The sequence below is a fragment of the Schistocerca americana genome, chromosome 8 (assembly GCF_021461395.2).
Source record: "Schistocerca americana isolate TAMUIC-IGC-003095 chromosome 8, iqSchAmer2.1, whole genome shotgun sequence".
Classification (NCBI taxonomy): domain Eukaryota; kingdom Metazoa; phylum Arthropoda; class Insecta; order Orthoptera; family Acrididae; genus Schistocerca; species Schistocerca americana.
In genome coordinates, this window is record NC_060126.1 from 157,045,214 (window position 1) to 157,117,302 (window position 72,089).

General features: G+C 42.3%; 1 protein-coding gene across 1 annotated transcript; it reads left to right on the top strand.

Annotated features, from left to right (window-relative positions):
- The first annotated feature begins 14,866 nt into the window (after positions 1 to 14,866).
- LOC124545042 lies at positions 14,867 to 34,771 on the top strand. The gene is made up of 2 exons (XM_047123827.1): positions 14,867 to 15,749; positions 34,639 to 34,771. The coding sequence occupies exons 1-2, from the start codon at positions 14,919 to 14,921 to the stop codon at positions 34,666 to 34,668; spliced, it is 861 nt and encodes a 286-aa protein (XP_046979783.1). The 5' UTR covers positions 14,867 to 14,918; the 3' UTR covers positions 34,669 to 34,771.
- Positions 34,772 to 72,089: the final 37,318 nt, after the last annotated feature.

Genomic DNA, 72,089 nt, shown 5'->3' on the forward strand with positions numbered 1-72,089 from the left:
GTCTTCATTTCTTTGACCGCCTGCGGCAGATACTGTACTGCTGTTGTATACAGGGAGGACTTTACGCTAGAAAATCATAGCAAAATGCTGGAAGATATGCGGAAGAGTGGCGATTGACTCTCAACATAAACAAATGCAACGTATTGAGAATTCATAGACAAAGTCCCATTATTGTATGATTACGCCATTGCAGAACAGTCACGGGAAGCAGTTACTTTCATAAAATATCTATGGCTATGCTTATGAAACGATCTGAACTACAACCATCACAAAAAATTAATCGCATGTAAGGCAGATGCCAGACTGATTGTGTGAAATCTTATGGGACTTAACTGCTAAGGTCATCAGTCCCTAAGCTTACACACTACTTAACCTAAATTATCCTAAGGACAAACACACACACCCATGCCAGACTGAGACTTACTGGAAGAATTCTTGGGAATTATACTCGTAGTTAATCAACAAAGGAAATAGCCTACAAAACACTTGTTCGACCAATACTTTAATATTGCTCATCAACCTGGGATCTATACCAGATGGGACTGATAGAAGAAATAGTGGAAATAGAGCAGCATCTTTCATTACAGGTTCAATTAGTGAGCGTGAGAGCGTCACTGAGATGTTCGGTCATTTCCAGCGGCAGACTCTACCATTAAAATTCATAGAGCCTACTTTCCCAGAAGAGTCATCCAGTATAGTGCTTTCGACTATTCATATCTCACGAAAACACCATGAAGATAGAGAAATTCGAGCCCATACAGAGGCTTACCAACAATCATTCTTCCTTTGCGCCATTAGTGCCAGAAACAAGAAAAAAGGCGATTAACAGTGGTATACAAAGTGTTCTCCGCCACATACAGGAAGGTGGGTTGGGGAATATAGATGTATATGTAGATGTCAATGTGGAGTATACTATGACAAGCTTATGTGGCAGGTTTCCGCCGATTTCATATTCGTTGTTCTGTCTCTGGGACAGCTATACAAAGATTACAATTTTCGACACGCTGCCAGCAGTAATTTTACTATCAGTTTATTGGCAGTCGGTTTTGGCCAAACTATTCATCATCATCAGGCCCTAAAAGTAATATAAAACAGCAACATTAATAACAGCATGACTTCAAAATCAAAATTGTACCTAGAATTAGATTATATAAGACACATTCATTCCGTTATTTAAAAAAACCACCTATATACAATCTTAATGAGCGTACTGTAAAATATTTGTTATTGGATATATATATAGGGATGTAACCATAATGTTTTACTCTATGTCAGTGCTGCTATGCAAATGGTCGCATATAGCAAAGCTTAATCGCTGTACAACCACTGTAACGTGGAAGTAGAAATGAGTATCTATATGCAATTAAAGAATCAATCATGTACGTACTTGCAAGGCTAAAATAATGGAACCCAGTGTACACCACAGATATCATTAAAAATACGTGGTTAATGACATCGTGCAAATAAAATATCCACTAACACTCGGTGTGATCGTGCGTACAACGTAATTACCAACATAATCTAGTGGTATGAGGTACATATACACCTGTACAACCGGTCTGTATCGTAACCAGAAATAAAAATGAAAATGCATGTCCACATATAGTATAGAAGTTAAAATAAATCACCTAAAGAACTAAGGAAATACAGAGGACAAAACCAATCATAACCCTACAGAAACTTGTATGAAGACAGGAAGAAGAGGACCAAGTGATGAAAATAGAACCATTGATCAAAGCTGTCACTCTATTGCGTCATGAGATATAAGCGGATGATGTAGGCATGGCCTCACTGTTAAAGTGCCAACACTGTTGAAACACAGTTAAGTGTAAACTCTACAGAGTGAAAATCCTCATTTATTGCTCTAATGAAAACACGTATGATTACACGAAATACACCAATGAGAAACACGTAGTAGTACACGACATGTACAAGCAACAAAATGGGATGAGGTAAAACAATAAAAAAGGGGATCATTGTGGCGCCTAAAGTGTTAAAAAAGCAACTGGCATCGTCACACTCATACTAAGAAAGGAGGGTATATCAATATAACTTTGACATATTATGCACTTAAAACGTTAACGGTGCCTAATGGCCAAACAGTGGAATCCCGTCACAAACTTGCGGACATACATAACAACAGTGGACTAACAATCCCAAGCAATGCCCAGTAAAGTGGTCTATATGTCGGAGCTCATTAGTAACAGTTCCAGAAATCTGAATAAAGCCTGTAGATCGGAAGCTGTAACCTTATTACAATAGCCAGCTGAAGTATCTTCCTGGTTTCATCTGGCATTAGTTGGTCGCGAGCTGTTTCATTCCGTGTTACGTCCTGATCCCCTGTAGCAGTAGCAATTACCCTTATTCGAGTTGACAACAAATCCCTATCACCACTCACATTACAAGACACCCGATGACGCCCCCATTTCAAGTCTACTTGCTTCACAAAATCAATGTCGGTGATTAACTGATCTAGTTCACCAAAGATTAGCGGCTTCTGTGAAAACACAACACGCGAGCGGTGCTCCCTATTAAGCAGTTGTAAAATTGTGGCCACAGTCCAACTCCGAAAAATGCACTTCAAAAGCGAGAGTGGTAGAGCGACCTCTCGTACGGGGCGGGGCAAATAAACGAACGAACGAAGTGTTCTGCCTTACGGCAGGCCTTGTCATGGGGGGAGCCTCGTCAGAGAATTCCACCGCAAGAGCGTCTGGGGAAGTGATTCCAGTGGTGGTTTCTCGTTGCCTTCCACTGGCGATGATGAAATGATAATGAGGACAACACAACACCCAATCCCTGAGCGGAGAAATTCTCCGACCCAGCCGGGAATCGATCCCGGGCTCTCAGCGTGACAGACCACCACGCTGACCACTCAGCTATCTGGGCGGACGGGCAAATAAATGCGGCACGGAGAACTGAGTCCCACGATACAAAGAAACACTGCAGATGAAAGGAAATACAGCACTAACCTGATCTTGAAAGTCACCACCAGTCATCTGTTGGCACTTTTGGGACCTGGTCAGCAAATTGGTGAAGGCAGATCGAAGCTGGATTGCTGGAATTGCTGCAGTCTCATCCGAAATGTGCTGCTGCAGTGTTGTTGCTGTGAGTGTTGTTGCGATACACCTTAGCCTTGAGGGCTCCCAATGCAAAGTAATCGCTCACTGACAGATCAGGTGACCTGGGTGGTCAGCTCGGGTCGCGACCAGACTGATCTCCGCTAACAATTCTGTCGGAAGTGAAGATTGTGTAAATGTGCTTCAGGGTACGGCCGGCTGTATCGGCCCTTGCTCCATCCTGTTGGAAGTAACGGCAGGTCTTCTCCTCCTCCGTTAATGCTGTCACAAATTCACGTCTAATAGTACCCATTCGTCCGGACCACAGTTATTTTCCCCAGCCTGTATACAGGGTGGTCCATTGATCGTGACCGGGCCAAATATCTCACGAAATAAGCGTCAAACGAAAAAACTTCAAAGAACGAAAGTTGTCTATCTTGAAGGGGGAAACTAGATGGCGCTATGGTTGGCCCGCTATATGGCGCTGCCATAGGTCAAACGGATATCAACTGCGTTTTTTAAAAATAGGAACCCCCATTTTTATTACATATTCGTGTAGTACGTAAAGAAATATGAATGTTTTAGTTGGACCACTTTTTTCGCTTTGTGATAGATGGCGCTGTAATAGTCACAAACATATGGATCACCATTTTAGACAAATAGTTGGTAACAGGTACGTTTTTTAAATTAAAATACAGAACGTAGGTACGTTTGAAGGTTTTACACTTCTGGCCATTAAAATTGCTACACCACGAAGATGACGTGCTACAGATGCGAAATTTAACCGACAGGAAGAAGATGCTGTGATATGCAAATGATTAACTTTTTAGAGCATTCACACAACGTCGGCGCCGGTGGCGACACCTACAACGTGCTGACATGAGGAAAGTTTCCAACCGGTTTCTCATACACAAACAGCAGTTGACCGGCGTTGCCTGGTGAAACGTTGTCATGTGTAAGGAGGAGAAATGCGTACCTTCACGTTTCCGACTTTGATAAAGGTCGGATAGTAGGATATCGCTATTTCGGTTTATCGTATCGCGACATTGCTGCTCGCGCTGGTCGAGATCCAATGACTGTTAGCAGATTATGGAATCGGTGGGTTCAGGAGGGTAATACGGAACGCCGTGCTGGATCCCAACGGCCTCGTATCACTAGTAGTCGAGATGACAGGCATCTCAGCCACATGGCTGTAACGGATCGTGCAGCCACGTCTCTATCTCTGAGTCAACAGATGGGGACGTTTGCAAGACAACAACCATCTGCACGAACAGTTCGATGACGTTTGCAGCAGCAAACATTAGAAACTCCAGTACCACCTCGTACAATAGCGACTGTCAACCAGCCGTTGCCATGGGAAAATGTATCATTCAGATCAATACTGAAGTTCAGTCTACATCCACAGAAGACCGCAGGTCCATCTAGTAGTGAATGTGCAGCGACAGATTTTATAGTATTCTTCTTCTTGTCAGCAGCAGATGTTGTCATTTCGACGTCTTCAATTGTTTTATATATTGTCTGTCTTGCACGGCGACGGTATCTTCTGTATGGCATCTTGGCAGCGTTCAATGCAGTTGCCTGTGCAGCAGCAGCAGCGCGAATGATCCGCTCCGCGGGCAGCGCTCGCTTTTATAGCCGCGCACTGGCGCGGCGCTGATAAGGGACTTAGAATATTTCACAGTGCCAGCAGAGCGTTATCCTGTACGCGAGCACTAGTTGCTTTAGGTGCTCGCGTCCGCTGTTCGTCGGTCTTCAGCTGTTGGCGCGCTGCCAAGATGGCCTTGAGCCGCCTTATCGGTGGGGTCAAAGGTCACGAGCTCAGAGAGCTGACGTAACATGCTGCACTAAGTCCATGTACATCACCCGACGATGTCGGTTTGTCAATTTGGGGAGTTTGAATTTTTGAGGTTTTTCGGACTTAGCATAGTTCGGATTAGATTAAGCGACGAGAGTTAAAGTCCGTCAACGTGGCGGACCGTATGGGACTTAGTGCATTTTTAAGCAATGTTGAATAATGTCGTTAATAGTTGATCAATCTGAGTAATATTTGAGATTTAGATTGTGGGGTGCTCAAGGGTTGTAATGATATAGTCATTTATTAATATTCAAGTTTTTCAATTCTGGCCGTTATGCCGTACGCGTATACTAGTCGCTTTAGGTATTACGCGTACGGCCAGAATGTTAGTCAGGTCCGAAAAACCTCAAAAATTCAAACTCCCCAAATTGACAAACCGACATCGTCGGGTGATGTGGGGGGTTGGGGGGGGGGCACTTTATACTACCCCCACACCATATCCTGTTTGATAACCCAACATGCCAGAACCTGACTAACATTCCGGCCGTACGCGTAATACCTAAAGCGACTAGTATACGCGTACGGCATAACGGCCAGAATTGAAAAACTTGAATATTAATAAATGACTATATCATTACAACCCTTGAGAGACCATGCCTGCGGTTACCCTTGACGCTGCATCACAAACAGGAGCGCCTGCGATGGTGTACTCAACAACGAACCTGGGTGCACGAATGGCAAAACGTCATTTTTTCGGATGAATCCAGGTTATGTTTACAGCATCTTGATGGTCGGATCCGTGTTTGGCGACATCACGGTGAACGCACATTGGAAACGTGTGTCCGTCATCGCCATACTGGCGTATCACCTGGCGTGATGGTATGGGGTGCCACTGGTTACACGTCTCGGTGACCTCTTGTTCGCATTGACGGCACATTGAACAGTGGACGTAACATTTAAGATGTGTTACGACCCGTGGCTCTATCCCTCATTCGATCCCTGCGAAACCCTACATTTCAGCAGGATAATGCACGACTGCATGTTGCGGCTCCTGTACGGGCCTTTCTGGATACTGAAAATGTTCGACTGCTGCTCTGGCCAGCACATTCTCCAGATCTCTCACCAACTGAAAACGTCTGGTCAATGGTGGCCGAGCAACTGGCTCGTCACAATACGCCAGTCACTACTCTTGATGAACTGTGGTATCGTGTTTAAGCTGCATGGGTAGCTGTGCCTGTACACTCCACCCAAGCTCTGTTTGACTCAATGCCTAGGCGTATCAAGGCTGTTATTACGGCCAGAAGTGGTTGTTCTGGGTACTGATTTCTCAGGATCTATGCACTCAAACTGCGTGAAAACGTAATCACATGTCAGTGCTAATATAATATATTTGTCCAGTGAATACCTGTTCATCATCTGAATTTCTTCTTTTTGTAGCAATTTTAATGGCCAGTAGTGTATTCAGTTGTTCCACTGTAATGCATGTACCTTTGTGAACTTACACTACCTGTAAATACCACATTAATGCAACAAATGCTCAAAATGATGTTCGTCAACCTCAGCGCCTTTGGCAATACGTGTAACGACATTCCTCTCAACAGCGAGTAGTTCGCCTTCCGTAATCTTCGCACATCCATTGACAATGCGCTGAGCATTGTTGTCAGGCGTTGTCGGTGGATCACGATAGCAAATATCTTTCAACGTTCCAACTTTCCCCACAGAAAGAAATCCGTGGACGTCAGATCCGGTGAATGTGCTTCGACGACCAATCAACCTGTCATGAAATATGCTGTTCAGTACCGCTTCAGCCGCGCGCGAGCTATGTGCCGGACATCCATCATGTTGGAAGTACATCGCCATTCTGTCATGCAGTGAAACATCTTGTAGTAACATCGGTAGAACATTATGTAGGAAATCAGCATACATTGCACCATTTAGATTGCCGTTGATAAAATGGGGGCCAGTTATCCTTCCTCCCATAATGCCGCACTATACACAAACCCGCCAAGGTCGCTGATGTTCCACTTGTCGCAGCCATCGTGGATTTTCCGTTGCGCAATAGTGCATATTATACCAGTTTACGTTACCGCTGTTGGTGAATGACGCTTCGTCGATAAAAAGAACGCGTGCAAAGAATCTGTCATCGTCCCGTAATTTCTCCTGTGCCCAGTGGCAGAACTGTACACGACATTCAAAGTCGTCGCCATGCAATTCCTATTGCATAGAAATATGGTACGGGTGCAATCGATGTTGATGCAGCATTCTCAACACCGATGTTTTTGATATTCCCGATTCTCGCGCAATTTGTTTGCTACAGATGTGCGGATTAGCCGCGACAGCACTTAAAACACCTAATTAGGCATCATCATTTGTTGCAGGTCGTGGTTGACGTTCCACACGTGACTGAACACTTCCTGTTTCTTAAATAACGTAACTATCCGGCGAACGCTCCGGACACTTGGATGATGTCGTCCAGGATACCGAGCAGCATACATAGCACAGGCACGTTGGTCATTTTGATCACAATAGCCATACATCAACACGATATCGACCTTTTCCGCAATTGGTAAACGGTCCATTTTAACACGGGTAATGTATCACGAAGCAAATACCGTCCGCACCACAGAACGAGAAAAAAGAGAAACGCAACTCCCGTGTTAAAAGTGGGAAACACAGACCGACAGCAGCGCCTCAAGTGGTATGGAGATGAACTAAAATATGAAAACATTGCGGGTTGCATCCCCCCCCCCTAGTTTACTTACGTTGTAGGTTTTTATTTTTATTTTTATTCTATTGTCTTATTTTCATGGTCGTGCAATGTAATTATTTTGGCTGGCATCATAATAAAATAATTGAAACACAGCTATAGCACACTGTACTACAGCAGAGAGAAACCTATTCAGTAACATTTTCAGCCCATTTTTGACGTTTGCGTCTGACAGACAAGAAAACGTGACAGGAGCAGCAACTGTCAGGCGCAAACGTCAAAAATAGACTTTTAAATTGACATGCTTATATTGTTATCTATCAACATGTAGAAGCTCCAGCATGTTTATGGCTCATACGAACTAGATGCAACGCCTGAAACTGAGAATAATACGAAACAAGCTTGTGGTGTAAATAACTGAAGCAAAAGAAAAATAACTTTGTAGCAGCTAAACTGGACTACAAATATTCCTGAATAATGTCATAATTTTTATGTCGTACAAGCTGCTGGATCAATGGAGAAAAAAAGCCTATTATTAAGAGAATAAGCAGCAGTTAAGGAAGTTAAATTAAGAAATATTTATCACAGTATTAATTAATGAAGACTTCTAAAATTTGTTACAACTATGTTTCAGCACTATAAGTTCTGAGTAACTGCCCAGCAAACTTGCACTACTGACCATTAATTTCATTAATTTCTTAAAAAGGTTCCTATATCTTACTACTGTAAATTCTTCAACACAAAAAAGAAAGCATCAATACCAAGTACCAAAAGCAGGAAATGTGGATAAAAACAGTGAAATGAAAACAGTGAAATGAAAACAGTGAAATGAAAACAAAACTTACATTTTATTTCTCAATCACACAAGAAAAATTTTCTTTTAACTGTTATAAAGCTTTAAACCGTTTACTGAATTTGTCTTTAACAATATCAAGTCTTTTATTACTGACGGTGTGTTTCCAATCTTTCACATACTTGTAAATCAATAGAGGTACACATTGTCTTAAAATATACTGTTCAGAAAAATGGGCCTTGCAAAATTTTAGTTCCTCTGGAAACTTAAACAGTGAGTAGAACGTATTCTCCAATTGTTCCTGGTGTCCACATTTATCTAAAAATGCATAAAACTGACTATGAACATTTGCTACAAAGGACATTAAGTTGTCACTTGCATACAACAATTTTGGGTCTAAAGCATCATATTCTTTGAAACTTGTAAATAAATGATACTCTGGGGGTGTTGGTGAGAACAGAGTTGTTTTATAGTCACTACAGTTGGTTTCAGGTGTTACACCCATATTTCGTAGAATGTAACCAGCTACATATGCTAGTGCTTGTCTGTCATTCTTACATCAGCCCCACCACTACCAGCAGCAGCGTCATAATCAGCAAGGGCAGAATATAAAGCACTTTGATCCATAATGGAATGGTCTGTTGTGGATTCAAGAAAGTTGTCATCACTAGCTCCCAAAAATTGCCTTAAATTGCTTAATGACATACATCTATCATCCTCACAATTACCTAGTGACTTTGTAGGTAAGGCCATGTTATTGACTATAACTGTTTTCAATGCTGCTTTGAACTGAAAGCAAGTTGGGTTGGTGTTTGCAACACCATGATGCCCCACACAAGAAAATACATTCTCCACTGGGTTTTGATTAAAAGCCCTCATGCTTAAAAAATTAAAGCCATTTTTTAAAAATCTGTTCCTAATGAACATTAGTGATCTTATTCTAGTTTGCCACCCACTTATGAAACTGAACATATTTGTCTTATCTCTCCCTGTGCCTAGCTCCAACACTTTCCAGTTTTCCATTTCCTTTAAAAGACTGTACCACATTTCAATATGTGGAGACTCTGCAGAGAGGGCACACTTATAAGACTTGCCATCTTGTGGATAACAATAGGAACGGTTCCAGTGAATCAAACAAACAATCATCTTTTCAACAAATTCTGCAGTGCACATTGCCTCAGCAGGTAAGATATTAAATGCCACATAAGTTTCAATAACTGCAACAACTGTATGACTAAGCTGGGCTGAGACTCCCTTGACTTTCATTTTAGTAAAAGATTCCTTTAATTCAAAATGATTCCTATGTAGTTTTGGCAATGTCTTAAACATCTTCTGCTGATCCAGAAGAAAAGCGCTGTGAATATATTCAAAACTGGCCTCTTTTTTAAACCCAAACTGTATTTTATTTCCTAGCAGAGCATTTCTAGTATTTTTAATAGATGTGGGAATCATAAATGTCTGCAATAGGTTCATCTCTGACTACAAAATGAAATGGACTGGACTCAGCAGATTTCTCTCAGCAGAGTTCCTTCATTGCTCTCTGGTTGGTTGCACCCTGGTCACAAACTGTACAAACTACCTTTAGCCCTATTTCTTGCAATTGCCTTATGACATAGGTAATAAGACTTTTTAAAGTGATTCTTGAAACTGAGTTGTGAGTGAAATAATAAGCAACAACCTGCTTCCAGCTTTTATTTATGCCTCTAACCATGAAAACTAATACATGATTTGCATGAGCATTTGATCTCCCTAAATGCCCTAAATCTTGAAATCCTGAAATTTCTTGTTTGCTTGCATTATAATACAACCCTCTCTCTAAAGCATCAAACAACGAAGCACAATATTTGTCACTGTTGTTCATTACTTCAACTTCTGCTTTCATTACATTCATGATCGAAGTATTCAATCCTAGTTCGAAAGGTATAGAAGACAACAGACATTTCAGATACCTCACAGAAGGAAGATAAAAATGAACTGACAAATATTTGTATAGGCGGGGACTTCGTTTGTATAAGGATAAAGCAAATACTTTGTCCTCGGGTGTTCATTGCCTTGCATTTGTTGATCGATGAGCATTTCGTAATTGGCTGTTTATGAAATCTTTGGCAACAGAGTTTAAATTAGATTCTATGACAGAGAAAGTATTACTGTCATATAAATCTTTAAGTGCTTTCAGTTCTGATTTTTCATGATGTAGCTTTGCTTTCAGTTTTGATAGCCTTATTAGAGTATTCCTATGAATCTTGCACATTTTTTATTTTGTTGGAGTTAAGTCTGCTTTTGAAACCCCTGTATCTAAAACCCTACTTTCCTCATTACAAAATGTTTCAGATCAGAATGTGTATTCACTATCAGCAGATTCATTTTGAGGGGAGATAAAAAATTTAAAAGGTGCATCACTCAATGAATTACTCTGCACAGCACAACTAGTGCCAGGTAATTCTCTAACACCAGTTTCATCTCTGGTATTGGCACCCGTATAATAAAGATTTTCCATGGTACCACTGGTGCTTGGTAAGTCTAATTCACTATTAACACCAGTTTCACCTGATCCACTTCTGGTACAAACACCTTCATGAGAACTACTTGCCACAGCACAACTAAGGCCTTGTAGTTCATTAACACCATTTTCACTTCTGGTATTGGCAGGTGTAAAATGAACAGCTGCCATAACACCACTAGTGCTTGGTTGGCCCAATTCACTATTAACAACAGTGTCACAAGGAACACCTGTCACATGTTTTGGAAACACACCCCTGTTTAGCCTGTGCCTACTTTTATTCATAAAATCTTCTTCGAACAAATGATCTTCACAAACAAAATAAGAAGCACAGTTCACATCTGGTGACAGTTTACAAACACTCTTCCACTTTAGAAGCAACTCTTGAGGTTGTTTTGGAAACCTGGAGAAATGCTAGTTGCAAATTTCCTCCGTTGAACCCAAGTAATAGCCAGATGAACAGCCGGTGAACTTGTAGGAGTATTTCAACGTCAATCTGTTGTGTTGAATATTCTGAAAAAAAAACATAAACGTCTTCATTAAATAAAACTACTACAGACATATCAAAGTTATTTAAATAAACAAACGGAAACCACACTGCTTAATTCACGATAGAAGAGAATACATTTCATTTATAAGCAACGAGATTATTTAATGAAAAATTAAATGACTTACCTTACAATTAATTGTGGACATTTTTCAGCAGGAAATTTCTTCAATTCCACGGTGAGCTTTATGAATTTAAAGTAAAAAATCTGTTTATAATGAAAATGAGTAGTATATAAATATGAAACAAATACAAAGACGACTGTAACCGAGGACCACAGACTTCAGTGCAGAGCAAGACGATATAATATTTCAAAACAACGACCATTGGAGTTAAGACAGCTCTCATTGGTCAATTCCAGCTTCGTTTGACACCTAGCGCCTCTAGTGGTATGGAATGAAACTACGTGGCTTGTTGCCTCTTCGTCCATACAGCTTTCACCCCCGTGGTCCGCACTGCCGGAATGTTACGTGATACCACGTACTTATACGTTTGGGACTATTACAGCGCCATCTATCACAAAGCGAAAAAAGTGGCCCAACTAAAACATTCATATTTCTTTACGTACTACACGCATATGTAATAAAAAACGGGGGCTCATATTTAAAAAAACGGAGTTGATATCCGTTCTACCTATGGCAGCGCAATCTAGCGGGCCAACCATAGTGCCATCTGGTTTTCCCCTTCAAGCTAGACGAGTTTCGTTCTCTGTAGTTTTTTCGTTTGATGATTATTTCGTGAGATATTTGGCCGGGTCACTATCAATGGACAATCCTGTATATTCCCCCATGGTTCACCTGAACGTAGAACCCGAAAGAAGTACTCATTAACCAACTCATTTTCAATTATGGCAATTATACCCTGTCTCTTAAGGCCCAGGTTTGCAAATCACACAAACAATCTTGTTGCGGCAGTACATTTCCGCCGATACAGTGGGTACAGCAATTGGAAAAGAACCTCTCAACCTATCCTTAACACTTTCCCCTATTTTCCAAGTTCCTACAACAATTTCAGAACTGTTGCACAGCGTCTATAGCAAGATACACCACTCTGCGCAACAAGCTTAGAGTGTGTTTGGCAACTTAGCGAAACTACACTAACTAATCACGTTAGAATTTCCAATGTTGCGAGAGGCGCTAGCATTATCTACTGACACAAGCATTTCGTCCTCACTTACCTCGATACTTCTAGCCCATCCTAAAGTGCCTAACTGCCCAGCGTATCCATATGGACACAACTAAAATACTAACAGCGTAAACATAAAGCGAATCGATGGATAAAAACTTGTCTAAAATGAAACTCTCAATAAACATATTTAGATTTACTGCAAACAGCTTCTTCATAAAACAATACTTACTTCAGATCAATATAGTCCACTGCTGTTATCAAAGCACTACCTACTTACTATCACAAACGCAGTGGGAATAGTAACAATGAAATGCTAAGACAGTGGATGTAGAATTATACACCTATCTGACAAGAATGCATGAGTGCCAACTCAAAAGTTAATTGTAAGCTGACAGTGAAGGAAGATCAAAGCTATTCAACAATTGTGTCCATATGGACACGCAGGGAACTTAGGGGTTAAAAACAAGTATGTCCTATATGCATAGTGGAAACAGAACTTTTATTGCAGAAGTAGGATTCTGAAATAGTAACCTAATTCCATCTACGCTAATGACAATGTTCAACTAGCTTCTTCTTTTTCATCTCGGCCCACACTACTTTGTTGGCTGATGAATTAGCTAATCTGCTGATTACAATTAATACTGCTGAAACCGCAACAAGATGTGAAATAGTGAGCCGAGATCCACAAATATTTAAGATACAATCGCGACATGAATCATTTTATCCTTACGGAAAATGTGAAATGAAATTTGATTAGTCTGCCTGACATCTTGTCTACAATTTCCTTCACTCCATTACTCGGGTACGAACTGTCAAGGAATCTTTCCCTTATCGTTGGGAATCCAGCATAGCCTTTCGTACTCAATCTACCGTCCATTCGCCACGCTAAATGCCCTGCCCTTATCCACTGCACTTACCTTAACAGACATAATTACGTGTTACACAGTTCCTGATACATTTGTTCATATTGTTGTCTCTCTTAATAATGCCCAACATGCATCTCTCATTTGCTTTTAGGGTAGCCCTTAGTTTTTGTGTTGTTTTCACATGTCGCACTGTCGCAAGTCAAACCGCGTAACAGGCACTCTGATAGTGAACCATCCGTTTGAAGAGCTTTGGAATCTTGGTATAGAGCATCCGATCTATTTCACTGAAAGTAATCGGGCCATTTGTACTCTTATGCACCTTCCTTTTGCTGAGTACTCAGTCGCGTTCTTCAAATGTTTACATAAAAGAAAAAAACTCATAAAGCGATTGTGGACTTCATTGATAATTAGAACTATTCTCTTTTCGATGCGCTAATTGGTTGTTACCACTTGAACAAAAGCATCCCAAGCTAAATTTTCCTTACCTGTCAGGATGGTGTTGAAATGCCCGTCTTTGTACAGTCTGCGTAGGTGGGAACGCACTAAAATCCCCTATTTTATTTTCACCTCACTAAGGCGTGGAAATTTATCACACGAAGAGAGAAATGTTTCCCAAATTGTATCCATGGCCTTAACGAAGTTTTGCATTAGGCTCAATTTTATATGAAGGGCGGGGATAATTACATTCTTGGATTCGACAAGTAATTCGTGCATGACATTGTGAGATCCTGGTTCAAGTGATTGATATTCAGGCCAATCTTTTATTTCTATAATGTAGTGCTTTCGCGATGCTATTCCGGAGGCACTCGAAGCAACAGAATCTGGTGAAACCGTGTTGTAACTCAAGTTATATGTCTATGACGTTCAGATCCCTGGAAATCTGCCACTTAAGTTTGTCATAGTGCAGTCGAAATAACAATATCATATTAGCGTATGTTTCTTTCTAGCTGACAGCATAGCACGACGTCAGGTTGTGAGGTAATAATGGAACACTCTACAAAATGTGTGGTAACAGATTTATCCTTAGCGTAGCCTGAAGTTGTGGACACCATTTATTCAACATTTAATACACGTAACTGTGAAGACGGGTGAAACGTGCTTTGTGATTGGTTTAGTTATTGTAGTTCCCAGTACACTGTGCGACATCAGCCAAAGCTGGCCTTTGGACGTTTAGTGGGGATTCTTGGATAGTGATATCATTGACTTCACCCTGAAACTGTGTTAGGCTATATTTTCAGCGAGCAGCTACGCGCGCTCATATGTCAGCCACAAACAGTAATGCCAAAAAGGTCACGGGCGACAGTTGACACTGGGAACTGGAGACGACATCCAGACGGGTCACAGCAGCTGCAGCAGCTGTGGTGACGTCAGCCACGAGTCTTGCTCACAAGACACTGCGGCAGCGGACAAACTCAGAAACAAAAACTAGCATAATGACGTTTGGCCGTAAATTAGGGATTCTATATTTATGTCACAGTACCGGGCCCCCCTTCTGAGGAGCGGGCAGTGCCAGAACGCAGTGCGCCATGAAGAGCTCGGCCAGGGCTTGCAGCCTTCTGCTGCTGACTATGGCCGCCGTCTCCAGCGGCCGCAACGCTGGAGATTACTTCGAGGAGGAGCAGTTCCAGTATTCTCCTTCTAGACCCGAAGATGCCCTCGTCTTTTTCATAGCCAATACCCCTCCCTTCATTTGTGAGCCCGGCAAGGATCACGAATGCGCCTCGGTAGGCCCCTTAGAGGCTGGGTTTTGTCTCAGTCTGCCACGAGGGTACTCTCCCTACAAATGCTCGTTCGAAGGAAACGCAACGACAGACAGTAATTTCAACCTAATCGAAAAGAGCGCACCGCTTCTTTTCAATTTCAATGTGAGACATCACGTAAGGTTTATTGCGTACAGAATGTCCTGCACTACTGATTCACCACTACCAGACGAATATTTCCGTCTGAGAATACAGCGCCCTCATGAGGACCATCCAATGAAATGTCTTCTCCAGCACGACACTGGAATGCTGTACCTCAAGTTTCCAGGATACCCGACCATCTATTGTCAAATTGTAACTGAAGAAAACAGTTACCAATTTGATAGGCGTTATCATTTTAACCTGCCGGGTATCGCTGATGACCCACTCAAATGCGCGTTCCGCGTGTATTCGGAGTTGCCTCTAGCGGTCACGCAAACAGAGGAACGGATGTACCGGTCTCTGATTAGCGGACTTCCCACTCGCGAGGATGGCACTCGCCTGCGTGTCGTATGCTCCCGCCATGACACGTCCAATAGGTCGCCACACTTTCAGCTACTGTTGGAGAGTGACGTCACTTACGACTGCAGTTTCCGCGACGCTGCTTCTAGCTACCCGGTAAGTCTTATGTATTTATTTTCGTTCTCTCTGAGTTCTCACGTCAAACAGCAGCTTCATTCGAGATACACAGTGGAAGCAGTCCTCCATTTTGAAGAAACTGTTCCCGCATTTGCCTCTAAACTCTCATCCAGTTTGTGAATCGAATCCGGATTTCATGCTTTCCGTAACCAGTCGCTATAGCCGTTTGGCTCCTGAAGCACTCCTTCTTGATCGACATCAATACTCATTGTCCATTCCAGGGTTTTTGTTGTGGTCTTCAGTCCAGAGACTGTTTTGATGCAGCTCTCCACGCTGCTCTGTCCTGTGCAAGCTTCTTCATCTCCCAGTACCTACTGTACCCTACATCCTTCTGAATCTGCTTAGTGTATTCATCTCTTGGTCTCCTTCTACGATTTTTACCCCCCACGCTGCCCTCCAATGCTAAACTGGTGACCCCGTGATGCCTCAGAACATGTCCTACCAATCGATCCCTTCTTCTAGTCAAGTTGTGCCAAAAATTTCTCTTCTCCCAAATTCTATTCAGTGCCTCCTCATCAGTTACGTGATCTATCCAACTAACCTTCACCATTCTTCTGTAGCACCACGTTTCGAAAGCTTCTATACTCTTCTTGCCTAAACTATTTATCGTCCATGTTGCACTTCCATACATCAGTTATTTTGCTCCCCAAATGGCAAAACTCATCTACTACTTTAAGTGTCTCATTTCCTAATCTAATTCTCTCAGCATCACCCAATTTAATTCGACCACGTTCTACCATCCTCGTTTTGCTTTTGTTGATGTTCATCTTGTTCCTCATTACAAGACACTGTCCATACCGTTCAACTGCTCTCTGTCTCTGACAGAATTACAATGTCATCTACAAACATAAAGTTTTTTATTTCTTCTCCCTAGATTTTAATTCCTACTTTGAATTTTTATTATGTTTGTTTTACTGCTTGCTCAATATAACATCGGGGCTGTGCTGCAACCTTTTCTCATTCCCTTCCCAACCACTGCTTCTCTTTCATGCCTCTCGACTCTTATAACAGACATTTGGTTTCTTCAAATGGCTCTGAGCACTATGGGACTTAACATCTGTGGTCATCAGTCCCCTAGAACTTAGAACTACTTAAACCTAACTAACCTAAGGACATCACACACATCCCTGCCCGAGGCAGGATTTGAACCTGCGAGCGTAGCAGTCGCGCGGTTCCGGACTGCGCGCCTAGAACCGCTAGACCACCGCGGCCGGCATTTGGTTTCTGTACAAATTGTAAATAGCCTTTGAATTTGAGAGAGAATTCCAGTCAACATTGTCAAAAGCTTTCTCTAAGTCGAGAAATCCTAGAAACGTAGGTTTGCCTTCCCTTAAGCTATCTTCTAAAGTAAGTCTTAGGGTCAGCATTGCCTCACGTGTTCCAGCATTTCTACGGAATCCAAACTGATCTTCCCCTAAGTCGGCTTCTGCCAACTTTTCCATTCGTATGTATAGAATTAATGTTAATATTTTTCAGCCGTGACTTATTAAACTGATAGTCCGGTAATTTTCATACCTGTCAACACCTGATTTCTTTGCGTTTGGCATTGTTATATTGTTCTTGAAGTCTGAGGGTATTTCACCAGTCTCATACATCTTGCTCACCAGACGGTAGAGGTTTGCCAGGGCTGGCTCTCCCTAGGCTATCAATACTTCCAATGGAACGTTGTCTACTTCCGGAGCCTTGTTTCGACTTACATCTTTCAGTGCTCTGTCAAACTCTTCACGCAGTATCATATCTCCCATTTCATCAGCTACGTCCTCTTCCATTTCCATAAATTGTCCTCAAGTACATCGCCCTTGTATAGACCTTCTATATACTCCTTCCAACTTTCTGCTTTCCCTTCTTTGCTTAGAACTGGGTATCCATCTGAGCTCTTGATATTCATACAAGTGGTTCTCTTTTCTCCAAAGGTATCTTTAATTTTCCTGTAGGAAGAATCTATTTTACCCCTGGTGATATTTGCCTCTACATACTTACATTTGTCCTCTAGCCATCCCTGCTTAGCCATTTTGCACTTCCTATCGATCTCATTTTTTGAGACGTTTGTATTCCTGTTTGCCTGCTTCATTTACGGCATTTTTATATTTTCGCCTTTCATTAATTAAATTCAATATCTCTTCTGTTACCCATGGATTTCTACTAGGTCTGGTTTTTTTTTTACCTAATTAATCCTCTGCTACCTTCATTATTTCATCTCTCAAAGCAACCCATTCTTCTTCTACTATATTTCTTTCCCTCATTCTTGTCAATCGTATCCTAATGCTCTCTTTGAAACTCTGTACAACCTCTGGTTTAGTCAGTTTATCCAGGTCCCATCTCCTTAATTTCCCACCTTTTCGCAATTTCTTCAGTTTTAATCAACAGTTCATAACCAATCGATTGTGGTCAGAGTCCACACCTGCCCCTGGAAAGGGCTCCGCCGATGAATAACAGATTGATGAAATGTATGATGAGTAAAAGAAATTATTCAGATAGTGAAGGGAGACAAAAATAGTCATTGGGGACTGGAATTCGATATTAGGGAAGGTAGGGAAGTAGTAGGTGAATATGGATTGGGGGTAAGGGATGAAAGAGGAAGCCACCTGGTAGAATTTTGCACAGAGCACAACTTGATCATAGCTAACACCTGGTTCAAGAATTATGAAAGAAGGTCGTATACTTGGAAGAGGCCTGGAGACACTGGAAGGTTTCAGATAGATTACATAGTGGTAATACAGAGTTTTAGGAAACAGATTTTAAATTCTAAGACATTTCCAGGGGCAAAAAAAATGGTTCAAATGGCTCTGAGCACTATGGGACTCAACTGCTGAGGTCACTAGTCCCCTAGAACTTAGAACTAGTTAAACCTAACTACCGTGGTAGGCGTGGGCTTCGTGTCTATCTTAACTGCAATAATGGGTTCACTATGCTGTTCGTAGTAGCTTACCCGCGCTTCTATTCTTTTAATTCATTGTTCAACCTACTCCTGCATTACCCCTACTTGATTTTGTATTTATAACTCTGAATTCACCCGACCAGAAGTTTCGTTCCTCCTGCCACCGATTTTCACTAATTCCCACTATATCTAACTTTAACCTATCCATTTTCGTTTTTAAATTTTCTAATCTACTTTCCCGATTAAGGGATCTGACATTCCACGCTCCGATCTGTAGAATTCGTTTTCTTTCTCCTGATAATGACGTCCTCCTGAGGAGTCCCCCTAGTGCCCCCCCCCCCCCCCCCCCCCCCTTTTCAGAGATCCGAATGGGGGACTATTTTATTTCCGGAATATTTTACCCAAGAGGACGAAATCATCATTTAACCATAATTTAAGCTAATGCCCTAGGGAAAAATTACGGCTGTAGTTTCCCCTCGCTTTCAGCCATTCGCAGTAACAGCACAGCAAGGCCGTTTTGGTTAGTGTTACAATGCCAGATCAGTCAATCATCCAGACTGTTGCCCCTCCGACAACTGAAAAGGTTGCTGCCCCTCCTCTGGAACCACACGTTTTCTGTCTTCTCAACAGATACCCCTCCGTTGTGGTTGCATCTACGGTCGGCTATGTGTGTCGCTCAGGCACCACCAACCACAAGGTCTATAATTCATGGGGGTACTTTCAACTAATATACATGATTATTCGCTCATATCCAGTTGATACTTTTACTCATGTTGGTACCTTGTAATGATTTATTACATTGTTGGTACTTACCACAAACTTTTATCCACAAAACAGCAGTGTAGTAGAGGCAACAAAAGATGAGCTACACAAGCAAATAGAACACAGATTCGGACAAAGTCAACATAATTATTTGGCTGGAATAACATGCTTGCTTTACCCAAGATTCAAAACTATAGATTTCCAAGATCCCAAAGTTGTGCTATGACAATATCTACTATAAGGCGTTTATCATCAAGTAATCTTGCTGCTACAGTTGGCACCAGCAGATGCGAAGTGGACAGTGAATTTTTTCTTCAAATGGTACATAGATTTAGGAGTTATTATTAGACTCTAGTACACATTAGTCAAAAGGAGAATGGTGAAACAGTAACCTAAATGTGTAGTACAATTTTTTAGAGCGTTGGGAGGAGTGACAGTTTTATTACACTTAGTCGTGGAAGCTAGCGAACTGGTGTCTGATAATTGAAGCCACATCCCTTCCAGCATTTCTTTTCAAAGACAGGTAATGCGTTATCAAAGTCTCGTAATAGATTATCAGCAAAATGACTGAATAAAATGTTGTGTTTGAATGACTGCACCGAGGAAGAATGTGAACTTTAGTTGAGATATATTTTACTTACTTTTGGAGCTGTTTTTTGTTGTACATTTCAGTCCAAAGACTGGTTTGATGGAGCTGTCTATGATAGTCTATCATGTGCGAGCCTCCTCATCACTGAAATCTACTGCAACCTACATCCTTTTTACCCTAATTACTATATTCATACCTAGGTCTCCAAATCCCCCCCCCCCCCTCTCTCTCCCCCCCACCGTTCCCCCCACACTTCTCACAATTCTTTGATGCCTCAGGATGTGTCATTTCAACCGATCCATTCTTTTACTCAAGTTCTGCCATAAATTTCTTTTCTTCTCGTTTCGATTCAATGACTCCTCATTAGTTCAAAAATGGCTCTGAGCACTATGGGACTTAACTGCTGAGGTCATTAGTCCTCTAGAACTAAGAACTACTTAAACCTAACTAACCTAAGGACGCCACACACATCCATGCCCGAGGCAGGATTCGAACCTGCGACCGTAGCGGTTGCGCGTCTCCGGACTGAAGCACCTAGAACCGCTCGGTCACCCCGGCTGGCCCTCATTAGTTATTCGAACTATTAATCTCTTTTTGTCTGAACTGCTTACTGTCCACATTCCACGTATGTACAAAGCTACAAACTATATAAATATCCTAGAAGAACTTAATAATCCATAGATGTCAGTGATTTCCTCTTTTTGGAAATTCTTGACTTGGTATAGCAAACCTGCGCTTTATATCTATTCTTCTTCTCTACTTCGGACATAGTTATTACGTTGCCTACATACGAAGGTCGTTCAACAGATAATGCAACACTTTTTTCTGGAAAGCAGGTTGATTTTGTGCAGGATTCCAATATACCTTATTATTCCCCACTCTTTTGGCTGCAAAACCCTATTTTTCAACACTATCCCTTCAATGCGACAACCTTATACCACCTTACAGGGAGGGCCTGTAGGCGCGCATGGTACCACTCTATTGAGCTACTTCGGAGCCAACGTCTTTGCTGTATCAATAACCTCCACCCATCATCCACCTACCGCTAGATGCAGAGCGCAACATTGGGCCAAACAGATGGAAGGTACGTAGGCGGCGGGGAACCCAATGGGCACACCTTTGAGTACCGCAACTGATGAAATGACTGTGTCTGCACTACCAACAAATACAGCCACTTGTGCAGAGAAGTGTTTAATTGTGATGCGTCGATCACCTCGAATGAAAGTCCACAAATTACAAGATTGTTGGTATGCAAGAGATCAGACAATTTGCGCGTCGTTGTTGGGACGATAGACTACTCGCCCAATGATTCACCGTGCTTTTGTTCACTGTGTCCGTAGACACTCTGCAAAAGCCTATGAGTAGCTGAAATGCACTGATTTTCTTCTGAAAGAAACTCATGACAGCTCTCAGCTTGGAACGCATCTTCGTTATAGATGCCAATCTGAAGGCCACTTATAGCGCCACCTCCGACCGGAACCTCATGAAACTATAGGGGATGAAGACGGAATATTCCACGATGTCCCACCACAAACTTCGCAGTTTTTCAACCGAGACTGGCCGAGAAAAAAATTGTTGCATTACTTTTTGCATGCCCCTCGTCACTAAACTCACATACCACTTGTAATGCCATATCTCCTAATCTAATTCCCTCAGCATCACCTGCCTTTCTTCGACTATACTGCATTATCTTTGTTTTACTTTTGTTAATGTTCATCCTACAATCTTCTTTCAAGACACTATCCATTCCGTTAAACTGCTCTTCCAAGTCCTATGCCGTCTTGACTAAACTATTTTCCATTGCTCAACCTCGAAGTTTTCATTCCTACTCCCTAAACTTTAATTCCCTTATCAATCTTTTTCATACACTGAAGAGCCAAAGAAACTGGTACATATGCATAATATCGTGTAGCGCCCCCACGAGCACGCGGAAGCGCAGCAACGGGAAGTGGCAAGGACTCGACTAATGTCTGAAATAGTGCTGGAGGGAATTTACACAATGAATCCTGCAGAGCTGTTCATAAATCCGTTAGAGTACGAGGGGTTAGAGATCTCTTCTGAAGAGCACGTTCCAAGGCATCTCAGATATACTCAATAATGTTCACGTCTAGGGAGTTTAGTGGCGAGAGAAAGAATTTAAACTCAGAAGAGAGTTCCTGGAGCCACCCTTTAGCAATTATGAACGTGTGGGGTCGCTCATTGTCCTGCTGGAATTGCCCGAGTCCGTCGGAATGCACAATGGACGTGAATGGAAGCAGGTGACCAGACAGGATGGTTACGTACGAGTCACCTGTCAACAGTCATATCAGGGATCGCATTTCACTCCAACTGCACACGCCCCGCACAGTGACAGAGGTACCACCAACTTGGACAGTCCCTGCTGATATGAAGGGTCCATGGATTCATGAGGTTGTCTCCATACCCGTACACGTCCATCCCTTCGATGCAATTTGAAACGAGACTCGTCCGACCAGGCAACATGTTTCCAGTCATCAACAGTGCAATGTCGGTGTTGAGGAGCCCAGGCGATGCGTAAAGCCTTGTGTCGTGCAGTCACCTACGGTACACAAGTCAGCCTTCGGGTCCGAAATCCCATTTCGATGATGTTTCGTTGAATGATTCGCACGCTCATAGTTGTTGACGGCACAGCATTAAAACCTGCATCAATTTGCGAAAAGGTTGGACTTCTGTCACAGAGAACGATTCTCTTCAGTCGTCGTTGGTCCCGTTCTTGCAGGATTTGTTCCCGCCGCATCGATGTCGGAGATTTGATGTTTTACCGCATTTCTGATATTCATGCTGCACTGGTGAAATGGTCGTACGGGAAAATCCCCACTTCATCGCGATCTAACATCTGGGCCAGAAACTTGTCTTAAATAGGCGTTGTCTACTTCAGTGCCGTACTCTTCCTGTTTACATACCTCTGCATTTGAATGTACATGCCTATACCAGTTTCTTTGGCGTTTCAATGTATTTATATAACGTGCGGACGCTTAAGTCTGTGGGTCGTGCACCATCTCGTACTTCGAAACAGTGGAAGGTCTTCTACCGTGGAACGCATGACATTTCATAATGAATTGAGTTTCTTTAGTGTTTCTACAATGTTCCCTCTATTGAGAATGGAAATATGTGTGAATTTCCAAAGTGTTTTAACTTTTAATTGAGTTTTGATAATACTTCTTCTTGATTTCACTTTGTGATTACTGGTGTGTAGTTGAGTAATAATGCAACTCATAGACTGTTAAATACAATAGTAACTTGCAGACTATTAAATACAATAGTAACAAGATTTTCTCGATTATAACACTTTCAGATTTAAATAGGGTTTTTATTTCTAGGCACATAGCCATGTCATATCTTGGAACAGTGTTTCACATTTGGGAAAACTTTAATTTTCCGGAGTAATTTTGGTAATTTCTGAAAAAGACTGCATCACACACGAAGTGAACACTATCGAAAATGGATTAAGAAAATGTATTTAAGCTCTATTACAGCCCTGACTAGAAACGAAATTCTGTGAAGTGTTCCAAGGCAAAACACTCTCCTGTAAATCACGTAAGCATCCCAAACCGCCGCGCGGGATTAGCCGAGCGGTCTAAGGCGCTGCAGACACGGACTGTGCCGCTGGTCCCGGCGGAGGTCCGAGTCCTCCCCCGGGCACGGGTGTGTGTCTTTGTCCTTAGGATAATTTAGGTTAAGCAGTGTGTAAGCTTAGGGACTGATGACCTTAGCAGTTAAGTCCCATAAGATTTCACACACATTTGAACATTTGAACTTCCCAATCCGCGCAGCAGCACTCCAAAATAGGACGGACAACCGTTATGCAGGTAGTCTGTTCAGGAGAAGTTGACTCTTCTGAGCGTTCTGCCGTAAACCGCAATCTTTGGTTCATCTTCCCCGTAAGTTATTCTACACGATTTTCCCAATGTATCTTCTTCGTTACTGTAACTCTAGAAATTGAATTGAACTGACAAATTTTGAATTTGTGTGATTTATCGTGTGAACTAAATTTAATAGATTTTTCTAGTACTAGCTTGGATGAACTCAGGCTTTTCATCATGGCTCAACAGCCACTTTTTGCACAGTGCAGATACCTTAACCAAATCATTGTGTAATTAGTGTTGATATTCTAATAAGGCAAGGGACAGCCTCATCTGCAAATAATCTAAGAGGGTTGCTCAGATTGTCTCCTGAATCGTTTGTACAGTTTAAAAACAAGAAACGATGTGTCGTTCGGGTGTCTTACCAAGGGAATGTCACCTGCCCCTTTTAAGTTGTAAACAACAGTAACAGTTGTCATGTGTACGGAGCTTGGTGAGAAGTGGGATCCCCCGTTTTGCGCTTCGTACCTAGGCCAAAAGAGTGATGTGCTATGAATTCGTACGAGAATCAAATCAAACAGCACCTCTGTGCTCACAATAGGCATGGTACGCAGGAGTCACTGGATACTTAAACGTCATCAACAGGGCCTCATAGGTTAAGGTAGGCACACTTGTGTCAGCTAAAACACTGTGGTGTCGACCATCAGAGCTAGTGCATCGTTAACGCTGGCAGTTCTTCTGAGGCACGACAGTGACCACGAAATAAGAATTTCGTGCATCTCGCCATTTACTGCAGTGGCCACGTTGAGACACACTTAAAACGACGTAAGAACACTGTTAAGAAAGCTGTGCACGAGAAGCGAAAAATCCTGGATTGCTGCTGTACCTGGTCCTAATTTTCATGTATCGTCTAACATTTATAGGAATGCATTCGCAGCAATCAGTGACCAAAACCACGGAATTCTCATTTCGTACCAACATATATTTCTGTATTTCTTCACAGTGCTTAGGAAAACGAAGTAAATCTGAATGGGGTTCAGAGAAGAGATATGAAACACGTTTCTCTCAGAAATGAATCTACTGTGTTCACCATTAATGGTTTGTGGACCACGGCTTTTTTGATAAAAGTGTTTTTTGTAAGTGACTATGTGACTGTGTAAATTGGCCAGAATAACAGGAAGATATCAAAAAAGATTATTATATTCCATTTTTTCCCACACAGTCTTATAAAACTACAACAAAAAGAATATAATTTACTACGAGATCTTAAGTTATGAAACCTTAGGTCAAAGTGACAGTGTTATGAAGACAAAATGCAGTCTGGAATAAAGTCATTGTGCATAATCTGATTTTAGAGTAAGTACTATGCTTCAGCTCTTGTGGAAGTTTTACTACGATTAATTTCGCAAATTCTCTTCATTATAATCACCGATTTCGTCGTTGGCCATTTTCAGATGAAAAGCTTCCCAAGTACCACAAGAATAAAATAAAATAAATAAAGAGTGATTTTAGTTCCACTAACATTTCTGTTATTTTAATAAGAAAAAATCAGTATGCATTATTTGTCATTATTTTATTTTCCTTTCATTCTTATTACATTTATAGTTGTAAAATTTCAATGAATGCAGGTCAGTTTTTAATGAATACTTACGTGCTTTTTTACATTTGTTATTTCGTGGTGTATAATTATTTATATCAGACATGATGAAGCATGCGCCCTATCTTGTTTGTGTGTGATTACACAGGGTGTTTCCAGTTCTTGTTGCAGGTTCCTAGGGGTATAGAGCGATTTAGTAGACAAACTTTTGAAATAGAGCCCATGACGGGAAATTCACTTTTTGGATGTAAAGTATGTTTGAACATCGTATCGCCTCCAAATCTGCCGCTTCACGGGGTGCCCACAGCGAGACAACGAGCTCTGACAACAGGAGTCTGTGCCATTGTGCAGTGTTCCGAGAACTCGTCGTCGGGTTCTCTTCTACGTGACGGAGGACTTCCTCATCAAAGACGGGAGAGTGACGAGTCCGCGGATCTCAACAGTCTGCCGTTCTAGTTGCGGAGTCACTGGTTTCTAGTAGTCACTGCTGTACTCGGACAGAAATAATGTGAGACGTCTTAAATGCGACAGGTACTGACGACGGCACTCTCTTATGAGTTATTACAGAGATGAGGAAGATCTGAAAGTAATCGGATCTTCAAATTGATTTTATATCCAAACGCAATATTTGCTTGTGAAAAATTTATCTGCAAAGTTCTGTCTACACACCGAGGAAGCCTGTAATAGGCTTTGCCAAATATTTTATATAAAGATGGTACATCGTGTTGTGTGCGTGATGTACAGAAAACTTACAACAGGATACATTTTCTGTTGAGTGGCGGGATAAATTGGTAGTTCTGCACATTGTACCTGCATTACTCATAGAAGCTATACAAATGTGAATTGTAGTCTATTACATTTGTTGTGATGCGGTCATTAAACGTAGTTCTTTTATGTTTTCTATAACAGATCTGAAGATGTTTATCTTTAAAACCGGTAACAATAGAGCGCGGTGTCAAAAAGAATCATTCGAATAGATACATCTATCTTCAACTTTTGTAGTCCTGTCCTCCTCAGTTGCGTGTAATATTACGGTATATTGGTAATTTTTACTTATGGACCGCAAGCGTTCAGTGCATAGTGCTGTGGAATGTGGGAAAAACCGCAAATTGGCGTTCATAAGAAGAAGAACAACACCAAAAACGCAACAGGAGAGTAATATGTAAGAAATTGTCCACGCAACCTGCCACTTATGATGCCTTGCAGAAAATAAAGGCGAAACGCGTATGGCACTAAAATTGTGTTTTATTCAGTTGCTGTCAAACGGTCCATAAGTAAAAATTATCAATACACCGTAAAAGGTACATCTATATTTCTGAAACTACACTCATGCTCATGAATTAAGGATAATGCTGATACATGGTGAAACAACGCGCTGATGGGCGGTTTGCGAGTTTAAATCGCCTCGCGGTATGACCATGCGGTGCATTTGACCTGTGGTCGTCGCATGATGGCGCTGGCAGGAGTCCACATACGCAGAGGTGTGTTGGTGCATGTCGGAGGACGGTGCAGCGAGTAAGTGTGCAGACATTTCAAGACGTGCTAATGGTGACTGTGTGTTGAAAATGCCTCAAAGAACACATAGTGATGACGTTATGAGGGGTAGAATACTAGGGCAACTGGAGGCTAGTTAAACACAGCAGGTCGTAGCACGGGACTTCCGTGTGCCACAAAGTGTGATCTCAACATTATGGCAACGATTCAAGCAGACAGGAAACGTGTCCATGAGCTACGGTACGGGACGTCCGCAGTGTACAACGCCACGAGAAAACCGATATCTCACCATCAGTGCCCACAGACTACCACGGAGTACTGCAGGTAGCCTTGCTTGGGACCTTACCGCAGACACTGGAACAGTTATCTCCAGACACACAGTCTACAGACGACTGAACAGACATGGTTTATTCGCACAGAGACCTGCAAGGTGCATTCCACTGACGCCTGGTCACAAGAGAGCCCATAAAGCCTGGTGTCAAGAACGCAGTACATGGTCATTGGAACAGTGGTCCCAGGTTATGTTCACGGACGAGTCCAGGCACAGTCTGAACCAGGAACCAGATACCAACCCCTTAATAACCTTGAAAGGGACCAGTATGGAGGTCCTGGTTTGATGGTGTGGGGTGGGATTACAATTGGTGCACATCCACCCCTGCATGTCTTTGACAGAAGAACTATAACAGGTTAGGTGTATCGGGACGTCATTTTTCACCAGTATGTCCGCCTTTTCAAGGGTTCAGTGGCTCCCACCTTCCATCTGATGGATGATAACGCACGGCCGCACAGACCTGCTATCGTGGAGGAGTACCTTGAAACAGAAGATATCAGGCGAATGGAATGGCCTGCCTGTTCTCCAGATCTAAATCCCATCGAGCACGTCTGGGATGCTCTCGGTCGACGTATCGCTGCCCGTCTTCAAATCCCTAGGACACTTCAGGAGTTCCGACAGGCACTGGTGCAAGCATGGGAGGCTATACCCCAGCAGCTGCTCGACCACATGATTCGGAGTGCGCCAACCCGTTGTGCGGCCTGTGTACCTGTGCACGGTCATCATATCCCAGATCGATGTCGGGGTACATGCGCAGGAAACAGTGGCGTTTTGTAGCACATGTGTTTCGGGATGCTTTTCTCAATTTATCACCAATACAGTGGACTTACAGATCTGCGTCGTGTGTGTTCTCTATGTGCCTATTCTATTAGCGCCAGTTGTGTGTTGTACCCCGTTGTGTGGCACCACATTCTGCAATTATCCTTTATTTTTGAGCATGAGTGTAATAAACATATACAATGAGCTAGAAACTTAGGAAGCTTTTTTTCCATACCTTTCCATAGGTGTTGAATATGCCCCCCCCCCCCCCTCCCTACCCTTGAGATGTATAGCATATGTCAATGCGGTATTCAAATCGTTCCCACACTGCAGCGAACATGTCTTGAGTTACAACTTCCACAGCTGCTGTTATGCGATGTCTCAGTTCATTCATTGTTGTTGGTAACGGAGGAACATAAACAGAGTATTTTATAAACCCCATCAAGAAATAATCACATACAGTGAGTTCTGGCGACTTTGGAGGCCAGCAATATTATCCTCAATACTGCCAAGAACGAAATTACAGAACTCCACAGGTTGTTGTTGTCAATAATTTTTTTCTGGGTTTGTGACCGCATCGTCATTGTATAAAACTACCGATGTTTCGGTCACTGTTGCAAATGACCTTGCTGGCCCTTGTGGCTGAACGGTTCTAGGTGCTTCAGTCTGGAACCGCTCGACTGCTACGGTCGGAGGTTCGAATCCTGCCTCGGGCATGGATGTGTGTGATGTCCTTAGGTTAATTAGGTTTAAGTAGTTCTAAGTTCTAGGGGACTGATGACATCAGATGTTAAGTCCCATAGTGCTCAGAGCCGTTTGAACCATTTGCAAGTGATCTTCTTCAGGACGATTTTGTTTACTGCGATCACAAGCCCGGAGACATTTTATTGACTGTGACAATGGATGCGGAAGCCTACGTTATTGTTTGTCACCTTCACGAAGAGCATGCAGTAGCTGAATATTGTATAGTTGCATGTGTAAACGTCGACACAACGCACGCCAGGCGGACATCAGGTGCACGTTGAGCTGTTGAGCTGCGGACTCCCTGTGAAACTATGGCGGATGAATTCGATGTCTGTGTCACACACACGGGGACGGCCCGGCGATTTGCCTTCACAAAAACAACTTACTTCTCGGAATTGTTCATGCCATCGTCTAATGCTGTGTGCTATAGGAGGATCCACACCATACCTATTTCGAAAGTCACTCTGAAGAGTTATTACTGACGCGCACTGTGCAATACGTAGAACACAAAACGCTTTATATTGTTCCGACACCATTTTTACTAGAACTGAAGTGGGCGCACACTGTTGCTACCTAGCGGGTCACGTAAAATTCGAGAGTTTGCTTTTTCCAGCAGTACGTTGTTGACGCACATCTCAAATAACAATTTTTCTTAAATCGGACGTTTCTTTTTCATACGTCCTGTAATGAAGTGCATATGCTATCACTGAAACTAATCGTAGAAAAACATTATTAACACAACAACAGAAAACACTAAAACTAAGTCTAGAGTGAAATACTTTTGGAGCTAAGGTCTACTTCGAAATACACTTACTTTAAACAACAAGCGTTTAAAACAGGTTTCACCCTTCAGCTATTTAGGCATCGGAGACAGTAGTAAAAATCTAGATGCAAAACAGGTTATAACTGCTGTAATATGTCTGCACCATTCACAACGTGTTAAAACATAGGAGTAGACAGGTTGCAAGACTAAAATCACACAAACCTGTGGAACACGCGGTACTTCTTGACGATAGCGTGGCTCTCTCCTCGGTGACAGAATGTGCTCTTTGCCTGCGTTTTTACCTTACATACGAGTAACTTAGGCTGTGTACCAATGGACGACAGCGCTAAACAGTTCGAATGTGTTGATTTCACACAATTTTCACATTCTGGTATCAACCCGACAACGAGTTAAGCGAATCGGTCTTTTATAGACTCATCACCCGGTCATTATCAGACACTAAAAGCAACGCCTCGATGATGTAACCATCTTTCTATGTCCCTCGCGTCTTTACCATTTGGTTGCAGTTATCCACTGATGATACTGTGCGGTGCTGATGTTCTACGCCTGTATCATGATTCTTCACAGGATTTTTTTTTCTAAGATGTCTTTTATGAAGTTGTTGTGTTAAACTAAATGCCCAAATAATTTACTTCATACATAATTTTGAGGAGGTGATGATTTACACTTTGTAAAAATTGCTGAAAAATCATGGTGGCACACAGCTATATTAATCAGCTTATTGCATAACCAGTTTTAGTCATTACAGGCCACATTCAGGTGTTTACACTCAGCGGAACACTAAATTAAATCACAATGAATCATTACAAAAGCAATCGTAAACATAATACTCAGCGTTATTAACCACTGAGAAATTACACTGCGAAAATGTCGTCGGGTATGTGGCAACTCATAACCAACTACAAGCCATCATGGCTTCAGCCAACAGGTCCGTTGCAATGGAAATCTGGAGCACATACAGTGTCCAGCAATACTGTCGTGAGGCACTTGACATTATAAACGTGACATGTAATACTCAGTAATGAGTAGATCGTCAAAAGTGTCATACTGGCAGGAAGAGATGCTCTATGGATCCAAAGAGTACTTTGTAATTATAAATTAAAGGTGTCACTGGATCTATGGTACCTTATTATTGTTGACACAATGGCAAAATAAGAACGAGTAAGTGGAAACATGAAGGCAAATGACGAACGGTTACTGTGGACTACAGCTTTGTACAAAACAAAATGTTTAGAAAGGATGAACACACTCTGCAGACAATCTTCTAACATCCTTTTATAAATAACTTTCCGAGCATTCATGTCATCTTACATCATTATTCATATATTTATTAGGGTAGTTGGAAACATGAAGACAGTATTACATCGACATAATGGCTGAAAATCCCATGTTGTCAAAACCTTAAAAATATTCTCCATACGATCTATGGTCATAGCAGAATACAACAAACAGAAAATGTCAGGAAGAGTGAACACACCGTACTGACGACCAAGTGACAAATTTACGCAACCAACATACAAAACATTATGTGTCTTACTTACTTCATGGTTTATGTAAAGTACAATCAAGCCTAAGTCAATTGTGATCTTAAGTAACCTAAATTAAACTTCAAGGCTTGAGGAGAATGAAACTGAATAGCCATGTACTAAAAGTGAACCCAACATATGAAGGCACAGACCTTGTAACCATTTTATGGTGACATTAGCACATAAGTATAAGTACAGGAGTTGTCACACATCTGAATAAGATTTCACAATGCAATTTCTCAGTAGGTTATAAATGTTGAGTACTATATTTACTGTTGTTTTTGTAATGACTCTTTGTTTCTTATTTTGATTTTCCGTTGTATACATACACCTGAAGAGGGTCTCTTGATGACTGAAACTTGTTGTGCAACAAATTAATTAATTAACTGTGTGCAACAATGATCTGTCGAGAATTTTGATTTCATTCTCTGTGTCATGCTTATCTATGCACATTTTATAAAAAATATAAAGCAACACTCCAAATCGCAATTTATTTTCGGCCTATGGAGGTAACTTGTTTTGGTTATAATAACCATCATCAGATGAAGATTCCAGATGACAGTATGATTTGGGTCGCTTTGTGATGGATACTTCATGGTTTATGCAGCATCCACCCATAATCTCAAGTGCTTTCTCTCTTTAATTTCTTTTGGTATTTTTTGTAGCAATTTTTCGGTCTAAAACACTTTTGTGTATCTTCTCCATATCTAAATCTCTGTTACCGTACTTCTAATTTTTCCTTTTCTGTTTCACCAGAATCCATACTTCACAATCATACTTAAAATGCTCTAACAAAATCACGCAATGAATTTCTTTGCTGTTCCTGTATGAAAGTGGGTTTCTGTTGATAAATGACTTTCATTTCCAAGGCTAGCTTAAGCAATGCAATCTTATTGCAATGAATTCCACCTTAGGTCGCTCCAAATGTTAACTTCTAGGTATTTTACAGTATTTTCTGTTTCTATTGATTTGTCGCTAATAGTGTAATCGTACATTAACGGATTCCTTCATCTCTTCACCCACAGTACGTTACATTTATTTACGTTCAAGGTCTTGTACCTTCGATTATTCCTCTGCAGCTACTCCAGCAGTTCGTACAGACTTCTGACATTACTACATTCTTATAGACAACCGTATAATCTGCGAAGAGCGACGTGGAGCTTGACATATCATCCGCCAGATTCTTTACACTCTTCCTTGAGGTACTGCCCATGCACGAAAATTCATTTGCATTTCTTACCTCGTTTCCTTTAGTCGTTTGTTCGATTTACCTATTAGCATATTTTAGACTTTTGTCATTATGGTCAGTTTATAGTGCCCAAGACATTAGATACAGCTTTTAACAAAAATTATGTTCTTTTACAGGATTTGCTAAAAGTATGACGTATCAGCAAATCGAATACAATATATTTCCTACCATTAATTTTGATACATTTGGTAGCGCTTTTCTTTCTTTGTATCGTAATTTCTAGCAGTTGAGACAACGAAGACATCATTAGACACGGAGCTCAGACAAGCAATGGGAGAAGGGGGAAACTGAGCTAGACGGCAGGACAATAATCAACGAAATCGCCACTCTATTGGCGTGCCTTCGTTAAGAGAATCAGGGGAAAAGGAATTCTAGGTGGTCCGACGGAGATATGAATCCTGCTCCTGCACAGTAAACGTCCATTGTCTTAACTAACTGACCTACCGTGTACTCACTCGGCATACCACTTATGGACTTAATACCGAGGACTCTAATTTAAGCAAATCATTCTACAAAGAAGATGGCAATCAAGAGATACGACGCTGTATTAATTTCGGGAATTCGTCTGTTTTAGCAAAATAAGCTTAAAAGCACTAACAAGCATTACTTTGTCCGGAATGAAGGTAGTTCAGCCTGAACTCAGGGCTGCCACATCTACGTACGACTTTCATTTTTAACGATTCATACTTTGGAAGAAAAATTTTCTTTGTGTCTCACACATTATTCAGTTTATATTCCATAGGCTACTCTTCACTGTTATACCAACTATGGGTATCTACATCTGCGTCTATACTCTGAAAACATTATGAAGTACATGGAAGAGGGTAATTTTCTTTCTACCGCTTACAGCAATAAACGCCACAAATAATATATAGAAAATATATTAAAAGTAAGAAGAAAACTGCTTTTATTTGCATCGGAATTAAAATGAAAAAAATATTACGAATCCTAGAATGTTTTCAGAATCGGCTTTGTAATTAAAGCAAAATTTTCTTAAAATACAGCGCGTTAGAAAAAAAAAGAGAAAGCGGAAGATGGCAACACGAACAGTTTTTCTGTATCATTATTTGTTATACGTAATTGGAGCCGTAAGGACTAGGAGAGTCCCGCTTAAAATATCGCTGTGTTTATGCACCACAGTTGTCTGCAGTCCGTTGCAAGTTCAAGTTATTGGCCTTTAAGAGTTCTCAACGTGTCTCAAGTGTTTGTTGTCAATATTTCATATGCACATTTCACAAAAAAATCTCTTTTGACAGAACGTGAAGATAAAAGGAGATGGTAATATTTCGTTTGTAGAATCACGTATAGAACATTTCAATCTACTGTGTGTTGTTTGAACTACCCCCGTAAAGAGGAATCTTATCACAAGAGAATTTATGTACTTTCCAGAGATGGACTGAAGTAGTTTTTAACTGTTAAATGGCCTGTCATAGGACAGAGGGTAGTTTCCGCCAACCTTAAGATAGCAGTTTGTAGAGTTTCTGAAGCGGTAGTCAGCAGTGAGGAGTGCAATCCTGGGGTGGGTGGGGGTGCCGCTTAAAAGTTTAATGTTGCAGTGAACAACTTAAATTTTACGTTGATCGGGTAACAGAACATTCATAAAATATTGAGTAATATTTTAAATCGCAAAGATGAGAATATGTAATGGCAGCAGCACGTGTCAGAGAAACTGGGGAGATAGGATAACGTATGAGGTAAAGAAAAGGTGAATACATGACCACGTATATAACTTTTGACAAAATACAAAAATTTTCAATAATAGTTAAACCTTACTTAAGATGGTTGGTTAACCAACCAACCAACCTTTTACAGTAACAGTATAATGAAGAAAATAGGAACTATTACATATAAATTTATACAAGAATATAACGTGTCTCATATGACCACACCACCTTAATTGTTTTATCATTAATAAAAAGTTTAGATCTAATATTCGAATAATGTATTCTTATTATATAAGTTATATTATTAAATCCTTCTTTTCCATTATTAATAAACAGAAATTAACTATACTAATTTATTTATACAATTTATACATTAACTACACAACAAAGCGTACATACACACATACATACATTAATCCTTATTCCAAAGATCATGAATACGACATTTCGTAGTGATGTGGAACGTGTCACTTTAACATAAGCTTCCTTTACACAAAATAATTGATTAATTAATTTTTTATTACATAATAACTATATTTAAAATAATCCAGCTACAAATTAAATGGCTTTCGCACCACCTAGGTCAGCAGACTGAAGCTTCAATAAGTTTTGATCTGTGTGACCTGCCTGTGTTCTGTACCTTTGTAAGTTTGTTGTTTCTCTGTTCCAGTCGCTGCCCAAAAACAGGCCACAAGACTGAAAGCCATGTCGTTCATGGAGGCAGAAGACAACAAAGCAGGAACACTTACGAAATTAAAATATTTTATACTGTTACAATAAATATGAATAATTGATCTTCAGAATTTGTGTCACGTAACTTTATTCCCCATTTAAAGTTCCTTCTGCGGCGCTAATTCCATAGTTGTACACTAATCAATACGCATTCTAGAAGTATATGATTTAGGCAAGTGCACTGCACATTAACAGGGAACCAAGGTAAATCAATAAATATACGACTCCGGTGATTAGAATTATCCAGAAGACAAATGTTTGTTACAACTACCGATTGCCTTCAGTGTTTCACAGCTGATCGAAGGAAAGGAGAATGATTCGGACTTAACGTCCTGTCGATGAGAAGATCGTTAGAGATGGAGTGCAAGCAACGTTTGGGGAATTTTAAGAACAGACGTCGGCTGCGCCGTTTCTCAGGGCAACTCTGACAAGTGCCTTGAATAGTTATGAGAAATCACGGAAAACCTGAATCTGCATATCCGTATGGTCTTATGAACCACCGTCCTCCAGAGTGCGAGATACTATCACTCACTGAGTAGTTACTGTGGACCTCATCTATCGTCTCCACTTTTATCAGTGACGCAATGTCCTGTCGTGATGAATCTCCAAGCTGTCATCTCCAAAACACCTTTTCATCTTCTCCATTTAGTTTCCTGGAATATCGTAGTTCTGTCATCGTATCCTCTCTTTACATTTGCTATCTATTTCCATCACTGTCTTCAGGAATGGTTTTCGTGTTATAAACTATTTTTCCTTTGCGCCAGATAAACGAGTAATATTTGAAATCTGATGAAGGTATGCTACGTATGAAGAAAGACTTGCCCCGGGACAGACACGCTACGATTGTGATGGCACTATGTGGTTAGTAATACGATAAACATCGGGATACAATGGAATTTTCTATTAGACTGAATCAGCTTCATTCAAATGCCTACGCCTCTGCGCATCTTGATCTTTTGAAGTGTCAGACCTAGTGGCTACTAAACTTCATCATTGTTTGCAGGCTCTTTGATCATAAACATACCATATGGGCATCCACATGAGTTCGTAAAAATAGATCTGCAGGTTCTATTTGATTCATCTACCTGAAACATATGAGATCATGAAATAAAATTAATATGCTAATGAGAAAGATTACTACAGTAATTGCAGACACCAGTAATCTCGGATAAAATTATTGTTCCATAAATCAACATGTACCTCGTAATACAAAGAGACCTGAAACACAAGTGAGTGGCCAGAACAGTATGTCGTCGCTTCCTCAAGCCTTGTTTGTTTCCTTAAAATAAAAACTAAATATATCAATAAGAAACAGAGACTGCTTTTTACGCTTAATGCTTATTGTCTTCTGTATTTGCTGTGACATATAGACTCTGTGATATAAGAATTTCTTACAGGTTGATGGTTTCTTCGAAGTAATAAGGTAATAAAGAATAAAACATCTTTTCATATGATATGCTTCAGAGTCCTTTATTACTTTTCTATTCCTCTCTATTCTGTCTGGACAACCAACATTTATCAGTTTTCTGTATTATTTCGTTTCCTCCTCCCTCGTTAAGATCCCGAATTGTGAGTTTTGCATGATAATCATTACGAGAACTTCTGATGAAATGCCTTCATAGTCGCCTGTATTAAACACTCTCACACATTAAACTCTGTGCTGCTTCAACGTGCGTGCATAGAAAGAGAGAAAGATGCTAAATCGTACACTAAAATGTGTTTCCACTTTTATCCCTCTCCATGGTCCAATATTAATGAAACTTGCATGCCGTTACTTGAAATATGAATTCTCCGCACAAATTTCAAGTCAATATCTTTTATACATACAGGCAATTCTTTAAAGTAGAACGAAAAACCACTACGAGTTACAAATTTTTACTTTTTGTCCATCCGATGACTAATTTCAGGCCGATCATCATAACAAAGTCAAAATGGCATTTCCGAAGATTTTAAAAATCCCGAAATCAATGTTTTCGCTGCATACGATTACCTGCATCAACTGTAAATATTCATTGCACGTTTTTGACATCTTGGGAAATGCCATTTTCGACTTTTTTACGATGATTTGAAAATGGGTTTCAGCCCGAAACTAGTCATCGAATGAATAAAGAGTAAAAATTTGCAACTTGTACTGATTTTTCCTTCTACTGATTAATAGAAGTTGCTGATCCAAGCTACTCCAGCGTGCTGGAAATTCCTTAAAGCACAAACATACGAAGCAAATAAGAGTTGGTATGTTATTCGAATGTGTGTGGAGTAAATGGGAAGTGTATGTATAGAACGAATCTTGAATTTTGTGGGTAGTAATGAATATCCGAGCGTGTGAAACGTTGCGAAATAGTGAAGTAAATCATATATACAGAGTTAACTGACAACTGCAGAAAAAGATAATAATTTTATCCGGCAAGGAGCATGTTTATGCCGATCCATCACTAAATAAATACTTGGTAGAAGTCAATTACCATTTGAAATATACTCTCCTGGAAATGGAAAAAAGAACACATTGACACCGGTGTGTCAGACCCACCATACTTGCTCCGGACACTGCGAGAGGGCTGTACAAGCAATGATCACACGCACGGCACAGCGGACACACCAGGAACCGCGGTGTTGGCCGTCGAATGGCGCTAGCTGCGCAGCATTTGTGCACCGCCGCCGTCAGTGTCAGCCAGTTTGCCGTGGCATACGGAGCTCCATCGCAGTCTTTAACACTGGTAGCATGCCGCGACAGCGTGGACGTGAACCGTATGTGCAGTTGACGGACTTTGAGCGAGGGCGTATAGTGGGCATGCGGGAGGCCGGGTGGACGTACCGCCGAATTGCTCAACACGTGGGGCGTGAGGTCTCCACAGTACATCGATGTTGTCGCCAGTGGTCGGCGGAAGGTGCACGTGCCCGTCGACCTGGGACCGGACCGCGGCGACGCACGGATGCACGCCAAGACCATCCTACGCAGTGCCGTAGGGGACCGCACCGCCACTTCCCAGCAAATTAGCGACACTGTTGCTCCTGGGGTATCGGCGACGACCATTCGCAACCGTCTCCATGAAGCTGGGCTACGGTCCCGCACACCGTTAGGCCGTCTTCCGCTCACGCCCCAACATCGTGCAGCCCGCCTCCAGTGGTGTCGCGACAGGCGTGAATGGAGGGACGAATGGAGACGTGTCGTCTTCAGCGATGAGAGTCGCTTCTGCCTTGGTGCCAATGATGGTCGTATGCGTGTTTGGCGCCGTGCAGGTGAGCGCCACAATCAGGACTGCATACGACCGAGGCACACAGGGCCAACACCCAGCATCATTGTGTGGGGAGCGATCTCCTACACTGGCCGTACACCACTGGTGATCGTCGAGGGGACACTGAATAGTGCACGGTACATCCAAACCGTCATCGAACCCATCGTTCTACCATTCCTAGACCGGCAAGGGAACTTGCTGTTCCAACAGGACAATGCACGTCCGCATGTATCCCGTGCCACCCAACGTGCTCTAGAAGGTGTAAGTCAACTACCCTGGCCAGCAAGATCTCCGGATCTGTCCCCCATTGAGCATGTTTGGGACTGGATGAAGCGTCGTCTCACGCGGTCTGCACGTCCAGCACGAACGCTGGTCCAACTGAGGCGCCAGGTGGAAATGGCATGGCAAGCCGTTCCACAGGACTACATCCAGCATCTCTACGATCGTCTCCATGGGAGAATAGCAGCCTGCAATGCTGCGAAAGGTGGATATACACTGTACTAGTGCCGACATTGTGCATGCTCTGTTGCCTGTGCCTATGTGCCTGTGGTTCTGTCAGTGTGATCATGTGATGTATCTGACCCCAGGAATGTGTCAATAAAGTTTCCCCTTCCTGGGACAATGAATTCACGGTGTTCTTATTTCAATTTCCAGGAGTGTATTTAGGTATTTATCATAAATTCCATTCAAGACGAATGTCAGTTAACTGTACATGTATTTCCTTAATTATGTTGGAATAGATATGCATACAGCTGAACACCACTAGATTCAGCCAGTCAGTGGGGCGCACGGTCCCGTGTTTTGGAGGCAGGAGGTGTACTGCACGGGGTGCAGTCGGCTCGTCGCGTCTAAGCCACCAGTACGTGTATGTAGTGCCGTCTGCACTATATCGCTACTGCCTCATGGCGTGATTGTTGCATGTGAAATTAGAGGTGATATATAATCAGATGTTCTTGAAAAGTACACCAGATAGTGTCACATTCTATTAGTGTAGGGGCTTGTGGGTTAGTTATCCTTAAAAATATGCCTCACTTATCTTTCCGTCTTTCAGATATTTCAGATTATGATGCAGTTTAAGGAAACATTCAATCTCATCGTAGTTTTCCGCAGCTCTCCTTGGGTGAGTAGCATTGCGTGCCACCTAGAATAGATAACGAAATGTTTCAAGAATAAGGAAGTGAGTGAAACCTTCCTTGCAGCATTACAGCCAAGTGTGGCAATGCTTTCAACATCGTATTCTGCATCTGCAGCTACAAATATGCAAAAAAAAAAAAAAATCGTGTTAGGTTTATGGCTGCGTCGTGATGTTCAGAACAACAGTCATTCACAAAAGTATTTTCCATCTTTACTTGTGACTCCAGTACGCCCGGTTTCGGATTTGGACAATCTATCATCAGACGCTTTACATGCATCTGTCCGTTGGAGCAACATCCCGGGAACCGTTAATAATCTGGCGACATGGAACACGATCCCGATAATGGAAAAGAATATTTGTCTAATGATTGATGCTATGAAGTTCATTTAAACAGATCCAATTCTCAAGATACGAAAACCAGACTTTTTTAAAAAATTTCGCTAAATGTGCTCAGGTTCATAGTGGAGCCTATGTGAATGATTATTTTCTCACTGACAGACGTGTGCGGAGTCAGCACACCGCTAACAGACAACCACACAAAAACCGACTGCAGGCAAATTTACTGATACAGTCCGACGGTGGTGCATTCTTAAATAAAAGAATAAAAATAGATTGTGATATCGATAGTTACGATGCCACGGCGTAGGTGCAAGTTCGTAGGTTGGCACTACGACACCGACACAGACGACAGCGCCCTCTAGCCGGCGCTGTGCAGCTCTACGAGCGCCGCTCCAGATGCAGCCCATTTGATTCTGAGTAGACGACCAAGCAACATTGTTTCTATTTCATAGTGGGCCAGCCACTACAGATTTTTTTTGCCAGTGTAACTTTATTGATCTACAGCTTCGCACCTACGTCGTCATCTAAGTGCAAAGTTAAGTATTATCAGTTGTATATGTTCATACACCACTAAAAGAGCCATCACCTATGCGCAGTACCGAAGCATTTCACCTTTTCCCGCTCCTGCTCACTTCCTACATTCGACCCACCCTTCAGTTTACAGGAGCAGACCCACAAAATAAATCTTTCTCACCGTATCTGTCTATGATAAAACAATCTATAAGCATATGTATTACTTAAGTATATACTTACGACAGGTGGTGCTCCATTAGAGTCAGTAGTTAGTCTAGAAATTTAGCGCAGCTCACCACTGACAAGAGTCGTATTTAATGAAAGTGGGGAGCCTGTCTCATCGGCACAGAAGTATCTAGAAAGAGTAAAACTACTTAATATCACTGAAAGGACAATTTCAAGATAAACCATCAATACTGTCCCATTTCATTTCGCAGAATGTTACCATTAGGGTACATCCAGGTCTTACTGATACAAACGTTCAACAGAGTGCTGTAAGATGCACACACTGGCATGGACAGTGCAACAGCAATGTAGTCTCTCAACATGCCTCTCAACCAATTGCTTGACAGCAGTCATCCGAAAAAAATCATGCGTTAGGCACTAAATGTCATACATTAACTTTATCTCTCCAGCATCCTAAATGATACTGACAAAGATTCCAATAGTACTGTATTCCAAAGTGCAGCTAAGTTAATAGCATTCTCAATAGCATGAAGGCCATGTCTTTTTTGATTATATTTCTCAGCATTATTAAACTGACCTGGGCTGAAACGGTATACTTGGAAGAAACACTATAAACTACAATCATAAATGGTAACAAAATTCGTGACCTATGCCTAATTCACTCTGCAAGCTGATCAAACAAATCTTGTTGTCACAGTTGTCCAGAACAAAGCCAAAATACAAAAAATATCTGCTTTGGTCGGGAAATTACATATACACAATCTCTACAATCTGACTGACCTTATGTGAGCACTGCAACCGTTTCCTATTTCCATACCTTTCATTTTAACTGGATCACTGGAAAAAAATTGTGTAAAGAATCCTGCATTTCTTCTCCTCTCACTCCACTCAATGATCCTGAAAATTTCGAGTTTCCTATATATGCTATGTATGGCAGCGCGACACTGTGAATGGAGTAACACAAATTACACATGCAACAATATTAGACAAAATATTAAATTATACAATTTACATGAAGCTCTCGTTGCAATTAAAACTGTAGGTGTTTACTACTAAACATCACATCTCACTCAAATTTAGACAGACGTAGTAATTCTTCATGATAGATATTATTTAAATACGTTACAGAAGACGTCCAGACCCCTACAAAAATAGTCTTCTTTACTGTGCACACGCATTTATTCTGAAACATCTATTGGCAATCGCACCATTACTAAACTCAACAATTTTGATTTTACACATTGTGATGTGAGGCAAAGACGCTGCTATGTTCTACTATTCTTTTTATTACTATATGTCTGTTTCGGCGTTACTGGCTTCATCAGGTTATATCAGGTGGTCTTGATGTCCATATGATATCGCTGTCTGAGTTACTGTCACTACAGTACAAATTTGCTCCTGTGATGTTGGTGGAGCTATTGTAGGTTTTAAACCGTGCTGGATCAGTTACTTTTTAGGTTGATTTCAAAATGACGTTAATTGAATACTGTATCGACAGTTGAGCCACCAGTACCTCTGTGACAGCGACTATGTCAGCGGTATCATATGGACATCAAGACCACCTGATAAAACCTGACGATGCCAATCACCACGAAATGGGCCTATAGTAATGAAAATATAATAGAACATGGTAGCGTCTTGATATCAAGCATAATATATAATGTTCCCATGTGACATATATAATGAAGCGGGCCCAGATGAGTGCGAAGTTACATATTGCTTACAAATTAGACTGAAACACACTACAGTTCTAAATGATGTAACTGTTATTGCATGAGTACGTAGTTCTGGGCAACCTAGAGCTCCATTCTAGTTTCTTAAGTCATGGGTGTGGTACGTGTGGACAAGTTAATCACAAAAGATCAAAGTAGGCTGTACGCAACGTTTGGAAGCACTACACTTAAGCATGCATATTGCATATTCACATACAGAAATTTGTAAACAGGGAGAATACGAGGATGGGTCTGCAACACCTATATAAGACAACAAGTATATGATGTCTGGTGTATTTGCTAGATCGGTTACAGCTGCTGCAATGACAGGTTATCAAGATTTAAGTGAGTTTGAACATGGCGCTATAGTCGACCCACGAGCGATGGGACACAGCATTTCCGGGGTAGCGACGAACTGGGGATTTTCCTGTACGAGCATTTCACCAGTGTACCGTGAATATCAGGAGTCTGGTAAAACATGAAATGTACGAGATCGCTGCTGTCAGAATAAGATCCTGCAAGAACGGAACCAAGGGCGACTGAAGAGAATCGTCGAACGTGACAAAAGTGTAATCCTTCCGCAAATTGCTGCAGATTACAATGCTGGGCCAACAACAAGTGTCAAAGTGCAAATTCAACGGAACATTAGCGATATGGGCCTTCGGAGCCGAAGGCCCCCTCGTGTACCCTTCATGACTGCACGACGCAAATTTTACGCCTTGCCTAGGGACGTCAACACCAACATTGGAACAGGAACATGTTGCCTGGTCGGACGAGTCTCGTTTCAAATTGTATGGAGCGAGTGGACGTACACGGGTATGGAGACAATCTCATGAATCCACGGACCATGCATGAAAGCAGGGGACTGTTCAAGCTGGTGGAGGCTGTATAATGGTGTGAGGCATGTGCAGTTCGAGTGATATGGGACCCCTGATACGTCTAGATACGACTTTGAGAGGTGACATGTTCGAAAGCATCTTGTCTGATCACTTGCATCTATTCATGTCCATTATGCATTTCGACGCACTTGGGCAATTCCAGAAGGACAGCACGACACCCCATACGTCCAGAATTGCTATAGGAATGCCCCAGGAACAGTCTTCTGAGTTTAAACGCTTTCTCTGGCCACTAAACGCCCTAAGATATGAACATTATTGAGCATATCTACCTTGGAACTCGCTGTCCAGAAGAGATCTTCACCCCCTGGTACTCTTACGGATTTATGGACAGCCCTGCAGGATCCATGGTGTCAGTTCCCTCCAGCACTACTTCAGACATTAGTCATGCCACATAGTGTTGTGGCAGGGGCCATACACGATATTAGGCAAGTGTACCATTTTCTTTGGATCTTCAGTGTAAATGTCTCAGACATTTCACCTTAATCAAGAGTAAACACAATAAATTTCCTTACGCCACTTCACTGAAGCAAATCATTACAGGATTATACTTGATGGTGAGTGAAAACATTAGTCTGCCTCTTGTCATATCGCTATCATGCAGAATGCTATGCAACTAAAGAAATTATACATACAACACTGGAAAAAATTCCCCTTGTCACTACAGCCATGACAAGAAACAAATGGAACTGCTTGCCAGCCTTACATCTTCAATAACGCATACCCCGTTCAGTCTCTTTCAGGTTAATGTCACACACACAAAAACACACACACACACACACACACACACACACACACACACACACACACACACCTAGTTTTAGTACTATTCGAAGTATTCCCTTCTAAAAATATTTTTGAAAACATCTCGTCCATTTGCATTTGTTACTGCACCCCCCTAACAATGTACATCATAACACAAATTCCCATAATATTCATAATCATTGACTCTGAATAAAAAAATATACAGTCAGTAACCATATGAAATGGTCATGCATTACAGCATAAAAGAGCACTGTCATTTCATTCCTCAACAATTAAACCATAACAAGGAAAACTACTAGGCATAACAAAAACGAAACAGACTCACAATACACACCCATACTCTGCTACCACTTGGGGCAGAGCTTAAGTTGGGACAGATAAGTGCAAATGGGCCTAATTTACTTCTCCGACTCTTCTGACTAACCGAAGCCAAAAGTGGTACCATGATTACTGGTTTAGTTTCGACAGTTTTACAAAATTTTAACTAAGTGTAGTAGATGCCGAAGTAAACTACGACACTTCATACTGAAACTGACTAATATTGCTGGATCCAATCCTCTCTCTTTAATGTCTAAAAAAATATTTCTGTTTGATAGTGGGTTCCATGTACAGACCCAAATACTTAACAGATTAACAACTAACAAAGTACACAACGTGGTAGCCCTAACTAAATTTGCCTTGAAGTATCATGCTCCTTTGATAGGCTTGCCTTAACACTAAACTTTTGCAGTTTGGTTAAATAGATTCCTGAAATCGACTTGTGGCTAGCTTTCCTCTTGCAACAGAATGAGATGAGGAAGGAGACTACACATACACGCATTCATACTCACAATATTTTTTTTAAAAAAAAAAGAAACAGATGAAAATATATATGCACATAGAAATTAGGCGGTGGCGCCGCTGTGGCAATTGCAGCTTTGGTGTCTCCCTCTGGTGGGAAAGGGGTAAGGTTGCCTGTTAGCGTGCATTTAAGGGGCGCTATGAGCTCGCCAGTGAGTCAGTCTGAGTCAGCCTCTCGTCCCCAGCTTGCTAGTCTGTCTCTCGTCCGCATTTGTTAGGCAGTTAGTGTCTGCCTGTCGTTCGGAGTGCTAGTATGTCGGTCGTTCGGATCAGAGTCTTTCCACTGCGAAACTAAGAGAACTCAGCGGGTGGTCGCCCGGTCGGGGCTTAGTCCCTGCATCTGAGTCTGTGCGTTAGGTCGCCAGTCTGCTCGAGTTTGCTCAGGCAATGGTCATTGGCGGTTGGATCGATCGGTTGGTCGGTCGTGCACTGAGACACAAGATGACTTGTCCGTCTTGAGCGTCGGCACATGTGAGGGGTAGTGACTTCGCGGTCGACACGAGAGCAACAGGAGTCAATCCACGACATCAGTCTGGCCGGTGCGAGCTGCCACGCCGTGAGACGGGAGATCGGCGCGCCTTCCTGCGTCCGTTGAAGCGGCTGGCAGCGGACGGTTCGGGAGAGCGATTTGGGGGTGCTGCGCCAGGTCTTCTCGAGAAATCGCAGTTTATTAGAAGTTAATTGATTGGTGAGATGTTGTGTGATTTCCTATTGTTAAATTCTACTTGTTTTCTTGGTCAGTGTCTCGTCCTCAGCTTGCTCGTCTGTCTCTTGTCCGCATTTGTTAGGCAGTTAGTGTCTGTCTGTCGTTAGGAGCTGACTCTGTCATGTTTGTCGTATTTGGTGTGTTAACGAATTTATTGCTTGGAGTGTAACGGCTTAATTCCTGAAATATGTTTTGATCTTGCCTGTCATCTTGAGAGGCAGTATCTGTGTACTGTAGAGCAGCTTGTTTGGCCAACCTTGTAGAATTTTATGTAAGATTGCATTTCATGGGCTTTTATTTAAATGATCATTTTAGTATATAAATTTGCCATCCTTTCACCATAAGACTTTTCTTAGAAGTTAAAATCAAGTTGCACTTCGGTGGAAAAAATTAATATTTTGATTGTTAGTGTTTTGTAGCATTTCCATCCCTCATACGGGGGTGCGTAGTTTGTGTGCTTGTGTAAATTGTTAAAACTTTTAGTTTAAAGTAATCTGGTGTGTTGCAGATTTGTACTAGTGTAGTCTTTCAGAGGCTGTTGCGATCGGTCGTAACTACGGCCGTGTCAAAAGGGAGCGGCAAGGTTCTTTGCCCGAAAGCTCATACAGTCAAAACTTGTTTCTCCCTCTTAATAAATTGTAACTTTGGTATTTAGAGGGTGCTTTCTAATTATAATTTTAAATCTGCTTCTTTTAAAAAATACTTTTAGGTACTATTAAAATGAATAAAATTCCCATTTGTTAAAAGGAATTTGCTTATGATTTCATCAGTTACTCCCTGGCAACTACTTTCATGCTTACATAGTATGATTAAATGTGTTAATGTTCTTGATGAATCGCTAGTAAATAAAATAATTTCTTAAGAATATTCTTTGAAAATAAATCACAGTTCAGTAACGATATGAATGACCGAAACCTAACCCGAGTTAAGTTACCGTGGTACACAAGACACTTAGAGCATTGAATTACAACTGCATGTCTATGTGAAATTGAGAATCACAGTTGCTATCACTTGAATATAATCGCTTGTTGTTCTTCACGCTGAGTTCTAAATTTGATCTTGTTAGATTATCATGGTACAGAATGATACTTTTTTAAATGATACAGTGACTTTAACGTTTATATATTTCGATTATAATGTACGATTGCAAATTCTAACAATGAGAGAGAATTGTGTTACTCTTAATATAACTGATATGCTGTAGAATAGTGATCATTGTTTCTGAAGGACATGCTAACGGATTTACTCTACCTTTGTTCACTTTAACTTAATAGTTTATCAAAATAGTGTTTTTCACACGATATAACAACGAAGCTGGTGCCTGAATTATAGTCGCCAAATGACTAATATGACTCATCTGGAGATGCATGGCAGTGGAGAAAGTTGTCTGCTGATGGTGCAATGCTGCTGTTTCTTGTCAAGTTCTGGACCACATCAAAACGTTGGTTGCGGTGGTTGCTGTTGCAACCCTTGTTCACAGTACAAGCAGCACTTAGCGGCTCGCCATCTCACAACTATTCATGACGTCGCCTTTCCGGGTTAGATCTTTTTAATATGTGACTTGTAAGTACTGCATCTTTTCCAATCAGTACAAACTTTAATTTTATTAATGTATTATATACCTAATATGTTTTAGAACAGTTAGTCTAATTCTGAAGACGAAGCTCATAGTAGGGTCGAAACCTGGTCAATTTTGACTTAATATTTGTGACCAAGGGCTTATTTGTTCTAATATAATTCTGACACGGTCACTGAACCTTAGCAGCTATGTTCAAAGTTTTATGAAAAAGAATTACAAACAATACAACTAATAGCCACAAACAATGGTTACAGCAACCATATAATACAAAAACTCAACCAAAAAAGTAAAACAAAACTAAAGAAAAATAAAAACAAGCAGAGAACACAAACACCAGAGAACCCCACAGACAAAATAGCACACACAGAAACACAAAACAATAACACTCATGACATGAATAACAGAGAAAAAGGTACACTCTTACATACAAACACACAAGATAGCAAATATACTAGAGAAACAGGGATAACGCATAGCTTACAGAACATAAACACATTCCAGTCATATTTAGAAACAACGGGCAAACCAGATAAATACCAAGGAGAATCAGCTAGAGTGCCAAGAATTTAATCAGTGTATCTGGGGATGACAAGTAGGAAGTTGAAAACTAGATATAAAGAACATATAAGAAGTTGAAATACGAAAATAGCCATTCTACCTTTGCTGAACACCTGATAAAACATGAACATGAACCATCCAACATGGAAGTTGACATGACAGTTATCAAAGTGAATAATCACAACTAAAAGCTCCTGACATTGCAAGAAAACTTTCACATACGAAGTGTCATTGACGTGGAAAAGAGGGTACTCATTGACCAAATCCATATAAGCAGTAACACTCTGATCATGATAGCCACCAAAACAATAGCAATCCGAAATGTAACCAGCATATATAATTAATGAATGAATCTCTTTCCCCTTTTCTTTCTCTCTCTCCCCTCCCCCCTCCACCCCCACATTCACACACACACACACACACACACACACAGACACACACACACACACACACTCACATGCACGCACACACACAAACTCATATTTATTATAAGAAAGAATAAATAAAGACAAAACACACATACACACACAAACCCATATCTCAAAAAAAAATTAAAGAAAAAAATTACACACAGAAACTCTCTCTCTCGCACACTCACATAAACTCTTCTTTTTAAAGTACACTCATCAAAATACACACACGCACAGCCGGCCGCGGTGGTCTCGCGGTCCTAGGCGCTCAGTCCGGAACCGCGCGACTGCTACGGTCGCAGGTTCGAATCCTGCCTCGGGCATGGATGTGTGTGATGTCCTTAGGTTAGTTAAGTTTAATTAGTTCTGAGTTCTAGGGGACTGATGGCCACAGATGTTAAGTCCCATAGTGCTCAGAGCCATTTGAACCACACACGCACACACACACACATACTCACTCACTCACTCACAACAAATAAACATCAAACCACAACACAACACAAACGAAAGACAGACAAACGCACAACAACAGTTGGAAACACTACACACCGAAAACACACACATATATTGATCACAAAATGGAAACATGCGATGTGACAAACGTGGGTGAAAAAACGCCAGAAATAGGCCAGCTGGAGTATGGAAACTAACAAATACGTCTCTAGGACCACGCACATGAATTAATAGCGCTTGAAATCGTATGTAACACCTATGGAGAAGCACACATTACGGAAGTTGTGCTACAAAAGTTGTTTCTAACCTAAAAAAAGAGAAAAACACAATAAAATGTAATATAGCAGCATATTATATCTACCACATAACACGTTTATTGTATGTATAAAAGGAAACATGTATTTCAGGCCACTGATGATGCTTCGCAAATAAAAGAAGCGAAACGCGTATGACAGTAAACAAACTGTTTTCATTTAGTTGCATAGACGGTACATACCTCCACTATTATTTATTGTTGGTGATGAGAAACAACAAAGTTGATGGCGGGCACAAAAGCATGGCACATTGATAAGCGAATTCAGCTGCAAAGATTTTCTTCAGTAATACCCAATCGAAAGTTGATTTATTCATTTTCATTACGGAGAAAAATCATTTAAACACCTATGTAGATCCGAACATGGACATATTTCTCGCTGCTTCGTGATACAAGCGTGGAAATCCTTGCTGTGGAAAGTTTTGGTAGAATTATTTCGTACTTTATACTGAAAAGAATTTGTACTTCAGCCGTGTACTGCATTGTAGATCGATCAGTTCCATCTGTAGATGATTCGGAGCGTATTCAGCTGTTGCTGAGAACGGCCATGCAAAACAACGGATGATATGAAACACACTCGTAACATCTACAAATTGTACGCGAAATTGCTGCTTAATTCACACAATTACTGGCAAATATTTATGAAATGTAGCACGTTCGTGAACCAAACCAAGGGTAGGGAAAAGTACAATATTTTCAGAAAATTATTGGCTCTCCCAAAGAGCAGCCTTCCTTTCAAAAGTGTTTACTTTCTCCAATTGTTCAGAAATTAAATTATTGTCACTTTGCAAACTGACAGTCACGCTATTCATGTGAGACGTAATGTCCACGAGAAATGCAAGGTCTGATATGCAGCAAGGGTCTCCTAATTTCTGTTCACTTTTTCGCTTCTCATGTAATAAATGTACCATTGCCAAATGTAAATCTTTTCAACATTTTACCTCAACGGAGCCAGCGTACTTCAGTGTAGTGAAGTATGTCGCCGTATTCCTCTCCCAATTCCTCCATGAACTGCCGAAACTGGCGATGCGTAAACCCTCTTTCAGAAAAGTTTACAGTACGCAGAACAATACATATGAGGTTATCTAACGCTACTGATTTTGCGCAAAGCGCCTCTCGATGTAGATTGCAGTGAATTCAGTTCAACGCCTCTTGTGTGCGTCCTAGCTTTTAGGGGAACAGTGCTATGAGGCCTCTGATGGCCTTGCATTGCCGGTACTCCAACCGTGGTCACTGAGATTAACCGAGTCCAATCCATACTGAGACCATCAATCGCTTGCTCGACAGCTTAGAGCAAGACTATACCTGATGGAGTCCCTTTCAAAGTTATTAAGCCCAAAACGTTCTCTGTTACGCAGAGTGTCATCGACACCTCGTACGTCTATCACTACCAGAGCTGTAAGATCTCCTCCTTCATCCAACACAACAGAGAAAGCAACAAAGTCCTTAGCTTTATTTATTAACTGCCTGTGCACATCGCCGGCCATAACACTTAAACGTTGTGTCACTGCTTGTTTGGGAAGGCCAATTTCTTGGAACCACTAACGGTTGTTGGATACAAAAGTTCTGCGGTATCAATGAGTCAGTCTTTTACAAATTCATATTCGGAAAACCGTTTTCCGGATCTTGTCATTCTTAACTCAGTTTTGAAACTTGCTCTCAGTGTAGATGTACTGTAACTGTCAGTCTGGAAAATCGAAAACAGCATGTTGTACAGTAAAATAATAGATACGAGTGAAACAAAAGACACGAACAGTTCAACAGGTATCAATGATTATGACTTACATTAAAAAATTGTTGATGTGCCTCATCATTTTATTAAGCGCATTTAATTTGGCTTGCCGTTCTTCACTGTTCTTCACTGCTCTTTGTGAAAGGAGTTGTAGTGGCTTTCAGTCGTGAACTTGCGCTTACCGTCATTATCTGGCGGTACGGCAAACACTGCGAATTTTCACCTACTTCTGTAAAGAAGAACTGCAGTTCTTAGTCGTGTTTAAATGACTGAAAACACAGATTTCCGGTTCTTTGCAATACTCGCCATTTCTCAGTACGTCTCACGTAAGGCTACAGTCGCCAGAGGCAACCAAGACTGAGTGAGAGTGCTACGGTCCTCCCGGTACAGCGTAAACAAGGAAGCAGAACGTTTCCGTTGAATTGGTATGCGTGTGTAGTCACAGATATCAGTGTTTCGCTTTGGACGCCGGATGAGATGTGTGCAACTGGACGCACCTGCGCACTTTTTCATAGTGTGCAGCATTTGAGCGGACTTGCCCATTGACGTTTCTTGCGAGCCGTCTTCGTGGTGTGACCGTTTCAATAGCGAGCAGTACACAAACCACCGACGAGTGTTTTGACGCACTTATATACCGGGTGTTTCACTAAATGTGTTTGCCTCTGTAAGTTACGAAGTAATAGGCGACGGAAATATTTATTGCGGTAGGTCACGATAAGAAACGTTACACTGTCTGCGGAGCTATGAACATAGTTTATTGTGTTATTATCCAAAGAGCTACAGCGAAAAGATACAATTTTTAAAATGGAACAATAATTGTTTCTATTAAGCACTGGAACCAGTAACACCAGCTGCGTATACATCAATTTAAATTACATTCCTAACACTTTTAATTTGAAGTTTCAGGGGCAGATACCTCACGCTGTACATAATACATGGCTGTGTGGTGGGTGATGGATGTTCTGGCGGTGGGAAGTTGATGTAAATGAAATGTTCAAATGTGTGTCCATGATCCTGAAAGCACAATGCAATGCGCCTTCTAAAGGATCTGCGGACGAGATGTAATATCGCCGGTTTCACGGAGCAACATGCGTCCTCGATGCGCCGTTTTAGATCATCTGGGGATGTGGGCTCAGTGACATAAACACGATCCTTTAGATACCCCCACAAAAAGAAATCTAATGGTGTTAAATCGGCCGACCTTGCGGGTCATGAATGAGGACCATGGCGCCCCAACCACTTTCTTGCAAACCTGTTGTTTAGTTCTTCCACAACAGCACGCGCAGAATGGGCTTGGTGACCATCGTGCTGCATCCACATATGGACTCTTGTGTAAAGACACGCATATTCAAGGAGACTATAAACTACTATATGGTTCAAATGGCTCTGAGCACTATGGGACTCAACTGCTGTGGTCATAAGTCCCCTAGAACTTAGAACTACTTAAACCTAACTAACCTAAGGACATCACACACATCCTTGCCCGAGGCAGGATTCGAACCTGCGACCGTAGAATCGCACGGTTCCGGACTGCGCGCCTAGAACCGCGAGACCACCGCGGCCGGCAAACTACTATAAACGCGCGATATAACTCACGTGTCAGTGTACCTGGGAAGTAGCGCGGACCGATGATTTCATCCCCAAGAATTCCACACCATACGTTAATAGACCACCTACGTTGACGGTCGACAGGTCGTACCCACCGAGGATTGCCTGCGGCCCAGTAGTGCACGTTATGGCAATTCACTGCACCATAATTCGTGGACGTGGACTCATCAGAGAACATAACACCTTGTACAGACTCCAGCGTGAAATGACGCATGGCCCATTCACAGAACGTAACTCTCGCACGGAAATCGTTCCCATGCAGCTCCAGAGTCAGTGACAGGCGGTAGGGGTGATACCTATGGCCGTGTACTATACGCCACACAGATGTGAGACTGACACCAGCGACTGCAAAAACGGCTCGTAAACTGAAATGAGGATCGTGGTGTACTGCAGCTGCGCCGGCCGGTGTGACCGAGCGGTTCTAGGCGCTACAGTCTGGAACCCTACGAGCGCTACGGTCGCAGGTTCGAATCCTGCCTCGGACATGGATGTGTGTGATGTCCTTAGGTTATTTGGGTTTAAGTAGTTCTAAGTTCTATGGGACTGATGACCTCAGAAGTTAGGTCGCATAGTGCTCAGAGCCATTTTTTTTTGTACTGCAGCTAAAACAAACACCTACGTCTCCTCATTTCTTGCAGTTCTTCCTCTGTTACTGCGGCGCATTACCAAGCTGCCTGTTTCCCGAAGTCGTTGTTCGGCACGTAAGAATGTAATGGATACCGGAGCTCTCCGCCTCGGATATCTCACGGCGTACGCCATGGCTGCTTCAGTGGCATCGTGTCGGCACTCGCCGAGCATCAGCAACATGTCAACCTACACTTTGTTCGTACCGGCCGCTGGTGGCCGAGCGGTTCTGGCGCTACAGTCTGGAACCGCGCGACCGCTACGGTCGCAGGTTCGAATCCTGCCTCGGGCATGGATGTGTGTGTTGTCCTTAGGTTAGTTAGGTTTAAGTAGTTCTAAGTTCTAGGGGACTTATGACCTCAGCAGTTGAGTCCCATAGTGCTCAGAGCCATTTGAACCTTTGTTCGTGTATGCCATCTTCATCCGAAGTCAGTAACTGTGGTATACTGAGCCCCGTTTCTTTGTATGGTTCGAACTGTCGGGTATACGGCCGTGTGCGGTGACAGTCGGCAGTCTAACAGCGCATCGAGGAAGCTCCGTGACACCGGCGACGTTACAACTCGGCCGCACCACATTTAGAAGGCGCATTGCGTTATGCGCAGCGAGTGTGGTACCTGTCCCTGAAACTTGGAGGGGTTGTAGCTCCAAAACTAAAAGTGATAGGAATGTAATTTAAATTGATGTATACACAGCTGGTGTTACTGATTCCTGTGCATGATAGAAACAACTACTGTTCCATTTAAAAAATTGTATCTTTTTGCTGTAACTCTTTGTATAATAACACAATAAACTATGTTCACGGCTCCGCAGACAGTGTAACGTTTCTTATGGTGACCTACCGCAATAAATATTTCCGTCGCCTATTACTTCCAGAGGCAAACACATTTAGTGAAACACCCTGTATATAAAACCAAATTCCGTCCGAACAGGCCGCGGAAAGCCCAACGGTACTGACCGACTACCGTGTCGTTCTCAGCCGATAGGCATCGCTGGATGTGGATATGGCGGGGCATGTGGTCAGCACACCGTTCTCCCGCCCGTCATCAACTTTCGTGACCGCAGCCGCTACTTCTCAGTCAAGTAGCTCCTCAGTTGGCCCCACGAGGGCTGAGTGCTCCCTGCTTGGCAACAGCGCTTTGCAGACCCAGACGGTCACCCATCCAAGTGCCAGCCAAGCCCGACAGTGCTTAACTTCAGTAATCTGACGAGAAGCAGAGTTACAAATGATTCAAATGGCTCTGAGCACTATGGGACTTAACATCTATGGTCATCAGTCCCCTAGAACTTAGAACTACTTAAACCTAACTAACCTAAGAACATCACACAACACCCAGTCATCACGAGGCAGAGAAAAGGCAGAGAAAATCCCTGACCCCGTCAGGAATCTAACCCGGGCTGCGGACGCAGAGTTACACTACGGATACTAGAGTACACGGAAGGGGTCACGCCCAGGCAGGCTGTGAGCTGTGATGTCGCCGTGAACCCTCTCGCCACGCTGCACTGCTGGCATACGTGTCTCACTCACTTCCGGGTATGAATATGATCGAGATTTTCCATATTTTATCGTATTTACTGTTATTAATATTAAGCTTTACACCAGTTGCACTGCTTCTTCTACGATCGGTGAAATGCTTGTGTAAAGCCTCCAAAAGACGTCAACATCTTTCACCTTCTCTGAGAGCACTGCTTTTTTTCTGAGAGAACAATGTGACAAAGGCTTAGGCCTAAGAGACCTGTAAGTTATGTTACAAGTTTTTTTCAGTTTTTGTCTTTGTTCACTCTCAGTTAGCTTACTGCCTTTGTGTTTTTTCCACTTGTTGATAGATTTTTTTCTGATGAAAGTGCGTGTCCTACGAAACACATTACAACAAAGTCTCGAAAAAAGATACCGCTTTTTAAGAAAGGCAACGTAAAGTCTTGGGGTATCTTCAGATGGTCCGTCCTTTCATGATCACTTGCTGTTGACTAAAAAGGAGTCATGGATCACTTTCCGCACATGTTTTAATCCCAGTAACTCACGCTACATCGAGATGAACGATCTTGTAAATCTGCATTCTTTCGCATAAGGTCTTTTACTTCTATTTTGATGATTTCTAATTGTTGGCGTAAGCACGCATTGTGGCATTCACAGCTCTGTTTATTTTCATGGTAAACTTTTTGTCTAGTTGTAATTTCTTCATTAGTTAGTAATTATATATGCCTTGTAGTGGAACCACAGTTTAGGATAGGAAAAGTTAGTTTCTGAGCACAAGTTACAGCCAGGTGTGGGCCGGATTGCAGTGAGTTACGCTGACCAGCGGTTTCGAAGTGGAATGGAGGCCACAAGGGCCATCGGACCACTGAAAAGCGTAAACGCAGCGGTTCACATGTCACAAGCTATAGGCAGAAGGGGTCCACTGGCACAACTGGGGTGTGGGGCGTTCGTGACTCGGAGCGATGCGTTAGCGAAACAGAGCCGCGAACCGGGTATAAATAGGTGTTGTTTTCTAACGAGATTCATTTAAATGTGGTAGCTCTCCTGAATGGTGTGGCGTGTCACACTACCAGCGACACACGGCGACAGATGGGGCGACAGCGTCCCAATCCATGGCGGGTCGTTGGCTCGACCCTCTGCCGACGCGGGGTCTGCAGCCAGCCAGGGTGGGCCACTCTTCGGGTCGCTACCGTGGGCAGTCATTTCGTCTCCCGACACACGCCGGAGACTTACAAGGCGAGGGCGGCCGGTTCGGATGCCGGAACGGGGGCGGTCGTTGCCGCTGCGTTCTCAGCTATGCTAGCGAGGAAGAAGCAGCAGCGCGGCTGGCCTACGGCTCCAGGCGGAGCAGCGAGGAGTCAACGGGGACGGTGGCGAGTCGGCTGCTGGCGCAGCCATCCTGACGTAATCAGAACTCTACAGCTGGCGTACAAGGCCGGTCCGACACAGCGTTGCATTGCACAGGTCGCTGGGGCAGTGACCTCAGCAATGTGGGGCCTGTGATGCAGACCGAGGTGAACGAAGCTCTGTAGTGGAAAAAATAAATCATTTGAAAAGCTCGGACGAGTTTTAATACGACACCTCCTGCCACCCATCCACTACATTTGGTGTCAGTACGCCGCATTTGGCGTCTGATACCGCAACAGCCTGTAAAATATCGTCTATTTATTTACGGTAGCTTCGTTTTTGTGGCCAGGTATTTTTCTCATTGCACTGGAGGAGGCACTTTTAGAGTTGAAACAGCATCAGTCATCAAGCTGCGTTTAGAATGAATATTCGACATTTCTATTTTCAGATCCCTCTCATAGTCCGAATCAGTAAAATGTACTGAGCAGACACGAGCATTTTCAACTAGACACGAGCATTTTCAACTGAAAACTATCTCCTCTATCAGTCCTACCTGATAGGGATCCCAGACAGATGAACAATACTCAAGAATCGGGCGAACAAGCGCCTTATAAGCCAGTTCTTTCGTGGATGAGCTACGTCTTCTTAAAATTCTTCCCATGAATCTGAGTCTGGTGTCTGCTTTTCCCACTATCTGTTTTATGTTGTCATTCCACTTAAGATCGCTCTGGATGGTTATGCCTAGATATTTTACAGCAGACACTGTCTCCAGCTCTTTGTCATCAGCAGTGTAGCTGTACAGAAGTGGATTTCTTTTCCTGTATATGCGCAATATGTTACATTTATTTACGTTCAGGGTCACCTGCCAGAGCCTGCACCATCAATTATCTGCAGGTCGTTCTGCAAATCCTTACTATCTTCTGGCGTTGCTACTTTGGTATAGACAACTGCATCATCTGCGAATAGCCTTACAGAGCATTCTGGGAAGCATTGCGACATCTCTCTATCCGCGCTGGACCCTTCCTCCCTCCCCCACAGCTATGCATCATCGTGCCACCATCGGTGTCTGGGTGAGCTCTATATCGGAAAAAGTTAGTGGAGATTTTATAGTTCGTAATTTTTCTCTGTTGGATGGTACAGAATAACGATGATAGCATGTTGGGCCGATAGATGTGAATGGATGCGGATCTGCTTCGGACTGCACAATCCAGTCTGAGGAGCGGGCAATTCCAGTGAGCCTTGAAGAGCATAGGCAGGGCTTGCAACCTTCTGCTGCTGATGATGGCCGCCGTCTCCGGCGGCCGCAACGCCAAAGCATACTTCGAAGAGGCACGATTCCAGTATTCCCCTTATAGGTCGGAAGACGCTGTCGTCTTTTTCATAGCCAACGCTCCGCTCCTTATTTGTGAGCCGAAGAAGGGTGACGAATCTTACCAGAAACAATGTAAGGCCGTCGATTTTTGTCACGACCTGCCTCACGGGTACTAGTACTACGCATGCTCGTTCCAAGGAAACGCAACGACAGACACTAATCTCATCCTGATTCTTCCGGAACGTTCCTTCGCCAGTACCATAATGGGATGACAGTAAAATGTACTGCACTGCCAAGTCACAGATACCAGATTGATATTTCCATATGAGAATATAACCCCTCCACGATCATCTTCCTATGAAATGTCGTTTCCTTCTCGACAGTGGTAGGCTGCACCTCAGGTTTCCAGGATACACGACTGTCGTTTCCCAGATTGGTACTGAAGCAGGCGTTACAATTTTAACCTGATGGGTATTGATGACCCACTCAAATGCACGTTTTGGTTGTATTCAGAGTTGAATTCAGGGACACGCACACAGAGGAATGCCTCTACCAATCTCTGATTAGTGGATTGCCCACTCGCGTGGATGGCGCTTCTCCACAAATTGTGTGATCCTGCAATGCTACTTCAAATGGGACCGCACACTTTCAAAATACTGTTGCAGGGTCGCTTGAGACTGAAATTTCTCCCACACTGTTCCTCGCTATCTGGTAAGTGTGACTTTTTCTGTTTTAATTCAATTTATCTCATAGCTTCTCCCTGAGTTCTCACAACAAGTAACATCTTGATTCGAGATGTATAGAATAAACAGCCTGCTGTTCTGAAGACACCTTGTCTGCATTTTCATCCAAATTTGTGGCTAAACTGTGAATGGAATCAGGATAGTGCTGAAGTGCTGAGGGGAGAAGTTCTCCCATCATTCAAAAGCAAGGAACGATGGCAGTAGTTACACCAAAAAACCGATTCTTCTGGGTATGGAGTACTTTCAACTAACACACGTCCATATCAGACTTGCTCAGTACTCGACCTTGCCTGAATATGTTTTGTAATAGGATGACCGGAGCGGGTGACGTGGTCGGGGTTGTGGGGCGAAGCTGGGTGGAAGAAGGTGGCAGTTTTTAACAATCTTCCTCTTTATTGTTAGTTCTTCCAATACATTGTCCAGTAGCTCAGCCCCACCGCTCGTGTCGTGGTGGAGACGTGCTGATGCACACAGCCCAGGGAACGCGACGCCCTGCTCGATCAGCAGCCGTGCAGGCGGTAGGAGGTTAGCAGCACGAGGCCCGGCCTAGCCCGCGTCCTGCAGACGCGGCGGCTCGTGACGACGTCAGCAGTGGGCAACGCCCTCCGCCGGCCGGTCCTTGGGGACAGCGTCACTGATGACGACGACGTAACAGCGACCGAATGCCCAATCGGTCGAACCGATGCCGACGCCCACCTCTGATGCCCTTAAATAGTGCAGACCGCTGCTGAATCCGCCGGTTACGCGGCGCCGTGTTTATTAGAAGGTTCTCGATGAGTTGGCTAACGCAACCGCGCCACACGCGGCCCACGCCTGCGTAATTCTTCCAATGCTGCGTTCTGGCTGTTGACGGCTGCTGCGCATACGTACACACATACCGACGCTCGTTGCAAAACTGTGTCACCTGCATGACGCGCCGGCCAGCCTTCGTCGCCGTCTGCCATGAGGCTGGCGCAACTAGCCCTGAAACACACTAAATCACAATTTCGCACCATATTTCCTAAAAATAACCCCTTGTCCTCTACAGTATTTATTACATCTTCTGTTAATCGATCTCCTCCTTCCTCCTCTCTGTGTCTACTTGCTCCTGTCATTCTCTCTGTCCATATCCTCCTCTTCACCCCTCTCTTTGCCCACATCATACTCTTCCCGTTCTATTTCCCCCTCCTCCACTTTAAGTTAGTCTCCTCCTTTCCTCTATCTACGCCCATCTTCTTCTTCCCCTATCTCCCTGTAGTCTCCTTCTTCTTCTTCTCCTCACTTTACCATCTCCACCTCAACACGAGGTTTCTGGTGTTTATCGACACAGTATTTCTTTCCAGGCAGTAATTAATACAGTACCAAGTTTGTTTGAAATCTATTCAGGTAGTTAGGAGTTTTTTACCCAAGGCTTTGCCATGGACGCATGTCACATACATTTCTGCACATAGAAGCGTTGCCCAGAAAGTAATGCACCGCATTGTTTTTCTTCGACAATTCTTTATTGAACATAATGAAAGTCACACACACGAAAGAATAGTGTTTTATTTACACACCCCATTTTTCCACGTAATCTCCATCCCATTCTATGGCCTTTCTCCAGCGCGAAACAAGGACATATATGCTCCGTCGGTATCTCCCTTTGTCCTGGTGACGGAGCCAGTGCTACACTGTGTAGATCACCTCCTCATCGTCCTCAAAATGTCTTCCACGAATGGCATCCTTTAATGGCGCAAACAAGAGGAATAACAGCATCAGCTCGCTGCAACATGTCAGAGGTGACAGCCGTTGATGGTCTCCCCGACCGCTGCAAAACGTTGAGCTCCTCCGAACCGTCTTCTGATGCTCACCCTCCGTGCCCAGCGACTAACTGTACTTCTGTCGGCACCAGATGCTCTATAGACTTTGCACAAGCATGTGTGATTATTCCCCACACTTTCTTTCTCTGCAGTTAGAAATTCAATGACGGCACGTTGCTTGTAACGCACATCACCTACAAACGTCATTTTGAAACTGTCCTGCAGCTATCCCTTCTGTCGGAAGTGACGGAAACTTGGCGTCAAATAATACATACGTAGCGTTTTGCATTTCGTAGCATTGTTTACGGTTGAGAAAAAATGCAGTGCATTACTTTCTGGGCAACACTCGTACTTCAGTTGCATCTCCAGTGATTTTTACCCTGCAATTTCTTTCTGACGTAGCTTAATGTTTATGATGTTATGCCCGGTGGTATACGTGGATACTGACTGCAAAATGTGTTGCAAACAAGAGTTGTATTAAAGATGTAATGAAGTAAACGGCCATGCCTGATGCGGTAGTTTTACTATATGAACAGCGAATATGTAGTAAACGATAAACGTATTTTCCTTTCATCATTTTTGGAGGTACCAGCGAGAAAAAAACTTGTAAAAGTTTGAAGTTATGTGTGAAGTTGGTTGTTAGTCCATAAGTGCCGTCATTCTCAAGTAATGGATGAATGTAGTTTGGTTATTTGCTTGTCATAGGCTAGGCTTCTTCCTCAAGCTCACCCCCACCCCTCTGAGAGGCACGTGGTTCTTACTGTGACACTGGTTCTTTCCAGACGGTAAGTGATATGCGTTCGAAGTTTGGCTGTAATCGATACACTGGTTTAGGAGGAGGCGTGGAACATACGGGTACCGATTGTTTCTAGTAATGACTTACTACATTTTTATTATTTACCCAAAATTTGGCCGTATAACTGACGGACTGAGGACTGCACTGACAGCACTTTAGTAGAGGCTGTAAAATATGAGATAAACAATGAAATAGAACGCCTGTTGGTCTAACTGAATATAACCATTTCCATGCAGCATCATGTACGCTTTACCCAAGATCCGAAAACATACATTTACAGGATTACAGAGCTTGCGTAGGGCAATTTTTACAGTAAGGCGTTTTACAGTGAGTAATCTTCCTGCAACGGCTGACACCAGGATTAGCGAACCAGATACTCCTTCTCTTGAAACTTTATGTGGCTTTTGGAGTCATCGTAAGGCATTGCTGTACAAGAAACAATAAGAAAAATGGATTAGTGACTCATTTCTGTGAGCTAATCCCTTGGAGCACTGAGGATACATGAAGGCTTTATCTCCCCAGTTGCTGTAAGCCAGTGAATGAGTATGATAATTTCAGTCACATCAGTGCCCTCCAAGCGTTTGTTTTCGACAGACAATACGTTGTCAGACTCACTTAACAGATTATCATCGAAACGACAGGATTAAAGTTATTTCTGAGTGACTACTTGCAGGAAGAGCGGGAAGCAGGAGTCACAATTTGTTTATTTAGTTTTAAGTGCCGTTCAGCTGTTTTTCTTCTAATCTGTCCTGTAATTTCATATTTAAGCTGCCAATTTTTAAAAATCATTATCTGTAATGAAAATAAAAATACTGCTTAATTTAACGCTTATAATACCCTATATAAAATTAGTGACAAACGTCTATCACTCTCCATTATAGACAGCTTTTAAAAGTAGAGATGGAGAGATTGGAGCTGATAATTACTTGCTATAGTGGTTTTATCAAGTCATAGATGCATCAAGGTATCGCTGCTTTTATGACAACGATACCTTTCGTATGATACTACTCATGAGGTGTTACTTATAACTCGATACCGTGTCCCTAGATGACAGCGCCGTTGTGGACGAGCTGTTCTAGGCGCTTCAGTCTGGAACCGTGCAACTGCTACGGTCGCAGGTTCAAATCCTGCCTCGGGCATGGATGTGTGTGATGTCCTTAGGTTAGTTAGGTTTAAGTAGTTCTAAGTTCTAGGGGACTGATGACCTCCCATAATGGTCAGAGCCATTTGAACCTAGCAGACAGCAGCTTTGTTCACTATACACGTCGCTTTAACTCGATACCGTGTCCACAGCAAGCAGCAGCTCTGTTCACTATGCATGTTGACGTGACCGAAAAGTCCGTAATGCAACCTTCAAGTGTTGCGCATTGTGCGGTCGGTACTTGTGTGTTCTAGGTTAATGCTGACAGTTGAGATGAAAAGACGGTTTAAACCATGACACGATCTCAGAAGACTGCATTAGAGTCGGTTACTCGTGGAAATTTTCGAAAGGAAATCGTTAGGAAACAACATCGAAGTCCGATAATTAACTGTATTAATTTCAGATAGTTATAAAAAGGTATTGAGACATTACAGAATGGCTGCGCAAAGTTCATGAGCTATGGAGGTATACAAGTACTTATTGAGGAGATTATAGGCAGGAAGTGTAAAGTCCTATGTAACACAAGTAAGGAGTCGACCGTCACAGATTAGACGAAACTGACCTAATAGGAAAGCTCTACATACGACTAGACCGGGTATCGGGCTGATGGGGCGATGGGAGCCGGGGACATTAAGACCTAGGATTTTTCTTCGACACCTTACCGTCGAGGCGGTAATGTGCGACCAATCCTGTTTCACGCATGTCTGCATCTACGTGTACATGACTTCTCTGCAATTCATACTTACGTGTTTGGCGTGCGATTCATACAACCACCTTGAGACAAATTCTCGATCATTCCTCTCCCGAATAGCACGAGGAGAAAGGAACACCTTCATCTTTCCATGCGAGCTCTGACTTTTCCAATTTTTTTACGACATTCGTTTCTCCCTAGGTAGATGTGAGCTAACGAAATATTTTGGCATTCTAAACAGAATGTTGGCAACTGAATTTTTGTATAAAGACGTCGCCGGAGCTAAAAACTTCTTTGCTTTAATAATTTGCACCCCAGGTCCTTTTATAATATACGTGACACTCTCTCCCCGATTTCACGTTCGTATGAAATGAGCTGCCCTTCGTTGAATTTCTTCGTTGCTTCCAACAGTCTACTCTGGTAAGAGTCCCATACTGCACAGCAGTACTGGAGAAGAAGACGCAAAGTATAGTGTAACCAGCCACTTTAGTAGATCTGTTTCATCCTCAAAGTGTTATATGCGTGAAACGCAGTCTTTGGATCAAACTCCATAAAAAAAATTTTCCATACTATGTTCAAGATTTAAGTCGTTCGTGTTTGTAATCCGCAGACATTTAGAAGCATAGAAAATTTTTAAATTTGCGTGGTTTAGCGTGAAAACGAAATTTAGCGGATTTCTTTAGTAGTGTTGTGGAGGGTATCACACTTTTTGGTTTAAGTTCCCTTGTCAACTTTTACACTTTGCAGATATCATTTTTCAATTCCTGCTCATCTTCTCAAGCATTTAGTGAGCGAAAAATGACAGCATCGTCTGCAAAATATCTAAGAGGGTTTAAAGATACTAAAAACACGAGAAAGACCAAAACTCTTCCTCTTGAGGAACCCCAGATATTACACCTAGTGTGCCACGTAACTATACAATATGCGCTTCTTTCGTTTGGATGTTTTCGCGAAGGAGAAAATAATACTAACTGTTGTCATCCGCACGAAGTTTGATAAGGAATGGGGACCCTCAATTTTCTCAGCGTTTCCAAGTCTAGACGGCTGTTGTGCTATCAATTCGTGCGAGTGGACTATAACAAAAATTTGCTCACGACAGTCCTGTGACAGGTATCTGCGTACAGCGGTGAAATCTGGAGGTCATAACACGCAGTTGCAGGGATGCAAACGTGCTCTCTGACTGAGTAACAAGATCGTCTGCGTTTCTTACTTTTGCCCACTAGTATCAGCTAACGCTTGTGGTATCACGTCTCGGCTTGCCACACATTAACATTGGCGGTTGTTGTAAGTAGCGACAATGAATACGAAATAACAATTCCGTGCATCACGCCATTTATCACAGTGGCCGCGTTGATACAATCCTAGTGTGACATTGTTGAGGCAGCTCTTCACGAGAAGCAAGTAATCCTGGATTGTCGCTATTGCTGGCCATAATTTTCGTGTATAATTTTCGATTAATATAAACACGTTCGAAGCAATGAGGGACCAGATCTTCGGAATTCCAATTTCGTGACGATGATGATGATATTTGTTTTGTGGGGCGCACAACTGCGTGGTTATTAGCGACCGGACGAATTATCAATCTTTGTCCTGTTCAATCTCTCCACTTTTTCGAATGGTGATGAAATGATGAGTACAACACAAACACACAGTCTCCAGGCTGAGAAAATCCCCAACCGGGAATCGAACCCGGGACCCTTTGATGCAGAGGCAACAACTTTCATTTCGAGTCCATTTCTACATGTCGCCCAACTGCTTAGAAAAATTCTGGTAAGTTAAATAAGAATTCCCAGATGAAATGTGAGCCACGTTCCTCTCCACAGTGAGTCTTGTGCTTTTACTAAGCTGTGCTAGAGGACGAAGACTCTCTCGGTAAGCTGTTCTTCGTTCGTAATTGTATTATGTTGTAAATTGCCACAATTTTTGAACCAGTGAGGAAGATAACATCAAAATATCAAAATACTGCGAACATTATTCTTTATCCAGACGACGTTGTAAAACTGTAAGGAAAAACGTGACATACTAAGCGATCTTTAAATTACTAGAACTAAAGCTGAAGTTATAGTTTCTGTCAGCTAATATGCAGTCCATAAATCTATGTGCCCAACCTCATTTTAGAATAAGCGTTTTCTGCAAGTCTTTTAGGTGTGAAAATACCAACGCGTTATTAAGATAAAGACGGACGTACTGTCACGTTAAGAACCCGCGATTATGGTGGCACTTCTACAAAAGTTTTCAGTCGTTGCTCGCATAAGCACTTTATTACGATCATCGGTTACGACATTAGCATCTGCGGATGAGATAAAGAAGTTTCGCAACCTCCACAGGATGCCACTCTCGCTACAGCTGAATGAAGAAAATAAACATAGTTAGCAATATATAAAAAGAATAGGTGCGTATTCGTACATGCCTAAATTATTTTTGGACCCTAGACCTTTTTTAAAGTATGTTATTCATAACATATGCTATTATAAACCACGTCAGCTACCTTGTTTATGTATGATGAATTAATGTCTTGTGACTAGAGCCTCCCGTCGGGTAGACCGTTCGCCGGGTGCAAGTCTTTCGATTTGACGCCACTGCTGCGACTTGCGTGTCGATGGTGATGAAAATGATGATGATGCTTAGGACAACACAACACCCGGCCCCTGAAAGTAGAAAATCTCCGACCCAGCAAGGAATCGAACCCGGGCCATTAGGATTGACATTCTGTCGCGCTGACCACTCAGCTACCGGGGGCGGACTTTATGTAAGATTATACACGGCGTTACACAGTTTATACAGCGTGACACAAAAATCCATTAACATTTGAAACTCAGTTCTTCATGGAATAATGTAGGTAGAGAGGTAAAAATAAACAAACATGCCTTAAATGACATCGAGTTTTACTGAAACTAAAACAAAGTGTGGAAAAGACCAATAGATGGCTCTTCATCTGATACGAAAGCAATAATTAATATAACGGTTGATATTTAGCAAAGACGATATTATTTCTAACAAACGCTCAGCATGTGGCCGCCAATAATCAACATTTAGAGAAAAGGGACAATGTAGTGTGAAATGTCCCCTTTTGAAAAATTTTATACGTGACTGGGCTTAAACTGACACACAATATTTTTAGCGCAACGCAATCTGACTTTCAATAATCCCTACAAAAGAATGGCCCTGACTAACATTAACCTATACCTTTCACAAATCACTTACCTCACAAAAATCTTCGTTACTCGAACTACTGCAATACAGCGAGCGCCACTACTGCCAGCTAAATAAAAGATTCAAACTACGGAAGGCACTAACTACTGATAGGCATAGTTAGCAAATGAAAGATTTTAAAAGAGAGCAAACAATGTATTTACCTCAATAGTGTTGAAAACTCATAATATACATAGCAGTTCATGACATCCAGTTTTACAAATTTCAAAACTCCGCCATTTCTCTCCCCACATCCACCACTGCTGGCGGCTCACCTCCAACTGCGCAACGCTATACGCTGTTAACAGCCAACTGCCCAACGCTACAATGGCAGACAACAGTGCAAAAACTAGCCACAGACTGCACACAGCACAGCCAGTGATTTTCATACAGAGCGCTACGTAACGTTGCCAATAAGAAAACATAAACAGCCTACTTACATAGCCCCCATGCTCCCCACAAAAAATTTTACAAATTGTTTTGGGCAGTGGCCAATAATGATTTGATAAAATTTTTCATAATTACAATAACAAAGAAACCAAAGGCACACACTTATTGATACAATGTTGATCAAAAGCTAAAATTTTCTCACAGTCCATAAAGACAGTCCTGATCGTTCATCACAGTAAAGTAGCAGTGTTTTTCTCAAAGTCTAAGCATTAGAAGAAAATGCACACGAAGTAGTGGATTTCCATGCAGTCTTGAAGAAGTAGTGTTGTCCTTCCAACGAAAAGACAGTGCTGACTCTTGACATGCAGACAGGTAATGGGCCACAACAGAGCAAACCCACCGCAGAGTCAGTCGAAGTTTTGAAGAATATTGGTACGTAGGTCATCACAGAGTAGACCCACTGTAGTCCTGGTAGAGCTTACGGTATTGGTGGGCCACCAGAGATGCAGACCCACTGCAGTCCTTGTAGAAATAATGGTAATGGTGGGCCATCAAAGATGCAGACCCACTGTAGTCCTTGTAGAGACGGCCAGCAGCCATCTGTTGCAACTGTGCAGGTGCACAATCACCATCGAAGAGTCTTGCGGACAATATAGCAAGTCCATAAACCACCACTTGTGCACTCACAAAGTTTTTGAAATTGTCCTTAGAACCAGCAATGCTGTTATCCAGTCCCTTGCTGAATTATTAACACAAGTGCAAACACTAACAGTCCCTACTTCTCACATATTGTCCAAATACTATGACCAACAGAAACGTGTGCAGTGAAATGTAACTTACAAGTTACTTAATTTGATGAACTGGTGTCAATTACAATTTTATAACATAAGAACATAACAATACTGATAACATTTGTAGTAAAACAGGCTTTACAAAAGAATAGAAATAAACATGTACATCAGTGTTACAAGAATTATGACATAAGTACATACATAAAAGATCAGAATAACTTTCGAAACATCAACTTCACACATGAGCATTAAAACAAAACAGAGTAAATAATGTCTAAACATCGCTACAAAGTAAATAACATAGTATTAGAAAAATTCTACAACATAACTCTGATTAGATAAACACATAAAGACAGGAAGAACACAAATACCCAAGGGTAGACAAACAAATAGGGGGATAACACAAAAGGAAGGGACAGGGTTCGTTTTCAGTATAACATTTCGTACTGCAGTATTTTGAAAACAAAACTTTTTTTTTCTTGGAGATCTCCCGTCATTCATCATTATTCCCAAAAAGTCCTATCTATACCTCCTTTCTGTATTCTATTCATATTTCTTTCAAAATAATTTTTTCTCATTGTACAATACTCATTTTGACCCAAATCTTTTTCATATAACTTCTCAATGAATTTCTTCCAATTGATCGCAACTCTTTCTCTTTAAGATTATTGTGAGGTAAGTGATTTGTGAAAGGTATAGGTTAATGTTAGTCAGGGCCATTCTTTTGTAGGGATTATTGAAAGTCAGACTGCGTTGCGCTAAAAATATTGTGTGTCAGTTTAAGCCCAGTCACGTATATAATTTTTCAAAAGGGGACGTTTCAAGTGAGCAACACTGTACGGCACATCAATAGGTACGGTGAGAAACTGCCGCCGGCTATTGTGCTTTAGCGTCCCTAATGAGGCGGGCGATCGCGATAGGACTGGAGTGTCCGCGCGGTTTGTGGCGCCATGTCACTGACAGCGCGTCCCCTCCCGCCGGAGGTTCGAGTCCTCCCTCGGCAATGGGTACGTGTGTGGTTCTTAGCATAGGTTAGTTTAAGTTAAAATGAAACTTCCTGGCAGATTAAAAATGTGTGCCGGACCGAGACTCGAACTTTGTGTTATACTTGAGAGTTAGTATGAAAACTGATGATGGTATGGACTGGTACTTGGCGGTATTGAACATTCGTATACATTCCTTTCTTCATGATAAGTATGATATACCACTGAAAGTAAAATTCTCCTCACAGTCCTCGCACTGTGGATCTCGGAATACTGAATTTCCTAAAGATATCAGAAATGGAATGTCCCATGCTTCTAGCTCCAACTATCGTCCCGCTTTCAAAGTCTTTTAATTCCCGTCGAGCGACCCAAATCACGTCACAAATCTTTTCACATGAACCGCCTGAGAACAAATGACAGCTCCAACTAGGCACTGGCCATTTATACCTTGTATACGTCATAATACTGCCATATGTGTATGTGTGTAGAGTTACTTTGCCGGCCTCTGTGACCGAGCGGTTTCTAGGTGAGGTAGATGTTTTGAATCATGTGTGTGTGTGCATGTGTGTGTGTGTGTGTGTGTGCCATAAAATGATCACGATGAACAAAATCAAAGGAATAATAGAGCACATAACAGCGTTTACCAACATTCATTTTATTCATACACCACTTGTAAACGAATCGGGGTGATGGAGGAAAAGATACCACAGGTACGCTCTGGCACACACGAGAAGTTACCTTACGGAGTATGGATGTAGATGTAGATGTAAGTCGCAATTACGCAATACGCAATACTGTGTACGAAGCAATAGGGATTTGAAGGCGATTGTCTTGTGGTACGATTACACAGCATGATTCGGAACGGGCTCATCAGTGTGTACAACACTTTCCTATGGACGGCCACTAGTACGAGTCGGTGAGTAGCAGTCATCCCCGTTCACGGCGAAATGTGTCGGAAAGACAGACCTATCTCACATGCCGATTGTTCTGCGCCGTCGCGGATCACATGCTGTTATTCTGTCATTTGACGTCTACGGCGGAAACTAGCACTGGTCTGTATATTTTCATTGTGTTTGTTCGTTTGTCACTAATTGACACTGACGCAAGACTGACCTTCCCGCTCACACGAGAGATGTCCCAACTATTGCTACACATGTGACTCAAGTCTGAAGCGTGATTTTAAGTGCACGTTACTACACGTCCTTTTAAGTTTCGATTCGTTCAAGGCTTTTTTTGGGTATTACAATTTTCACAAGTGTTAATGCAATAATCATCTTAGTTTGAGTACATAAATGACTAATGCAAGAAAACTGTTATCCATACCTCAAGCAAATATGCACTTAAAAAAGATCTGGCAGCTTTCAGTTTCATGATTTTTAGAGCGTGTAATCACAGGGTTTATTATAGCTCCTCTGCGAGTTCTGACATTGCCTCATATATTTATTGTTAAAGCTTCATAGGAGCAGTGACCTTATGGGTTCTTACGTACGAATAAATTATTTCAATTTACTGTATAAAGTTTGGTTTGACCCTGTGAACCGAAACTAACGATCCATCTCATTGCAGACGTTCGGACTCTATCAGATTGTCAAGATGTCTCTCGTGGAATCGAGGGCAGTTTCTTCCACTATTCTGGATGGGCTGACCAAGTAACTAAATTTAGTACTCTTTCTCTCTCTGTCTCCATCCCTCTCCCTTTCACAGCCACTCCTTCTCTCTGTTTCACTCTTTCAGCGTCAGTACAGCATTTCGAAGAATTTCTCAGATAATTGTGGTGGGGTGGGAATGGAAAGGAGGAAGGAGCAATATTACTGTTCGTCTTTATGCATTTATACATTACTCTTAATAGTATTACAGTGCACTGCCATCAATTCTTTAAATACATACAGAATTTCATTTCATAATATAACAGGGAATTCTGTACATTGAAGGTCTAAAGATAGTGGTACACACATGCATATTCAAATACAGAGATATGTAAACAGGCAGAATACGGCGCTACGGTTGGCAACGCCTATACAAAACAATAAGTGTCTGGTGGGTGCAGGTGTTACATCTGTTATTGCTGCTACAATGGCAGGTTATCAAGATTGAAGTGAGTTTGAACGTGGTGTTATACTATGTGGACGAGCGATGAGTATCTCCGAGATAGTGGTGAAGAGGGTGGGGTTTCCCGTACGACCATTTCACGAGTGTACGATGAATATCAGAAATCAGGTAATACATCACATCTCTGACATCGCTATGGTGGAAAAATATCCTGCAAGAACGGGACCAACGACGACTAAGGAGAATCGTTCGACGTGACAGAAGTGCAACCCTTCAGCAAATTACTACACATTGCAATGGTGTGCCATTAACAAGTATCTGCGTGCGAACCATTCAACGAAACATCATCGATATGGGCTTACGGAGCCGAAGGCCCACTCATGTACCCTTGACGACTGCACGACACAAAGGTTTACGCCTCGCCTGGGCCCATCAACACCAATATATTGGTTAGTTGGACGAGTCTCGTTTCAAATTGCATCGAGTGGATGGACGTTTACGAGTATGGAGATATCCTAATGAATCCATGGTCCCTGCATGTCAGCAGGAGACTGTTCAAGCGGGTGGAGGCTCTGCAATGGTGTGGAGCGTATCAGGTGGAGTGATTTGCGACCCTTGAAACTTCTAGATACGACTCTGACAGGTAACACATACATAAGCATACTGTCAGATCACCTGCATCCAGTCATGTCCATTAAGCACAACGACGGACTTGGGCAATCCCAGCAGGACAATGCGACGCCCCACACGTCCAGAATTGCTACAGAGTGTCTCCAGGAACACTCTTCTGAGTTTAAACGCTTCGGCTGCCCACCAAACTCCCCAGACACGATTGAGCATATCTGGGATGCCTTGCAACGTGCTGTTCAGAAGAGATCTCCAGCCCCTCATGCTCTTACGGATTTATGGACAGAGGTCGATGATCACTCCTGCGAACTTTGCAGAACTAGCACTCCTGAAAGAAAGGATACTGCGGAGACATGGCTTAGCCACAGCCTGGGGGATGTTTTCGGAATGAGATTTTCACTCTGCAGCGGAGTGTGCGCTGATATGAAACTTCCTGACAGGAGACCACCAGTAAAGTTTGGAAGGTAGTAGACGAGACACTGGCAGAAGTAAAGCTGTGAGGGTGGGGCCTGAGTCGCATGATGGGTTTCGGAGTTGGATAATCCCTCACCTGACAGTATTTGCACACTGAAGGGCCAAAGAAACTGGTGCACCTGCCTAATATCGTGTATGGCCAACTCGAGCACGCAGAAGTGCCGCAACATGACGTGGTATGGACTCGAATAATATCTCGGGCGCTAAAGACTACACTGTTGAGCGCCCATAACACCATATCCATCCATTGAATAATATCTGAAGCAGTGCTAGAGGGAATTACCATGAATTCTGCAGGGCTGTTCATAAATCCGTAAGGGTACGTGGGGGTGGACATCTCTTCTGAACAGAACATTGCAAGGCATCCCAGATGTGCTCAATAATGTATGTGTCTGGGTAGTTTGGAGGCCAACGGAAGTGTTTAAACTCAGAAGAGTGTTCCTGAAGCCACTCTGTAGCAGTTCTGGACGTGTGGGGTGTCGGATTGTCCTGCTTGAATTGCCCAAGTCTGTCGGAATGCACAATGGACATGAATGGATGTAGGTTATCAGACAGGATGCTTACATACGTATCACCTGCCAGAGTCGTATCTGTAAGTGCCATGGTTCCCATATTTCTCCAACTCCACATCCCCCCTCCCCCCCCCCCCCCTCAATTACAGAGCTTCCACCAGATTTAACAGTCCCCTGCTGACATGCAGGGTTCATGGATTCATGACGTTGCCTCTATACCCGTAGACGTCCATCCTCCAGCCGCAGCGACGTCGGAGATTTGATGTTTTACCAGATTCCTGATATTCACGGTACACTCGTGATATGGTCGTACGGGGAAATGCCTACTTCAGCATCTCGGAGACGCTGTGTCCCATCGCTCGAGCGCCGGCTATAACACCACGTTCAAACTCACTTAAATCTTGATAACCTGCCATTGTTGCCTCATTAACCGATCTAACAACTGTGCCATACACTTGGCTTATATAGGCGTTGCCGACCTTAGCGCTGTATTCTGGCTGTTTACATATCTTTGTATTTGAATACGCATGCTTATACCAGTTTCTTGTCGCTTCAGCTATGTTTGCTAGTTGAAGCATCTTACTGGAATCTGTTAGTAAAGTGACCACTCGTATCATGATCCTGGTGGTAGAAATCATCATTAGCGCAGAAAACTGCTCTGCAGAACGCAATATACGCCCTGTTCCAGATAGAGAATCTGACATTTTAAAATTTCGCTACACGTGCTTCAGCTTCATATTTCAAAGCATAGTAGAGACTATTGTGAAGTTTTGATAATGTTTAATGTACAGAAGTCATTTTAAAAGACTGAGGCGTTCACACACACCACTAATTCTTCGCTGGGGGACGCATTGCGTGTCAGCAGACCACTAACAGACAACCGAGTATACTTCATTAACATTACCTGTCAACCAGTCGTCTACGACGTCAGCTTACTCATCTGGTACCCATACTGTGTACAATCAGCTAAGGATCGGAGTCCCTACAAGAGTCCCCTTGCAGACTGCTATCAAGCGACTACCCCTAAGCGCACATTAAAAGCTCAGTAGCCATAAAACATCGACAAACGAAAATATTTACCAATAGTTTTAAACCATAAATCACTTGTAGAGAACGACCATCGACGAATCGTGCAGCGGCTGCTTCGGGATTGCAATACATTCTTTTCTGACAAGGAGAATCCGCATAGCTAGCTACAGTCGGCATCAGCATCTTGAGACCTCTGTCTCCTTTGTTTCTGGTCTACAACACATTTGTACAAACTTTTACACTACAGAAACCAAAAATACCTCAAGTAATAATTAAAGTTATATATCGTTATTCCGTTACCTTTGATCAGTAAGGAAGGCTGTGCTACAATATTCCTCGTGCCCCAGTCGTGCAAATTTTGGGACGTCACAGCTGGGAGACCACTGTAGTCCCACATGATGATGAATGTGTAATTACAGAGGTAATCACGTCCATGCGTGCAATAGATTTACAAGAAA

Excerpts from the sequence above, each read along its gene's own strand:
- LOC124545042 (XM_047123827.1), top strand. The coding sequence starts at position 14,919 with ATGAAGAGCTCGGCCAGGGCTTGCAGCCTTCTGCTGCTGACTATGGCC. Across the intron at positions 15,750-34,638 it reads ACGCTGCTTCTAGCTACCCG|TCGCTGCCCAAAAACAGGCC; the intron begins GTAAGTCTTATG and ends TCTCTGTTCCAG.